The sequence below is a fragment of the Hyposmocoma kahamanoa genome, unplaced genomic scaffold, assembly GCF_003589595.1.
Source record: "Hyposmocoma kahamanoa isolate Upper Pololo Valley unplaced genomic scaffold, ASM358959v1 100021, whole genome shotgun sequence".
Classification (NCBI taxonomy): Eukaryota; Metazoa; Arthropoda; class Insecta; order Lepidoptera; family Cosmopterigidae; genus Hyposmocoma; species Hyposmocoma kahamanoa.
The window spans coordinates 238,357-300,405 of NW_020653200.1; the positions used below are offsets into that span (position 1 = coordinate 238,357).

Genomic DNA, 62,049 nt, shown 5'->3' on the forward strand with positions numbered 1-62,049 from the left:
ATGGACAACAGTTGCAGTACCCTCAGAGCTTTAAATAGGCACTCCCACTGTGCCCATCACCGTGACATATAAGTTGACAAGGCCCATGTGCCTGTGCAATTTCTCCAGCACCCTGCAAAACCGGTACGCAGTAACACACTACAGCTTGGCCCACATTACAACTTGGTCGTAGTATCTTCCTGGACGAACTCTTTTTTCGAATTTATTGTTTTATGTATTACAGCTTGGTCGTAGTATCTTCCTGGACGAATTTAATGTTTTGTGTAATAAATATTGCCGCATTTTTTCCTAGTTTAAGTTTCAAAATAAGTATTTATCCGACTTTAACAATGCATTTTTAACAAGCGTACACTGGGAAAGCGGAAATCAAAAATAATGAAGCATTCTTCAGAAATGCGCCGCTTTTTATTAAATTACATAACTAAGATGAGTTCTGTTATCTATGTATATTATAAATAAATAAATGTTGTAAAAAATGTATAATATAATATAAATAAATGTTTGCTGGTATTCTTGTACCGTAAGCGTTCGAATAAAACCCATGCGACTGTGATACTATTTTCGTAACTTATTGTGCAACGGGCATTTTAAAACATGCCACAGGTCTTTCTTCTTATCTAATCATCTCTGTTCAGAGCCCTAATTTTGATTTCATGATACGTCGTGACAAATGTCGTGACATCTGATCGATCTGAGGTCTACCACAAAATACGAAGCGACGATTGAAGATCATAATTTGGCATATATCGAATTTTAACATTACTTTCATCGTAAAACTAACATTTGTGTAGTACGTACACACATCAAAAAAAGTTTGCGATCACTTCGAAAAACTGAAATCTTTTTTGTTACTGTAGATTATATTATGATTTAAAAATTAAAAATAAATTAGAACAAAATTAAAATATTTAAAAATAAATTAGAACATAAAACAATGACCCCGTTCAATTGTTTTTTCATATAAAAAGGCTTTCAGTCCTAGCTTACGCTCATTCAGAAATCTGATTTAGTCAATTATAAGCGATTCAAGATATTTTTCGCGGAAAGTTGTGATTGAAAAAATGCCAAGAGGATTATCAGAGGTTTTACGAGCTAGAATAGTAACTTTGAGGGAAGAATGATACACCACGAGAGTAATAGCACGCAGACTTGCTATATCCCAATCCTGTGTCGTGGCTACGTTGCAGAGGTATCACGGAATGGGGAATTTAGCTGACCGACCCCGCAGCGGTCGCCCAACTGTTTTGACAGCTGCCCAAAAGCGCTATATTAGATTGCTGGCAGCCCGTGATCCAACAATCAACGCCACTAAAATAAAAGCAGAAGTCAGGGCCGCCTCTGGGCTTGAAGTTAGCACGCAGACCGTTCGCAATTGCTTGCACCAGGCTGGATTACGAGCACGCAGGTCTTGGCGAGCTCCGCTCAATTCCCGGCAACGTCAACAACGAAGATTGCAGTGGGCTAGACTTCGGCAAAATGAAGAAGGTGAGGACGAAAACATTTGGCAAAACTGTCTCTTCGTTGACGAATCCCGAATCAACACTCATCCAGATAACCGACGTGTCCGTGTCTGGAGAAGACCAGGCGACCGTGAAAGACAAAGAACTGCCACTGGAACAGTTCAGTAAGGCGGAAAATCGGTGTCCTTTTGGGGTGGCATTATGATTGGAGCTAGAACGCCTTTGATCCCGTATCGGGGCTTCATGACAGCAGACATGTACAAAGCAGTTGCTATTGATGATATCGTCAGACCATTCCGAGTAAACCATGGGCACCAATTTGTACTGGTCGATGATAATGCGCCCACACATCGAGCTCAACGAGTCAATGCTGCTCTTCAAGAATACTATATCACACGATTAGACTGGCCTGCCGGCTCGCCCGACTTAAACCCAATAGAGCGCGCGTGGGATGCTCTTAAACGAGCAGTATGGAACCGTGAGCCACGTCACCAAACAGTTCCAGAGCTCAGGGAAGCCGCTATTGAAGAATGGGATAGGTTACCCCAGGAAATGTTGGATAACTTGATCCTCAGCATGCCAGGAGGATCTTCGCATGTATTCGAGCCAGGGGAGGAGTTATTTTATATTGAATTCACACCTTTTAATAATAAATTGTTGTTTAAGTTTAATTAAACAGTCTTTTTCTTTCTATGAAATTTCTATCACTATTACATTATGATTAATGGCTCAATTTTTTAAAATAAATAATAAAAAATAGTTTTATATTTTAATTTCAAACAGGGTATTCCTATTTAAAGAAAGCATACAACATAGATTTTTTCTTGATAAAGTTAAATTTAAAGAATTATAGGAGCTTATGCTATTGATCGCAAACTTTTTTTGATGTGTGTATGAGCTTCGTTGCGAACGCAGTTACGTAGTAATTCTTGGTAGACCTCCATCTAAATAACCTCTCTTTCATTCGATCTTCCCTTCTATGAAGTTTCTAAGAGAACTTGGGTAATGTATCAGATGCCCAAAACATCTTTCCCAATCGGTTCTCTATTGTATTCAATAAGCTTCTATTTTCTACATAATTTTTTTACACGAACTTTACGTCGTTGGTTATGTTATGAATGGTGCAAGTAATAGGTAAGATTTTTTAAATCGCGCAAAAAATACCTATTACGAAAGTAAATAAGATATTTTAACCGACTTCAAAACGAGGAGGAGGTTCTCAATTCGACAGTTCCTTTTTTTTTGTACGTGTGTTACGCGATTATTTGTGAACCGATTTTGATGGGTCAGTAATGGTTCCGTTTAAATTTGAAGAAAATATTCCACGTTTAAGGGTGGTGTAGCAAACTAGGGGATGAATCCGATATCGCGCACTTCCCGGTAAGCGATTTCAATAAAACTTGTCAGATAGATATAATTCCACAAACTTTTGAGGTCGGTTTTTTCGTACTATGTACTGAGGTTAGACTAGATTAGATGCAGACTCCCCCGAATGGATTCCCACCTTTTCGTGGCGGGGGGCTCTAGTAGCCGAGGTCGATTTTATCCCACGGTGAAGCTTAGAGGAACTCACGGGCCGGCCGATGGAGATAGCCTGGCCTGAGGAGGAGGGCGTACCGCGCGGGCTCGCCTTGATCTAGGCCGAGCAGGTTCGCGCGGACGCATGCGTAGAGGAGGGTCGCGGGGGAAGAGACGTATCGGTGTGTCGTTGCCGCTCGTCCTATCCTCCGCGACCCTGGCGGGGCTGCACCGCTTAGGGTGCAGATGCAGTGACGGTGGGGCCGCGGGGGATGAGACGTGTCGGTGTGTCGTTGCCACTCGTCCTGTCCTCCGCGGCCGAATTTGGGCGACTGGCCCGTGCGGTGGTCGCTAAAAGGACTCACTACGGAGAGTCCACATGTATGCGCGTAGGGTATTGCGGCGGAGCCTACCAAAAGATCCGCCGCGGGGGCTGGGGGAGCATCCTATGAACTTCATAGTTGAGGGAATGTTGTCCTAGCCCCATGGCCCCTGGTTAGCGGACTCGGGGGAGTTCGCCGCCCAGCATGGAGGGGCTCGAGATGGACGGTTCGTTTGATGTTCGACGAGCCTTACATTTCGAGTCGGGGGACCGTTGTGTCTCCCTTCTCGAGGAAGGGCTGCGCTGGGCACGGCCAGCCGCTATTGGAGGCGCGGACGAGCGAAAGCGTACCCGTGCCTCTACCTGCAGCGGAGAGGAGGAATAGGAAGGTATCTGTAAGCAGATTGCCTCGGGTAATAAAAAAATAAATAAATAAAAAAATTTAAAAGATTAGATGCAGAATGAAGTGACGTAATTAACGTGACAGCCGAATGGTAATCAAGAAATGGGAGGTTGATGGTCATCGTCAAAGTCCAGTAAATGGGATGAGACTAGCGCAGGATCATGGTGGATGGCAACTGTCGATGATGATTTTTCTATAATCATCTTTGTAGTACCCACTAGTACTGAGATGATTATGAAGTATGAAGAATAAAAAAATAAATAACAATAAAATAGGCTTTACTTGACATGACTTATATAAATTGAAAGGAAAAAAATCAATATAAATTCGAGTTAAAATAAAAAATAACAAAAAAAGCACGTCAAAGGTCTCAGCATTTGAGGACTATGCTAATTACCCTCGCCCTCGCTGTTATTGTGCCACGGCACGTCATAAATTGGATTACCACAATTCAAATAATATTACTAATTTAGTGGCAGTAGAGCTCCTTGTGAAAGAGTATGTCGAGAGAAGTACTGCCACCTTACCTATTTCTACCGTGAAGCAGTAATGTCAGCATCACAGATCACATAGTGGTCAGCATTATTGTGTTCCGGTTTTGAAGGGTAAGGGTGCTGGTGAAATTACAGGCACATGGAACTTGTCAACTTATGTCTCAGGGTGACGGGCGCAGTAGCAGTGCACCTTAGATCTTTGCGACTTAAAGCTCTGAATGGCACTGCAACTGTAATGGACAGGCGTGTAGCCTGCCGTCAGGCCTACGACTTGTTTGTTCGTCCCGTCAATTGATATTATTAAAAATATATATATGTTACAAGTTACGTACAAAAAAAAGTCATTTATTTATTTGTTATAACTACTAATTACAATTTAGTCATTTTACAAGACTAATAAGCAATTTTAATTTCACATAATTTCCTACTTATATGTATAAAGGACACTTCGTTCACGTGTTCATAGTCTTATTAACACTGGCACTAATATTTATTTTATTCACTATAACTTAACTACACTAACTCAAAAGGTTTAGCTTAAATTAAAATAAATAAAATAAAAATTAAAGAACTTCGCGTAACCTTCTGTGCTACATTTTTGACAAATGATTGGTTCTCCATACAAATTTTCATCTGTTAAGAATTATTTTTGTGACAAAAAGTAGCCTGTGTCATCTTTCTCTATACCAAAAAAGTTTAAACATGAAAACGTAATAGACAAAAAAGTTACTTGCGCATTTCTGACATTAAGTTTGGTTATACATGTCAAAAAACTACGTACGTGCTATTGACCGCAAAAAGCCGTAGAGGCCTACGCGTTACGCTAGGCGCGCGTAAGTCTGCTACGCAACGCTACAAGAATAAACATTCTAGGCATATATTAATGATGCTGCTACCGCAGATGTACTATAAAGACACTAAGCGCGTTATTGAGAGGAAAGTAAAAGTTAAGACTAGTAAATCAGGGCAGATCGGCTTTAACAGACATAGTGCAGTGACTATCTTTAAATTTAAGACACTTCTTTTTTGTTGGTAACGTTACGAGTGTTTATAATCTTGTGGAGACCAAGCCATGAACATGATAATAAACCTGAGCTAACTCGAAGAAGACTCTAAGGGCCTATGCACAAGGCGTATTTTATACACACCTATGAAGCGTAGATGACGCACGTTAACGCGATTCAAACGCAATGCAGTCGCAGCGAGTAAATTTTTGCACGTTCATAAATTCAGTGACTCCGTAAACGCGCGTCATCCGCGCATATGAATCGCGCGTTTTAGTTTTGTTTGTTATTTTCAGTTAGTTTTTTAAATGAAGCAACTAAAAATAATAAAAGCAAGCACACAGCGTCTTTTTAAATATATCCTAAAATCATCGAGTATTTATCCAGAAATAGAGACGAAATGTCATTTAATTTGTTTGAAAACTATTCTGCCATATTATTACTGTAACAACTGCGCTCCGATTGGCTAGCCTTAACTCGAAACAATTGACGGGTATCGTCAATGGATGTCGTCAGTTGTTTCGTTTAAAATAGACCAGTTAACTTGAGCTTTGCTATAATGGACGAAAATTGCAAACTTACATATTTAATTACCGACAAAATGTTATTCCGTTTATTTTGTAATTAGATGTTTTGCTGTTTTTCCCACACCACCGAATGGAACAGCACGCCATTGTTAGAGATATTTTCAGTAATAAAATAAATACAGAATATTTTTGGAATATAAGGAGACGTACACACAGGTCAGTTCTTGGTGCTGTCTATATTTCAGTGCAAACGAGAGTTGATATTTATGAGTAATGTATCACTGATGAATTACCAGGAATATATGGCCCTTATTTCGTCTCTATTTCTGGTTATATACTCGATGCCTAAAATAGATTTAATAGAAGTCACTCGGTATATGCACCAGATTATTTCTATTCGTTTTTTGGGTGTTTATTTTTCATGCATTACACTAGACAATCGTCGATTAGCTTTCCTCTACCTCAAAGGTATCTTTGAGGTAGACGACAGCTACGCGTACGTGTATTTAAGCTATACCCACATGAGATGAATGCTAACTGGTCGTAAAGCTAGCAAATAGCCAGAGTGCAGTCACGCGAATATATACTGTGACTGTACCCAACAACCGTAGACGAACTTTACTGGGAAAATGAATTTCTGCAAAGCTCTAATTATTTAACTGACCGTCTCTTTGTTGTTAGTAAAAGGCAACCGTAAGATTGGAATTTTTCAATTGTAAGAATAACAGAGAACATTTATAGCAACTAGGTCAAGTCATTTTCATTAAATAATTGTTGTGATGATTTTATTTCCATTGTAACAGTTGATTGTGTGGAACTAACTGCAATATAACTACTAAGAAAACTTTTAGTAGCAGTAGAGTTGTGAAAATGTTCATCCAAGGAAGCCACCTTTCATATTCCTGCCGCCAAGCAATAATGTGAGCATTACTACGTTCCGGTTTTGAAGGGTAGGTGTTGGTGAAATTAGAAGCGCATGGGACTTGTCAATTCATGTCTCAGGATGACGGGCGCAGTGGCAACGCCCCTCATATCTTTATGATTTAAAGCTCTATATGGCGCTGCAACTGTTAGAGACAGGCGTGTCGCTTACCACCAGGCGCACGACTCGTTCGTCCCGTCACATGGTATTATAAAAAAAGACCAAACCAAACCAACCAAGTTTAGCGTGTAAGTGCTGTGTTTTAAATTTCGTTTGGTACTCATTTACAGGTAAGTCTGAGACCGGGTAGTTAAAGTTATTGCCCGTCACGTTATTATTATTATTATGAATCGGTACGACATAATCACACCCGAGTAATCTGATTTAGAACTTGTTTGAACGCAAACGACGCTTTATCTCCGGCTGGTTGAACGAAGCACGCATCGTAAAGCTCAACACCACCACACCCTGTTGTTGACGATCATAGATGAAAAAATAATGTCACTAGCGGAGCAGAAAATGTTTTTATCTAAATATCATTTTTAAACGCAATAATCCATGCTACTGGTATTTTTAATATATTGCACAGTATAAAGTAGAAAACTAAGAAGTGGTCTTCACTAGATTCTTCAAAAGCTTGTTATGTTTTTAATTTTCATTCCAAAAACAAATTCCTCGGAGAAAAATGTCGTACCTAAAATGTCATTAAAAAGCAAATATTTCTCTAATAATGGATTACGATACCAATAAAATAAAATAAAAAAGTGTTGTAATGTAAATTGCTGACAAGAAATGGACTCTAGAAAGAAATGTATTTGTTTTCATAATGTTCGAGAAAATAAATATTTTTAATTAAACTTCAAAACCCGAAACTGTTCAAGTTTTTCTTTAAGTAAAAGAGACGAAGGATTTTCCGCAATCTCTTTTGATGTTTAGCGACGAAGTGGCTCACGATATTTGCCTATTCATTCTAGCTCTGAATAGCTATAAGAGCGGTTACACAGATTCAGTCGCGATGCAGTAGCGAAGTAGTGCCAATCGTCTACCTTTACACACACACGCCACTTAAGCTGCGATACAATCGCGATGCAAACGCGATGCAATCGCAGTGGAAACGCGATGCAAACCCGAAACTCGTTTTTAATTATTGCATCGATACATTTGCGCGTTTCAATCGATGCAACGGCCTATAAACCTAAATAGTCGCGAAGCAATCGCGCGTTTCGTAAACAGCTTCGCGAGAAATACATCTGCCGGTAGTGTATTCCATTCCTTTGCCGTATATATCAGGAAGAACGAAGCAAAACACTTTTCGCGAATGGATGGTAAGTCAATGATATAAAGTTGCGATGCTCCGGACTTTCTAGTAGCCTGAAGGAAAGGTGAATGTATAACTCAATTGTAAATTTCCGGTGTATTGTTACGTAACCTTTATGTTCGTTCGCGTCGTAGCGTTCAGATGCTCTATATTTATTTTTAGAAGCATTTGAATATTCCTTACTAAATCCTATTTCATAAAAATATGTCTCCCGCTGCACTGATAATACCGGCTTAGCATTATATATATACTGCTCAGGACTCATGACGACCCCCACTCTACATCAAATCAAAAGGCTGGCAAGGGACTTGTGAGCAATCGGGAATTACTGAGGACTATTTGTCGTGGGAGGAATTCACAGAACGCCACAAAGAATATGTAAAATAGAAGCGATTCTGTAAAACGAAAATGATTGGCACGTAATTTAAAAAAAAATGCTTTGTGATTTGAAAAACAATACAATGGCGATTACCAATAGCTATTAAGTTGTAACAATAAGGTTTAAACTTTACAAACTATTATTATTTTCAAATGTATTATCAGTATTATAACAACTGATATTGGTCACGTAAAAATATTCTTCATGAAATGTATCGGACACCTCATTACACATGTAAATTACCTTTAGGATAGAAAAAATGTCCACTAGGGTAAAACTACTCATAAAAGCTTAACACGATACTGTGTCACTGCAACATCTGCCAAATGTTCATATTTTGCCTAAATACCTCTAGGATTACATTTTTATGGGTCAAACGAACGCCGGGCTTTATTCTATGACGATAAGGTTTGGAATAAATAGAGGGCCATCAGCTTCCCTGTGTTAGTCTGCTTCGAGCACCCTTCTTGAACGGACGTCGATAATAACTCGCCACTCTGGCCCGATACTCTGACTCGACCACTATGGTGGTCCACGACATCCCCTGTAAGTTTGAAATATTTTGAATTATTTATACAAAAAATCCTGACCGCCATGTCTCCATCGCACAACAACCAAATTAATGGACACGTCAGCTTTTACGATTCTCACGTGAATTTTTAATGGCACAAACGACGTGTAGTAGCCAGTTGCTAAATAACCACCGTATGTTACGCATACTCTGTAATTATTCTGCGTTTTTATTTCTATTTAACACGTGCAATGATGTTAGAAATGTCGAGCCGACAACATTTGTACCCGGCTATTGCTACAGGTGCGTGTTTGAAAAGTTGTTCGAAGTTTTGTGGTTCTTTTTATTTGTTGGCCTTTGATTCCAGGCCCAGAGTCGACTCGGTAACGTTCCTTTTTTCAAATTTTTCGTGTTGTTTTAGCCAACGAGGATGGCGATTCTGAGTCGAAAACATGCGGCAAGATCTTGGTGGTGCTGTCATGGGTTTTAGTGATAGCAACCATGCCGTTTTCATTGTTCATCTGCTTCAAGGTAAGTTCTATAATGACCTGGCATGTTGCGAACTATACTGACAATTTTTATACTATTCTTTAATTTATTTCTTCTAACTTTTACCTTTCCACTTTTATGCATTAATGACGTAATATAATACTATTTTTTAATTCCAACATTTTCTTTTGTTCCTCTATTTCACTGCTTATGTGCACATCGCATGAATTATGCATTTAACAAATAAAAAAAATAAGATTATATACTTTATTGTTTTTTATTTATGCATAATGTGTGTAACGCTCTAAGTATTTGAAATTTGTTTATAAGGTTTATAATGAAAATTCCAAATTGTTATTTAATTACGAAAAATGTTCTCGGTTGTTCATTCAAACTTATTTGCATCCGCGAAAAATATCTGCTAAGCGTTTTAGTTCAAGCGTTGTTGTAAGTCAGTGATACTTGAATAGAAACATTTCTTATGCTATCAAGTTACAGGACGAACACGTCCATAGCAGTAGCAGTGCCACTCAGAGCTTAAAGTCGCAAAGTTCTGACGGGGACCACAGCGCCCGCCACCCTAAGACATAAGTTGACAAGTCCCATGTGCTTGTAATTTCACCAGCACCCTTACCCTTCCAATCAGAAACGCGGCAGGCGCCAAAAATAAGTAAGGTGGCAGTACTTCCCTGGACGCACTCTTTCACAAGGAGCACTACTGCTACTAAACTTTTTTTATTTAAGCCAGACTGTATATCACGAAGTACTAATTATCAAGGACTAGCTGGTGCCCGTACAACAGGTTGTACTTTATTCTACGCAGACGAAGTATACTTGTATCCTACTGCACTTACGTGAGAAATGAATGGTTTCCATTCACACTTTCATCCCCTATTTCCCCCCTCCTTTATAAAATGTTCTTTTGTAACAAAAAGTTGCCTATGTCTTTCTTTTGGATCCCTCGGAGATAGATATGTCTATATCAAAATTCAACAAGTCTGGTTTAGCAGGTTAGGTTTGAAAACCTAACAAACAGAGTTACTGTAGTTTTTATTAAAATATAATTTCCGCTTCGAAATATAAATAGTTTTATTTTCTTTGAGACTCGGAGAAGAAAATTTTTCAACATTTTTTTTAATACGAGTAACGACTTTGAACTGCGGCAAACGATTGAAAGAAGTAATGAAATCTTTGAAGCGGATGCTATTGGCTTAGTTGATTCAGTAGTGGAAATTTTAACCTATATAACTTCGGGGATGACAGAGCCTTGCGAGTTATTGCTGGAGCCAATCCGTAGCGAACTACTATGAAATTTAAAGCTCAAACTGATTTAGCGCATTTCAAAAATGAGTACAACATGAATTGTCCGTATTACTTCTAACTACAAAATCTTCTGACTGAATAAAATTGCAAGCGTCCATTAAAATAATATATCTCCCTGAAAACAATTGTATTTTTAACCAATACCAAAAAAAAAAGGAGAGTTTCTTAACTCTGCATTTTTCGTAACTTATACCGACCCGAAGGGGGTACCTCGGTAGTTGTTCCATTCAATGTTCCACGTATAAGCGCGATTGCGCATTGCATCCGATTATTGTACCAAAATTGGTTCACAAATGGTCACAAGTGGCCGGAATTATCGCGTACCATACATGCAAAAAGAAACATTCAGTCGAATTGAGAACCTCCTTTTTTGAAGTCGGTTAGTAAAATAACACTTCGGACACCAGTGATATTTCGGACCGTCATTTCTCGGAACCGGAATTGATAGGAATCGGACGTAGCGCGCAAACACTCTAAGGGTGGCAAATTCCGAGATGAGTCCGGTGTATTCAAAATTCACCCTGTTTCCGTTAACCAATGTGAATAAAACTGGCACAGATGTAATTCCAATAGAAATAAAACATAGTGAATATGGGTAAGCGAACCATTAAGGTCGATTGTTTTTATTAAAACGTTATTTGACTGCCGCTGTCGTCTTAAACTGTGTGCACTCGATGAGGACTACTCAGATTCGATTCCCGCAATGTTCTTCGTCATTACACATACACACACACACACGCACGCACGCACGCACGCACGCACGCACGCATGCACGCACGCACGCACGCGCGTACATACATATGCACGCCTGTCCTTAACAGTTGCAGAGCCACTCCCGAGATTTAAATCGCAAAGATCGCTGTGATGAGCACTGCCACTGCGCCTGCCTTCCTGAGACTTTTGTGACAGTTTACAAGTCCCATGTAATTTCACCAGAACCCTTGCACTTCAAAACCGAAACATGGCAATGCTGATATTACTGCTTGGCTTTAACAAGGAGCTGTAATGTTCCTTTTGGGATCAAGTCAAGTGACAGAGGTCTGTGAGAAACCTGTACACAGGCTGATCTGGGGTCAGAACCTGAATTTATAAGGTTCCTACTCGTATGCCCTAAGAGTAGGCAGGGAAGGTCACTATAATCAAAACTAACGTAGAAAGATATGGTGCTTGTAAGATTCCTTTCCAGGATTAGAACCCTATGCGAGCGAGCTCCTTACGGCTTCGGCACCATAGTGCCATTCTCGCATAACCAAGAGGTTGTTAGGGAGGGGCACTATAAACAAAACTTATGTAGAATGATATGGGACTGTAATGTTCCTTTGTTTTGTATTGTGGAGATAAATAAAGATATTATTATTCTAAGTAGTAGTAGTTCCGTGTAAACCTTGGTAATTCATATACTTTCCTTTGTACCGTGTAAAATTATTGACCGTGTAATATAATAAAAAAAGTGTGACAGCCACATTTTGACTTTATCTAAAAAGCTTATTGTTAAAAAATACATATATTTGTTCAAATGCGTTAAAAGTGTTCGCGACGTGAGTAAATGATCCCCCGTCACTCAATTTAGAGATGTTTGGTAATAGCTCTTCTCCAAAGATCGCCACAGCAACCAGTCTTGTGCTTCTTGCACCCAGAATTGCTAATCACAATACTGCAAAATTATACTTATTTATACATATTAATAATATGAAATAAGTAGTAATAATATAAATATGAAATAAATTCAACGTATTGTTAGGTTCACAAATTAAAAAAATATGTTGGTTTCATCAATTTATAAAAATAAATAAATGGAGACTGTAAAACGAAAAAAGTGGCAACTTTGGCAACTGGGGTTTTTGGTTGGGTTAGGCTGAAACTCTCGTTGGTGGGAAGTATTAAGAGGTCGAACGGATATTGTTTTTGGTTAGTCAGTGTGAGGACAGCCTCGAGCAAACCAAAGAAGAACCAGCCTTATTTTACTATCATTAGTTGAACGATGTTGTAATGACTTTTATTATAGTCTACATAACTTTTTAACGAAAAAAGACATCAAAAACATTTTCTTCAAATTTGAATGCGACCACTATAGAGATACCAACCAAAAAAAGAGATTCCAACAAAAAAGAATCATCGAAATCGTTTAACAAACATCGCATCGGAGTAATCGCAACGTACACTCAAAAATAATACAGACTAGTTGAGAACTTCTTCCATAACTAGAATCACGTGACAGTAATGGCAACGTTAACGTGTCACATGTCAATTCAAAAGTCAAATGGCTGCCTGCAGAACTATTTTCATTTGAAAGTAGCATGTGTGTTGCTTCTGAATATTATATTATTACCACCAATAGGAACATTATTTTGTTTGTGTTTTTTTTTATACAAGTGACAAGACCAACAAGTCCTGCCATTTGGAGCTTCAAAACGCAAAAATCTGAAGGGCGCTATCACCGCGCCCCTTGCCCTATGACATTAGTTGTGTGCAAGTGCCTATAATTTTACTCAAAACCGGAACGCGGCAATGCTCTAATTACTGCTCAGCGGCAGAAGTAGGTAAAGTTTTTGAAAAAGAGTTTGTGCAGTACTTTCTGCACAAACTCTATCATAAGGAGCTCTTTTGCTACTAAAATTTGCTACCAAGTATCAATAAAGACCTTAAAAAAAATATTTTGTTTGATCTTAATTAAAAAACCTGATTAAAAATATAAATCGTGATCGACGTTGGTAATATTCTTTCCACTTCTCTTCAGAGACATTCGTCTCTAACTGGTCTAAGCTACAATGAGTAAACAAATGACTAAATTGTGCCGTATTGCCTTATAAATAATAGTAAAATTTATTTTGAAACGTGTCTGCTACTATCTGTTTACAATACGGCATTTTCTACAGTTCTAAATTCAAAATTCTCATAATATATGCAATCGTTGCCTAAACAAGGGTCCTTATTATGCAACGATTGCATTAAATACCCTATACCGAAAGTCGAGTACCTACCATGTACGTACTGTGGCCTAAGTAATAGGTATGAGATTGTATGACCTATTTATAAATGTATGTATGATTGCATATAATCCTTTTTTAATACAGTTGCCCAAAACGTGGTATTTTTCGTACTACAAGTCTTGCCGAAAGTAGGATTTTTCGCACTAGTGCTTTTTACTTTCCATTTTTTTTTAATTTACTGTAAGTCTTAAACGTAGAACTAAAGAGGTTGTATATTTGTATAATATTTATGTAGTTTGTGAAGTCATCCGTCATTAAAACTTATATTTACTTACAAACATCTTATTTGTTTAAATGTTTTATAAAGCAACGGGTTACATTTAAAAATACCAAAATATTTTCCATGAAGATGGCTGATTGAGTATTAACAATGACCGGAGGTGAGTATTACGCGAGACCGCTGCGCGCCGCGCCACTAAAATAGTAATTTTTATGTGGCTAAATAAAAATAAAACAAAATGAGTTTCTTTTTAAATATTGTTTTATTTTACGGATTCGCTCTGGAAGTTTTGGAGGGAAAAGTGTCGTTTTTATTTTGACTTTCAATTATTTTGTGAAATCTAGTTTAAAGTGGAATAGGATAGTGCTATTGTGCCTTAATCGAAGATTAAAACGCGAAATTATACGAATTTCGAACTAAAATACCCGTATCGGCCCGTTTTAAGGAATCCCGAGTCAATCCAAGCACGCCGCCTCAAATTGCCTATCCTCTTTGTGGCGGCCATATAATTGCAGAAACATAATTAAACTTCATGTTTAGGCTGATGGCTTTGCCAAAGCCTTAATAAAAAAAAAATTAAAAAAATATAAATTTTATTTTACTTTCAATGTAGTTTTTTCGCAATTGTATTAAAAAACGTCGTTTGATACACGTGCGGATTTGTCATTTGCACTTGTCTCGAGTCTTGAGCCTCACCTCTGGCTCGGGCCAAGAAACCTCGAGAGTCATGAATAATGACTAACTTTCCGCACTTGTATCAAAAATTTCTACGAGTAAATAACATAATTAAACACAAGCAATAATTAATATATAATTTGATAACAATCCACGACACAAAAGCAATTTTTAAAAATAAATTTTAACCTATTTATTAGAGCAGGCAAAGATTCCACCATACAGCCTCTTCTTATATTTAGATGAAAGCCAAACAAACGCTAGAACAAAAAACTAAAGATAGAAGAGAACTGGCCAAGTACCGCACAAATTTAATTAACCTTTTTTATATAAACGTTTATGGCCCGGTTGCAGGGCAATTTAACCAATAAGGAGGCAGTATTATAGCACTTAATTAGCAAACATACAACGATCTTTGATTCAAACTCACTATAGTTCTGTGTGCAGTATTTTAATACTCATAGTTCTGTGTATAGAAGTTTCATGAAATTTTTATATACTAGGCATATGAAATTATAATTGACAAATTAAAGTACAGGGGGCCTATTATGAGCTTTGAAGCAGCCAGTCAAGTTCTCAACTGGAAATATAATAAAACTTAAACGAAATTTCTTAGAAATGTAATAAATCTAAAAAAGTTAGTCTCGGAGTAACTTTATTTGAATTGCTTATTTTGACAGATGAGACCGCCATGTGCATAGCAAATGACACGTCATGATACGATTTTACTATGAAAGAAAAGGTGAACAGGTTTCGAATGGGGAACGTAAACTGCATGGACAATGAATTGTTTTTTAACCGACTTCAAAAAGAAGGAGGAGGTTCTCAATTCGACTGCATGATTTCTTTTTTTATATATGTATGTTACGCGATAACTCCGCCATTTGTGAACCGATTTTGATGATTCTTTTTTTGTTGGAAAGAAAAAAAAAAGAAAAAACTCAGAAGTGGTCCCATTTAAATTTGAAGGAAATTTTTGGTCTAAACTAAACTAGGGGATCAATGACTTTTGTGGTCGGTTTTTTTAGAACTCCGTACTGAGGTTAGGTTATGTGAGGTCATAGCGTACTATGAAAATTTGACAGGCAATTTGACTTACAGGTTTAAATAGGATTGCTCTGGCTCACAATAATCCCCCAGGAGTAGAAAAACAATATTTCGTACTACACTGTTATTAGTCGGAATATATTATTTCTTTTTTGGGGTTGTTTGAAAAAACAAATATATTATTTCCTTAATTATTTTCAAAATTGTTCCATTTAGTACGAAACAAAGTCGATTACCGCGTCGATAAATAATAAAATTCAAAGAAAGACGTGTGAATACTTATTAGGTACGTGACTATCAGATTGCCAGCCGATACAGCGTAATAAAAGCAAATAAGTTTATTTGAAAAGACATTCTATAAAAATGAATTTTAAACGATTCTCCGTACAAGTAGTAGAATGGTACATTTCTTAACTTCATAAAAAACTAGTGAATTCGTTTCACCGCAATTATTTACAGTAGCATTTTAGCTAGAGAATTATTAGGGTCTAGCTTGACCTTGACGGTGCAACTTACTTAATTTTCGGCCTGTATTTTAAAATATTTTTTTTTAATTTTCTTAAGGTACTAAAACTAGCGATTCAGTAGCTAAAAAGAAATTTGAAAAATTGATGTTCAATTGTTATTTATAGAGCATTGGTTAAAGAACCATCAGATTGAAAAGGTAACAAATAATTAAGAAATTCAAAACGTAATAATACTTAAACATTAATTTGTGGAATAACTGCTTACAGGTTGGAAAAAAATAAAGGAAACCTACTTATACCAAAATTGTATCACACATATGTTGGATTTAGTGTTGTACCATAAGCATAGATAAGTCAATATCGACATGCAAATGTATGGCTTGAATGTTGAAACTGTTTTTTATGCAAATCTTGAATACTTTACTGTAATCAAAGTATGATTCATACTAGGCTATTATTACTAGGCAAGTAATGAGCCATTTTAATCAAAATTAATAATTTAATAAAGTTATTTACCAATAAAAACAATTCGGTTGATTTCCGCTTTTTCTACTGCCGCACCCCTTTATGCTGCAGTGACGCATTTTTATCAATACTTAATTGTTCTCACTGTCCATATTTTTACCCATTTCATTACAATTCATACGAATAATTCACTAAAACGTTTGGCCAAATATTGGTTTTGACATTTGATGTAACTTCCCTTTGACAACCGGAAACGGTTATCATAGGGTACGACAAAAATGGCAAAATGAGGACAGTTAGCATTTAAGATGACGTTACGTGTTTTCGATTACCGTGTTTGACATAAATCAATGTAGTGCTATCTCTTTTGGCTTACGACGGCACGCAGCAGTTAAACAAAGACAATAAAATGTTTATGTTTTGAACGTCTAAATGCATCATATACATATAACGTCTGATTTATATTATGTCAATATACATACATGTCCTTTGATTTCCATAGTCTAGGAATAACTGTAACTACAGAAACCCGCTATTTTTATGTTGATCTTTAGAATTAGAATAACATTATTTTACACTGCAAGTCACATGAAAGGTTTTATATATGTATAGTGTGCGACTTTTTAAGCCCACCGTAAAGGAAGACGTTCTCTAAAGCGCGTTCCTTGGTGAGTCAACTAGCTTACTTAAAATATAATGGCGAATAGGAAAGATAATGACAGCCATAAAGTATAAAAATAAAGTAATAGTGTGTCAAACCGTTGCCTGGTCTTAAACTAGGGAATTCTTTATACTATGAGTACCAGAGCAACGGAATTCACTGTGGGGCACAACCCAGAACATCCAGACCAGAATCAATTTAGAAAAGTTCATTTCCCAAATAGGTTCTGCCGTGAATCGAACTCGGGACCTCCTCGTCCAGTATCGTACAAACTGTTGGGCCACTGAGGTCCGTCTAGTGTATATCTATAACTACGTCATGATTTTGTACTAAACACAAATATTGTAGTATGACATTATTAGGTTGAATAGAAACAATACAAAGTTTGTGGGTTTCATATCAAACCAACATTATAATATTCTATGTGAATGTTGATTCTTTTTTTATAATACCAAGTGAGGGGATGAACAAGTCGTGCGCCTGGTGGTAAGCGACACGCATATCCATAACAGTTGCAGAGCCATTCAGAGCTTTAAATCGCAAAGGTGCCGGTCACCCTGAGACATAAGTTGACAAGTCCCACGTGCTTGTAATTTCAAGATATATTTCAGGGGCCCGACGGTATGCAGTATTTGCTCTGGATGAGAAGATCTAACTAGCTAGTTAGATACAAAGATCGAATATTTAGAAAAAAATTCTCTTTGATCCTGTTGGATTCGAACCAACGTCTCCCAGCAAACGGTACCTGACGCTATTCCTACTATGCCACGGAACGAAACAACACACGTCACGAATTTTTTCATGTGCTTGTTGCTGATTTTTGTGGTCGGTTTTGACTCTTTTACCGTAGCGCCGTCTGTGACAAATCTATGAAAGTTTTTCTTCACTCAGAGAGGTATCTTTACAGCTACCAGCCGCTGTTCAGAGATGTTACTTTAATGGTTGTAATTGAGTTTTATTGGATATCAGAAGGTTTCATCACCAATATTTTTTGTGAAATTACTCCACTAGTTTGGTATAATTATTAAACAAAGATTGAACACTTAGAAAGAAAATTAATTTATTATTGTTATTAATATAAAGATCGAACAACAGAAAGGAAATTCCTTCGATCTGTCGTACTCGAAACAGCGTCTGTTGTCACTAAAGGACGAGTCAGCAGATCTTTCGAATTTATCTACATCATTGTTGCAGCTTCGTATGGGGTTCAAACGGCTTTTTTTACCGTAATAACTGTTGTTTTTTGTTGTTAAAACTAGACCCCGCTCCTGAGAGATTTTCGCGATATGAAAGCTTTCGCTAACTAACTGAGGCACACCACAACACTGTACTGCATTTCGCGACTGTAATTGTCAAACCAAAATATTGTATTACTGCGTACTGTATTTTATCAAAATAATTTCTAAATTTTATAACTTTAAATACCTCCAAACTTGAAGTGTTAGGATATAGATTAAGCCTAGAGTTTTTAACAATTTATTAATTCTGCAATTTTTGTCTGCAGGTTGTGCAGGAATATGAAAGAGCTGTCATCTTCCGTTTGGGTCGTCTACTGTCAGGTGGAGCAAAGGGCCCAGGTACTCTATTTTAGTGCCATCTCTTCAAGTAATTAATGAAAAAAACTATCATCCTTTCTAGGTGTTAACCAACTAACAAATATTATTTTTATGCCCAGGTATTTTCTTCATTCTGCCCTGTATCGATACATACGCCAGGGTTGACCTGCGAACTCGAACTTACGATGTTCCTCCACAAGAGGTAAAAAAAAGTTGTAATTGTTATTTACGGTAAAGACAATGAGCGAGTCAAGTATTCTATTACGTCATGATGGAACACTGAATTTCGTAGACGAGCAGTTAACATTCTTTTCTGCCACGCAGATATCTCGGATTCGATTCCTGGGTCGGGAGAAATACTCGTATAGCCCACATTTATTTCTCTCATGAGTTTGGGTGTAATTTGTGATTGTCTGTGTGTGTCCAGTGAACTTGAACTTATGGTTTTCCTTCTCAAAAGGTAAATATATATATATACCAGTAAGACGACTATTCCATCACGTCATGATGAAATCCTCTGAAGTAAGAAGTTTCTACTACAAATCTCAGGGCCAATGAAAATTTTTGCTCATCCATAGGTGTGAAATATTTACTCACACCCTTTCAAAGAACTTTCTTTTCAGGTTCTCACAAAAGATTCCGTCACCGTCTCGGTGGATGCTGTAGTGTACTACCGCGTTCACAATGCCACGATTTCCATTGCCAACGTTGAGAACGCCCACCATTCTACTCGATTGCTGGCTCAGACTACTCTCCGCAACACTATGGGTACTAGACCGTTGCATGAGATCTTGAGCGAACGCGAAACCATATCCGGCAACATGCAAATTGCTCTTGACGAAGCCACTGAGGCTTGGGGCATCAAAGTCGAACGCGTGGAGATGTAAGTATACATAATTTTTGATGATGTTCAAAGTAAAAAATGTAATGGAAAAGTAATTCAAAGATTTCTTGTTTATTCAGCGCTATTTGCTTAAATACTCCCAATTGTGATTACATCAAATTAATCGCACTCTTAATACAATTAGTGTATTAACTCAAAAAGTGTATTTTCTCAGAATCGACGAAAAACGAATTACTCGCTTCCCGTGAAATATCTGTGTAAATGTATGTATAGTTTATTTCCTACTTGCCAAATGTACATATTTAAAAAATAAAAGAGAAAAAGTAAATTCATGTTTTTGAATAAGGACTATTTTGGCCAGGACTAGCTCACATAAAGCGTGTCTCATTTTGCGTTAAATATTTATATTTTAGTTGTTTTTTACAATATCCTAACGACGTTTTTATTGACGAATAGAGAATCAAATTTTACGTTCAGTGATGGTATAATCTTGAATTTCACATATTTCGTGTTATAACACTATTGTAATAGCAGTGCAAACCATTACAACCATGTATTCTTGTCCTTGGGACACCGAATAACTTTGTCGTTAGGCCTTCCATCAAGTTGTTATTGATCGAGACGGTACCAATACTAGAATCAATACTAAAGCATGGACGTTACTTGTTGTCACTAAATTGCAAGATGTGACACGCGTGTCGCTTACCACCAACGACTTGTCTGTCGCGTCTCTTGGTGTCATAAAAATAAATAAATTTTATTTTATTTAGGAAATGAAACTATTTTTCCGGATTTAAGTCGCGTATATTTGTTTTTTTCAAACAAACCGACGTTTCTATTATTTACGACGTTTATATATTAGGTACATTTAATTGCAACTTACAATCAATCAATTTAAGTTATCAAATGTTCAAAATGTCTCCCATTGTGTAGTATACAAATTCTCACTCTTTTCATAATTTTGCTTCCTGTTGATTTATTTATCTTTTCATGGTGAATATTTAAAATAATACATCTAAGCTAAAGTTCGCGGTACCACTGCAAAGCTAGTGATATGTTTTGTGGTTAATATAGTATGCTTCCATTAAATCCAAATTATGTTGATACGCCATAGTAAGTAAATTCACACAACAATTGCAATGCAAGAAATCGAAAAATAAATTCACTAAAAAAAAACAAAAGAATACATAGACAATGGAACATAGAAATGGAACACATTTTCAAATTATTATTTTATAATCAGCCAGCCACTATGTGATTGTGAACTTCTTTGTGAATTTCGTTATTATTTTATCATGCACTTATAATAGGGAAATGATATGTATTTCTCAAGTTTGTACTCATTAGTAATACTTTGAAATGATAATGTATGTTGTTATGAGCGCGGCATAGTCAGAGAAAAAGTGACTTTCCCTCCATGTGGCAAAGCCGTGCGACACCCTATATATATCACTTGTTAGAGTAATAATTAATCAAAAATATATATTAGACAACATCATACACGGTATTCTGATCTCAAAGTAAGTAGCTAAAGCATTTGCGTTATGGAATTCGGAAACAACGAAGGCACCACAAACACCCAGACCCGAGACAATGTAGAAAAGTTAGTTTCTACACTGACCCAGCCGGGGATCGAACCCAGGACCTCAGAGATGGCGACACTATGAAAACCGGTGTGCAAGCCACTCGACCATGGAGGCCGTCATATCAACCAACCAACAGCGACGCGGCGTTAATATCTGACTGTAATTCTGCGTCATGTAGGCAACTTCCGGAAAAGTTATTATTGATTAATAACAAAATACGATGAGCTTTTCCTACTTTCAACTAGGTCTTTGAAGAGCTATAACTACAGACTTTTGTTTTAAACAGTCCATACGATTGAGTTTTCGTCTATATTATTAATCTAGTTTTCAAGGGTTTTTAAATGTTCTTTTATATTTGAAGCAAGGACACATAATGCGCTCACAGCGTATCCAATATAGGACTCTGTTTTTTAATTACCTCTATGATAAATTTATCTATCATACGGCAAGTAAATTTATTTATCATACGGCATAAGAACCCGAAACATATCTATACAACTACACTCGCTGTCAACTGCCGTCATTTTGATAATATAAATAACTAGTATCTCCAGAATCTGCCTTAATTTTAATTGCTTCCGTGGCCGAACGTTTACCATGCTGGTCTGCCACGCAGAGGTCCCTGGTTCGATTCTCGGCCCATGAGAAATATTTGTACGGCCTACTTTATTTCTCTCATGAGTTTGTATGTAATTTGTAGTCTATGTGTGTGTCCATAGCACCCGAGTGTGTTATTATTTATTTATAATTAATAATAAATAAATAATAATTAATGGTATGAATGAATATGAAATAGAAAGTAAAATATAATATAGAAAGTAGTTTCAGCAATTTTGGGGAATAAATTTATTCATAATGTCGTTTTCAATTTTAAACCGACAGAGGAATACTACTCGATAAGTAACAGAAAAATTTACTAAAAGTGATGTTAGAGTTCATATCATGATCATTCAACAATTGAAGAGTAATTTTTTTGTAAACGGGTTTTTAACCGACTTCAAAAAAAGGAGGAGTTTGTTTTTTTATGTACGTTTGTTTTATTTGAGAACCGATTTTGACGATTTTTTTTTTTTTTGAAAGAGGGTACTTCGTTAATGGTCCCATTCAAATTCCGATAACCGATATGAGTAATTCCGCGTACTTTTGAGGTCTTTTTAGTACTCTGTATGTACTGAGGTTATATTTCTTAAATTTGAATTTGGAACGAATGTTTTTATAAACAAAGACTTTCTATCAAGCCAGTGACATGTTTAAAACATTTACGCATTGTAGTTTTTTCAGGCAGAGAAAAATTCAAAGGTGCCCGTTTTTTGCAAACGAGTTCATTATATGCAATACATATTATTTTATATATGTTTAGTTTCAGATTGTTTTATTTTATAGCATAGTTACAGTTAAAATACACAAGCAGCCTCAGAGTTATGTATTTCAAGGAGCCTCTAACCTAACTGCGAGCCTTATTTAACCACACAGTTGTTTGCCAAATTGATCTAAGGGATACTTTCCGTTTATTATTAGAGAGAACTAATTAATAGATTGTTTACCTTTATTGTGCCCTTGTTATTAAAATGTGAATGTATTACGGCTAGATGAGCGTCTTTATTGTAGCTAGTCACGCAGAAATTTACGTAGTACTACAGTGAAACTGGATATGAATGAATGATATTTATTTGCTTATATTATGTTTTACAACAGGTGGTTCAAGTATACGTAAGAAAACATTAGGTACTCATATTTTACCGCCATCGGCATGCAAATCTATGAATATCAACATATTGGCAGCCATCGAGTATATAACCAGAAATAGAGACGAAATGTCATTTCATTTGTTTGAAAACTATTCTGCCATATCATTACTGTGACAACTGCGCTCTGATTGGCAAGCCCGAGGTCGAAACAATTGACGGGTGTCGTCAATGGGTGTCGTCAACTGTTTCACTTCTAAACGACCAGTTAACTTGAGCTTTGCTATAATGGACGAAAATTGCAAAATTACATATTTAATATTTCATTACCGATGAAATGTGATTTCGTTTGTTTTGTAATTAGATGTTTTGCTGTTTTTCCCGCACCACCGAATAGAACAGCACGGCAATGTTAGAGATTGTTTTGTATTACAACAAATACAGAATATTTTTTGGAATATACGGAGACGTACACACAGAACAGTAGTTGGCCTGTCTATATTTCAGTGCAAACAGGAGTTGATATTTATAAGAGCTGTATCGCTAATGTGTTACCAGGAATATATGGCCCCTATCTCGTCTCTATTCTGGTTATATACTCGATGTTGGCAGATAAACAATTCTAAAGCAAGTCCTATCATGTATAAAGATAACATATTATAATAGTAAGTTATGGATAGCGCCATTAGTCCAAAAAGCAAAGCCTAGGGACTTGCTAATTAATGAAACATATGACAATTCAGTAAATGGACATATGAGATTGTCTATATGATGTCCAGTCGTCATAAATATTGGTGCTTCGAATAAAACTTAAACTTAAATCAATTCAATGTATATTTTGAAGTAAAAAAGTCGTGGCAGCCTAATAGTTTGACCTACCGCCTTTTAAGCATAGGCCGTGTATTCGAATCCGGCCTCGCACCTCTGAGTTTTTCGAAATTTGTCCGCAAAATTCAATTTGGAATTTACCTGATAATTGAAGAAATATTTTTATAGATTTCTCACAGATGGCGCTTTGGTGACACAAAACATTGTGACGTGGCAGTCTAATAGTTTGACCTACCGCCTCTCTAGCAGAGACCGTGATTTCGCATCCAGCTTTTTCGGAATTTGTGTGCAAAATTTAATTTCAAATTTACCATACGCCTTTCGGTGAATGAGAACATCGTGATGTGTGTGATCATGAACGGACTGTGGCCTAAAACCCTCACCAGAGAAGAGACCAGTGCCTAGCAGTGGGACGTATAAATGACGACGATATTTTGACTAACACCCATCACATAGGAAATAAAACGTTTTTTTCGGATCTAATATTTGTTTTTTCAAACAAACCAACGTTTCGGGCCTTTTACTGGTCCATTGGTCACGGCAGACTGAGATGGCAAAATCATCAACCAATTAGACAAGTTCGTTTCCCAAATTGGTCCCACCGGGAATCGAACCCGGGACCTCTTCATCCATGGCCGAACGATTACCATGCTGGACTGCCACACAGAGGTCCCGGTTTCAGCTCCCGGGCCTGAACAAATATTTGTATAGCCTATATTTATTCCGTACCTGAGAAGCATTACACTGTAAGCGCCATTTTTGTAATTTTACGAGGGAAGCAATTTTTTGTCGAAAGGCAGTTTGAACGACAATTAGGGTAGCTCGAAATGTTATTAAAACTCAATTAGTTTTATTTCAAGCCGTTCTAAATATCGTTCATGCTGTATTTCGGCAAAAAAATCGCTTCCCGTGTAAAATTACAAAAAAAGCACGTACAGTGTAATGCATCTCAGGTACGGTATTTCTCTCGTGAGTTTGGGAGTAATTAGTGGTTGTCTCGATACAGGATTTCTCTATTGCGGGACTATGAGTGTGTACAGTATTATCATTATTATACGCGATTTAGATCCAAAAAATAGCTTCATTTCCTATAACACCCATCACATTTTATAAGTAGTAGTTCTGGAACGTGACGCATAGGTCTTCTGATCCTTCACGTCTTGAAAGCCCCCATCATTGATTGTTTCAATTACCATATACCGTTATATGATTTCTATCGACCTGTCCACGTCGGCGGCATAAAAAAATGGAACGTGTACGCTAATAGCAGCCCAACAGGCGACTCAGAGGTCTTCGACTGATGATTGCCCAATCAATATTTAATATGACTGAATACGTTGTGTTGTTACACGTGTACGACGTGAACTGGTGTTTAAATACCGGAATATTAATAGACTCTACTTTTATCGGACGTGTAATTACCACATGTATAGTTTCTGAGAAGTGATGTTTGTCAATTCCATTAACACGCGTAATGTAGATTTAATCATTTCCGAGTTAGAAATTTCGAAAACCGAACTAAACCATTTGCAGGTGAGAAGTAAACAAACCTTAAATGCCAAATAATATTTTTTACTACAGAGCGTTAAAATCTTAATAAGAGCCTTTACACGCGGCGTATTTTATACGACGTAGATTACGCCGTAAACGCGCGTAATCTACGCGTACTCGCGCCGCAGACGCGCTGTAGTGAATCGATGCAAGCAAAAAGCTTATATGGAATTTAACACAAGACAATAAATACAGTAGAAGTGGTTAAATAGCGTCGCACGCGTGCCAACAATAGGTCTCGACAGTCGTACCTGAACTCAGTCCACCATTTTCGCTTTGTATGGTACAGTTGTGTCATTCTTTCATGCAAATTCTCTAAAATCCTTGTGGAGTTATTAAAGTTCGTGGAATTACATCTATTTGTTAAGTTTTAGTTTGGTTTAGTTTTATAGTGTGCAAAACCGGGATCATACCTAGTTTGCCACCCATAGAGGTGGAATATTTTCTTCAAATTTAAATGGGACCAATACTGAGGTACCCTCTTTCCAACAAAAAAGAATCATCAAAATCGGTTCACAAATGCCGGTTACCGCGTAACATATATCGATGTTATACTGGGAAAAACAATTATTTCACAAAATATCAACTTTGAAATAAATGCAATTAAAATTTCACTGTGTCTAAAATTGTTTTATTTTCACAAATATCATCCCACGTTAATTTGTAACGGTGATTCTACATTTTATGTTTTACTGAAATTTGAAAATGTTTGCATTTTACAGCAATTTTGTCGCGTTATCCTCAATTAAGTAATTTTCTGTGTAAATTCCAGATAATTGGTTTTCGTAGTATAGCGACGATATACAAAAAAATAAAGTCGAATTGAGAAAGAACCTTCTCTTTTTTGAAGTCGGTTTAAAACATCTAAATTTCAAAATATAGACTTAAGGTATTTTACCTCTCACCTACAGCTATTCATAAACTCATGGCATCTTCATCTTGATTTCCTGGCTATCTTTTATTGAATATCTCAATGTTTTTACTAGGATGGCATTCATCAATAAAAACACAAAAACCACAAAAAACACAAAGAAATATCCCTCCGTCCATTTGAATCCCCTGCTACGATCTCCTGAGGGGTGTATGTGGATTCGTTGTCCACATTGATCCTTAATGACGTATACAGAATCCACTAGGGGATTCGGTTGGATTAAAGTGTAAAATGTAATAATATGGTTTAAGATATTTATTTCTCAAAAGAATACAAATTCACTTAGCGAGAAATACGAGGTATCATAAAATTTCTACAGAGAGTACGTTTTGACAAAATATTCAAATGAAGGTATACACATAAAATTTCGTGTTCTAAGAAAAAACAAAAGCAAGGCCCTAATCAAATATTGTACACATCAAGTACCATGGTGACACACCAAACTTTTGCTAATTTGTTGCATATTTGAGCTCCGTCGTACATCATGTTTTTCTTTCCATAATTCGTCCGCGGTATTTGCAAATATATATCATTAGCCCGCCTGGTTATACGCTTTTGAATATGTAGTTTTTTACTAAAATTTATTTACGAGTGAACATTTTTGTATCAAATTTTTCTAATTAATGTACATGTGTTATAATTGTACATTTGGGAAATAGTTATTAATTTTGTATTCTCGTGTAAGGTTACGGTAGTTGTCAGAAAATGGTTTGTAATGTTTTTAAATGTATTTTGGAAGCAGACATGGGAATGTCTGCCAAAATACATTCTTCACTACTACTACTACTTCGATAAGGTGCTCATGGTGTGATTTGACTTATATATTATATTACACTTAACGGAAACCATTTAGTTATGCCATGGAGAGAAACCCATGAGAGATAATATTTTTTTCCGAATTTTTTCGACTTGATGTGTCGATATTAAATGGCTATCCAATATAAGACCTAAATATTATTAATGATATGGGTTTCTTAAGAAAAAGTCCTGCATTTAGTAAGTAAATTATAAAAGTTAAAATATTTTTTTTTTTTAATATATTATTATGACCGTTAATGTTGTTTTGTTTCATAAGTAAGTCTGATCTACATGAGAGGTACCTTCTCACTGCTAGGTACTTAGTTAATCATTAAGCAGATCTATAATTGTGTAAGAGCGTGCTCGCCAACAAAGTGTTCCCAGTTTGACGGGAGATAGACTTCTGTAAAATGTATACTATTGAAAAAAATAAATAAAAAGTTAAAAATAAAATTTTCAGAGTCCACTCTACTTATGACTTCTTTGTTATTAGTTAAAGTTGAAACATTTGAGACTTTTTTGTTTTTAGCAGTATTCGGTATTTTCACCGTAGTACAATAAGCAGGTGTCATCAGCGTATAATGTATGTCACCCTCCAAACCAATTTCGAGAACTAGTAATACAATATGTTTTCTTGTTTGCACTAGAATAGCAGATCTCGGTGCTTCCTTATTGTTAGCGAAAGCCAAAGTCAAATAATCTTTATTCCATAGGTAAGCAAATTACACTTGAAATCTTTATATTGTTTAAACACTACATATTCCCCTAAGAAGAATGAGCAAGAAACTCTACGAGTTGCTCTTTGTAAATACACATTTTTCATTACGATATTTACTTAATTTAATGACTATGCATGATAGTCGCGACACGCGCGAATAAACTGAAATAAGCACGCCCTATTGGCTATGTATTTAAATTTGATTGAGACAGCCTATAGCGCGCGCTTATTTCAATTTTATCGCGCGCGTCGCGGCCAACATGCGTAGCCATGCTACGGCGGCTGCAAGAGCTAAACGGGTCAATACCATTGATTTTTGTCATCCAAGTACGCAGTAGCTGTATAATAAATAACCTTTAGTATAAAAGTTTTCTTTCACTATAGTTTTAAACCTCGTTAATGGCAAATTTTGAATATCAATCTTCAAGGATCTTATTAAAAAGGCGTATACATTGCCCCTTAAATAAATTTGAGACTTTGTGAAGACTGTCAAAAACAGCTAATTTATTTTTATGCGTCGTATTAATGCTATTTTATATAAACAAAAATTAATATTTTTTATCATAAATTACATTTTCATAAATGTACTGTGACGTGAATGTAAGAATGTCAATATCTTTAAACTTATCTTTCAAAGACGCTCTGAGCGCCAGGTTGTCAATTGCCCTAACCACACATTTCTGCAGGACAGATTCTGCGGATTAATATCGACGGCATTACCCCAAAGCAAAGTGTGTGATTAAACTGTGAAAGTAGCTGAAGTAAACCAATCTAACTGTTTCGACGTCCGAAAGTTTGCATATTTTTTTAATCGCAAATATTATGCTGAGAACCTGGTCCCGGAGGGTAGCGGGATTCCAAGCAAGGTGCTCCGCTGGCCGTAACTATCCACCACTGAAAGTCTGCCCCGCATACTCGCTTAAAAATCCCGGGATGCTCCATTGTAGCATTTGAGGTACTTTAACGCTTTCCGCCGGGATCGGTCGTTGCCATGTCGAAAAAAGTCGACTGACTGGAAAAAAGGGACGAGTCAAGGCTTTATCGCTAGATCTTGCTCAACTGTTGAGTTGCTCTACCCTTGTTATCTTGTGACACAGTCTATTGCTTGAAATTTTTGCTCACAATTGATTTAAACCGTCCACACGATTATTGGTTTTGGCCCTACTAGGATCTTCCAATCACTGTCTGTTGAAATCTGTATCTGTCTTTATTCCTCCGTTCTCGGTACGAGAGGTACCAGGAATATGTGCTTGTAAGCAGTCATTAAACTGTTTATCTATCATCTACTCGCGCAGAGAATGTACATCGATGTACCTCAATGATGTGTCGTCTCTGCTACTCTGTGCATCAGCGACCTGTTGCTGATACCTTAAGGTATGGAGATAACAGCACAGTGGTGGCAAGTTATGTTTATCTTTACGAAACGGAGGTCCCCTCCTCCTCACTCTGACTTTTAGTGATATGTACGTGTGTCGATAAGTAACGTGGAGTAGATGAACTCAACTCAACAAGTGCTCCCAAAAAACTGAGCAACCTCTTCAAGCATAATTTCGATCATGTATGGATGACTGCTGTTATCTCTAGTATCCCTTTGCCTGATACCATTCAGTTACCTTAGACTTGGTGAAGGGAAAATTAAAAAGAGTGATTGACAAAGACTCTTTTGTAAAGCCGAAACTTTGAAGTCTCAATCACCGTAAAAAATTGGCCCATATGTGGGTTTTCCATCCGAAACATTGCGAAGAATATACGCTGGAACAGTACAAGTTCGTTTCATCCCTCCGTTTGTTATGACCGTCTACGGTCGGCGCTTTACTCTATCCTTCCTTATACGAACTACAAAAGAGTGAACTACACAACCCGCATCAGTGTTTTCCGAAAGCTACGCTAAGCAATTTAAGACCATTCAAGGCTAGAGTGAAAAGATAATTTTTAGACATGCCACGTCGTAGCATTAGGTATCGACTCAGATTAGAGGCCAAAGGTCCGCCTAATTTACACCAAAAAAAACAAACAATTGACATCATAGAATTAAAATCTAATTGAAACTAAGGTAAGTAGTAGGTACCGTACGACTCAGGCCGTGAGAAATAGGGCAACCGGCACATACTCTGTTATTTGATTGAAATTGTTATCATATTCCGGACACAACACAAGATGAATACACAAGTTGCTTTTATAATCTTTAAAGATGTTTAATTCTCAATTTTATCTTAAACTCGACTCCTTGGATTTGCAGACAATGAATTCTATTTGTTTATTTTGCAAAATATTTGGTCCCAAACATATAATCCATAGTATTAACAGTGACATAACTCCAATGTAGATTTCTCGCTTTAGTACTATTTCGTACACTTACTCCATACTTTACTGTTCCACTGACAGAAAAGACGTGCGCCTGCCAGTACAGCTGCAACGTGCGATGGCAGCGGAAGCTGAGGCAGCCCGAGAGGCTAGGGCCAAGGTCATTGCTGCTGAGGGTGAACAGAAAGCCTCCCGAGCTCTCCGCGAGGCCTCTGAGGTCATCGGCGACAGCCCTGCTGCATTGCAACTACGTTATCTGCAGGTAAGTCTGCCAATATCCAACATTGAGGTAGGTAACCAAATAGGAAATTTGGATGTTATTCACCTTCAAACGCAAATGAATAATGTGTCTTCAACCAATAAAAATTTCACAATATTAAAGATTATATTTGTAAATTAAACAGTATGTTAGAGAAGATACAATATCGTAGGGTTAATTCGTTTCAAACGATTTATAAATAACTTTCAGTTTTCGAGTTCTTTTCTAATCTTTATTCAAATCCTTAAATATGCTTTCGGACTCATAATAGGTACCTTGCATTTACACAATATTAAATGCTCTTAGCCATTGAGCTTAAACAATGCTTGATTGATCAAGAACTTATTATACAACTTTGAAACTGGTATACTAAACGTCATTTCCTTAAGTCCTTATTGAAAATTTGAATTTGAAAAGTTTTTCTTCGGCGAGAACTATATTTTTATATGTATAAAAATGCAAGTTGGCTCGAATTATGTGTCCGGGAGTGTATATTGTAATAAAGTTAAATTAACTAAAGACTATGTAACATTTATATTTGTTTTCGCAGACTTTGAACACAATTTCGGCCGAAAAGAACTCAACGATCGTTTTCCCGCTGCCCATTGACCTGCTGACTTATTTTATAAAGGCAAAGGAGGCGTCCTCCTAAACGGAAGCAAAATAACTGACAATGCTCTATGGACTCCATTTGGGGTCTCTGTTCTACTGAGGCATATTTTTTTACTGGATATTGATGATCTACAAGGCTTTCGACGACTTTTTCTCTTGATCCGTGGACTAGCAGGAATCGCGGAGTGCTGAACGAGAACGATTACAACTTGATCGGCCACTTATCGCCCCTGCAAACTAAATAATAATAAATTAGTCAAGTAATTTCCGTAGCAAAAATTTCGTCAGCTTTTCGACTGTTTTAGGAGAATATTCTAGCAAATTTTATGGCGATTTTAAAATTAATTGGTTCGTGTCAGTAGTTTCATAGGGAAAAGTGTTATCACTGATAAACTCAAAAGTATATATACAGGGTTTACCAAAAAGGTTCGAAAATATTTCCTTTGGGAAGTTCGGGACACTAATAATTTATGCACGTATATTCTTTGCCCCAAGCGTTCAGTAGCGTCCACTTTTAAGGATAACATATTGTACACTATCCCCCACATTGTTGCTTTAGAGGCATGGAACAGGGTTACCCTAACTGTTCCCGTGAGCGCCGTCTTGGGGACTATGGGATTTATACGGGGCTAATATCATCAAGTAGTGTTGCCCACAAATCTGTCTTGCATGTTCTGTTGACAACTGTATGGAACCTATCTCAATATTATTTTTCTGATTCTTAACGTTCGAAATACAAAGTTAGAATCAAGATATCGCATGATATCGCTAAACATTTATAACCGACGAGACTTTGCAAAATTAATGATACCAATACACCCGCAGGGCAGCTTGTGGCGAGCTGTTGGTGTGTGGCGACACCACGGACCCGAGATCTCCGGGGGAAATACAATCTACCCCCACCCCTGACTGAGCCTTCCAGAGTGGAGCGCTAGAGCAATATGCTCGTGTGGCGGAATACTAAAAGGCAGCACTGGTCTTAACGTCTCTAGTCACTCACAAAGCCTTACCTTGGAAGCACACAAAAATTAACTATCCATCCAGTGAGTGGCGAGCCACCGTCCACCGAAAGTTCAATCTATTGACTAGAGGTGGAAAAACCTGCTTATAAACTTTAAAACGTTGTACTTATTTAAAAAAGCGACATTGCACTTAAACCCTTTTTAGTTTGACCCTTATAGACTTTACGTTAAAGAAGATTGCAACATTATGTTGACAGCGAGAAACGAAAGTACACCACTAAAGATTTTCAGTTAAGTACTTACTTAAGTTTAAGTCGAACCAATTTGTTTAGGTAACACAGATGGTGGAACTTGACACTCAAAAAAAATATTTTTGACCTTGAAAATTTTGATTAAAATTATGAACGAGCACTATATTAAAAAGTAAACTTTTTAAAGTGAGTGATATTCGTTTAAATGCCCACCTACTATTGACGGACAAGCACCACATCCAATGGTCCATACATTGGTTAAACTATCTGTAATCTATAGCCCAGTTCAGTTTTTCTTTACGGTTTTTTTTATCCTGCTTCATATATAAACCTACACTGTATATCGTATAATATCGTCGCTTCAACTGTGTAAGTTTACCAAACATACCGAAGAAAAATGTAAGACTCGCTCTGTGGTGTTTACGCTTAGACTCCCGATAATCTGTCTGCCCTTCACCCTTGAGCCATTTAGACTGATATAGGATCAACAATTCCAAAGCAAGCGCGTGTGTTCTTATTACAAAAGCGCTCTAAGTTCGATATGCGTTGATCCTAAAATGGAGGCTTTTTTCTTGAACGTCACCAGTAAACGAACAGTATACTGACGTCATGCAACAAGTGTTTCACCACCTGGAAATAAGTGCTTCACAATACAATTTTCAGGTCGAGTGAAAAGTAACCACAAGGAGTATATTCCTCTTTTATGTGATATCAATTTCAAATAGCTTTGAGGACAAATTTAATACATTGACTTACAAATAAATGGACGACGGTTCCAATACAAAAACCACGAAAAAAATGTCCCAAGTCAACCTATTTAAACGTAGTGACATGTAAAGGAATATGAAAAAGCTAAAACGTTGAATATAAATTGTAATGTCATCGCAGTACTGTCTAATTTTACTTGCTTCGCTGTCAGTCGAACAAACGAAGACTAAAGCGTGAATGACGCTATGTATACGATTTTAACGCTCTATAAGTTCGGACACTTTTTAGCGCGGACCCGACGTTCATATAATTGTAAGTCAATGCTTTGAGGATAAATTTAATAGGTTTTTTTTTTAAATATAGATGCTCCGAGTTACTGCAGCTGCCTCTAGCATTGTTACTGAATTATCTTCGAACTGCCTCCGTGACTAAACGGAAACCGTGTTGGTCTGCCACGTAGAGGCCCCAGGTTTCGATTCCTGGGCCGTTACTTCTCTCATGAGTTTCGGTGTAATTTGTGGTTATCTATGGGTGTGTCCATTGCACTCGCGATACAGGGTTTCCCTTACGCGGGGCTATGAGCGTGTGCTTTATTATTGTTATTATTTATTTGTATTGACTGTGCGTTAAGAATTACACCACTGGTGATTGTCATAATACATGTCCCCATTATTGTCATTCTTTTTAGGGTAACAGGCAAATAAATTATCGACACCACAGAGCGATTCCAAAATCGAACATTTCACCGACCTGTTCGATAGTAGAACTTAAAGTTAAAATATAGAGTTTCATTATTATATAACAGAGAGTAGATGAAATATATTTATGAATGAAGTTTGTAGGTAGGTATAGTACCTTATAATATGAATACATTTAAAAATAATTTTTATTATAATATTAAGCAAAGTGAAGTTATTTATTAATCTTTAAGCAAATATTTAAAAAAACCAAAAAAAGATATACATATTGCATAACCCTCCTTGACTGTCGGCATGATTACTGAATACTGAGTTACAATATATTTAATCTCTTTATTAGCAAATAGAAAAATATTTAAAAAAGTATATGGGGATTATATTATTGTTATAGAAATAGTAAGTCTAAACAAAGAATGATAAAAGAAGCAAAATATACATGCAAGAGTCTTTTTTGTTATAAATTATAAGATAGCTTTACTATAGCTATGAATAAGGCAAGCTTATCCTTTAGGGTTACAGGTAATATATATAAAAAAAAACTTAAATAAATTTTTAAGACAAACGGCTATTGACATGATAGTTATTTAAGAAGCAAATAAAAAGAAACAAAAAAAACGGTAAAAAATCTAAAGCATATATCAAAAATCTAATATATATAAATTAGTAATATGTAAGCGATATCAAACTTACTAGAAGCGTAGCCAGCATTATATAAAATATATAAACAAAATAAATTAATTAACAACAACATATTTGAAAAAAATAAACATAGTTATTGTATGCGGATTAATCCTGCTACAATAATACATGTGCATCCCCAACAAACAACAATATTTTTTCCTTAATTATACCCAAAATATATAACCAAATAATATTATAAATAGAGTTGAGGCAAATTACTCTCATTAATTGGTGATTTCATTGCATTTTTGACGTCTGTTAACCTTCTATATAATAAAGTATATCATTTATGTCAAATTTGAAGTATAGGTACAACCATTGTATACAACCAAAAATTAATTATTGAAAAAAATTACATAATGTAGTATTTAGAATAGAACATATTACATTACCTAGAAGAGAAATTATAATAATTAAACTATACTCCCGTTACATTGACTATTATTAATTACCTGTGTTCTACTACCTTCGTCGCTGTACAATGCCATTAATTATAGCTTTGTTAGAAACATCATATTTATTTTCAAGAACTTTGATGGTAGTGACGACATGTATAGCAAACGTAAGAATAGTTAAAGAAACGGGAATTGGATAACAATTCCAAAATTAAAAAATAAGTGGCCAGAAACCTGTGAAAGGGATGATAAAAAGGTGAAATGATGACGAAAGAGGTCAGCAACGTCACAGCTTGTTCGTGACTAGGCGACCATGCATTAAGTACCTAAGTGAGGAGGGAAATGGGTGAGGTATGGTATAAACCATAGATTCAGAACATAATGATAGCTAATATTAACGTATTCGATTTTGCAACGTGAGCATGACCAATTAATTTGGAATAAAATATGACACTTCCAATGTTATATGCATTTAGAAGAAAACAATCCTTATGATTGAGTCTTTCGATCAGTATAACAAAAAGTACAGGTGGTTTTTTTTTCACATTTTGCGGGTTCGACTTCCGGTTCAGAGAAGCGATTATTTAAAAATCTTTGAATGCAGTTCGAATTGTTTTTAAAATCAAAATGAAGTCTTCTTTCAGTAAAATGTTCTATCAATGGTGTTTAAGGTACTTTCCCTCCATGTGGCATAGCCGTGGGACAACCTGTATACTTACCTATAACTTTTGTGTCCAAAATTGAGGCTATAAGTATAATCTGTCCCCATTAGATCAGTGATAGCTAGGGGCCCAGGAGTTATTCTCGCATAGAGATCTCGCGTTTTATGTCGATCTCGCGCAAGTATCGCCCTACTGGTAAAACGTAATTTAAACGCGTGGGGGATATGGAAATGACTTGAGCAGAATGCTGTCCTGACTCGTGGATCTGAACTTGACATCTATAAAGAAAATGGCATAGAGTTCAGTTTAAATTTTAAGGGAAAATAATGAAATTGAATACTACGTGTAAAGATGTATGGATAGACGACATAGCTTTAAATTCCACACAAATTTGATTCAAAATTTGTAAAAAAAATGTTCAAAATTCAAAGTTCAAAATGTATTCCACAGCATTTCAGTTTGTTCGAAGAGAACAATAGAGTTTCTTGCTCATTCTTCTCACGGAAGTCAGCATAGTGAACGAGCAGTACAAAAGTAACGTTTTCAAGTGCAAACTAAATAAGTTTATACCTATGGAATAAATGGTACTTTGATTTGACTTGGGTATTGTTTGGTTTAGCAGGAGTAGAGCCCTTGTGACGGAGTTCGTCTAGGATAGTACTGCCGCCTTACCTATTTCTGCCGCCAAGCAGTAATGTCAGCATTACAGTGCTCCAGTTTTCAAGGGTAAGGGCGCTGGTGACATTACAGGAATATGGGAATTGTCAGCTTACGTCTCGTGGTGACGGGCGCAGTGGCAGATCTTTGCGGTTTAAAGCTCTGAGTGATACTGCAACTGTTATGGACAGACGTGTAGCGTACCATAAGGCGCACGATTTGTTCGACCCGTCACTTGATATTATAAAAAAGAAATAAGAAATAATTAGTTGTCGCCTATGGACTCAAATTTCAATAAAAAATACGCATATTGTAATATAATCAGTTCAGAGAATTTCCGGGATTTGTTGTTTGTTTGTTAGAAAATAATCTTTAGTTTCGCTAAATTAACTCTCTTAATTCTGATCACTGCATCACATCACGGTCGAAATAAGCATGACAAAACAGCACCGATATACGCTATTGGATTGTAAGAATATTCGAATTAAAAATCATTAACAAACCGAATAACTTAATATCTCCGTCATTATGTTCGAGAATAGAGTCGTCTATCAAAGACAAAACAATAGCAAACTAAACACGTGTTTGAAAAATTGTTATGGCATCGATATTTTTTTTTGAGCCCCACACTAGGAAAATCCTGTAAATGTAGGCCATAGAAATATTTCTCCCGGCACTAGAATCGAACACGAGACCTTTTCCGTGACAGGCCAATGTGGTAACCGTTCGGCTGCGGAGGCTGTAGATTGGTAGCGATCTTATGCAATATTCAACATTTCATTTGATTCTGACATTCACAACTGATCTTTCACTATTCATTAAACGCTATAGCGTAACTACACGTTAAATTTGTGCATTTTTATTGGAGTATTACACTAGAAAACACAAACCTACTACAAATAAATTCGATATCAGTTTAAAGGATTTTTTATACATCTTGTATTTACGGAACCCTGTATGTACATATACAATATTAATTTAGTAAATTTTATAAGAGGTGTCTAGAACCCATTAAATTGATATCAAATGTACGATGCCTAATAAGTAAAACGACAACAATAACCTTTAAAAAATAAAACCAGAAATATCCAAAATATTAACGTTAAAAGCTCCCATATGACATTCGTAGGGAGGCTTTAGTTGATAATTAATAAAAGTATCTTTTAATTGAATAAAAACAGATGATCTTTAGGAAATCAAACTATTTTTCCGGATTTAAATCGCGTATATTTGTTTTTTCAAACAAACCAACCTTTTTGGCCCTTTTCGGGCCGTTGGTTTATTTAATAAAACAAATATACGCGATTTAAATCTGGAAAAAATAGTTTCATTTCCTATGTGTAACAATCGCGAAAACCTAAGAACTTGAAAAGTGATGTTTGTTTTTAACTACGTACAAAATTTTGCATTCAAAGCAGTTGTTCAAAACGTATTTATTTTTTTATTTAATCGTTTATTGCACAGAAAAAAAACAAAAACACATTTACTAACAAGGAAAACAAATTTCTTCCTGCAGACCTAAATAGAGGAGGCAGTAATTATAACAACGGGTTTACGTGCACAACAAAACAGAAATTATATAATAAAAAAGCAATATCAAAAAACATTAAACTATTTAACTGAAATTATGAAACTTAGTGTAAAGTGGAGCGAATAATCTCTTTACTTATTATTAATTCACAGTTTCTTTTAAAGCGTTTTACATATGACGCGATCAATTTGTATGAACAAATTGATCGCGTTATAGGAAAGTTGACGGTTAGTTAGTAGGAAGTTGAGTAGTTAGTTATTAGGTAAGTTTGGGTGCCTGCAATGGTAACTCGTGCGGGTCGGAAGCAATAAACGCGATGAATAGTGATGTAAAAAAAGGTTCAAGAGATAGCGTGTGGTCAAGAGCGCGTGTGTACATCCGTTCACTCTAACTCTCCGCACAGATCTCCCAAAATGTTGGTTTGTTTGAAAATAACAACAAATTTACGCCATTCATATTCTAAAAAAAAAAGAGTTTCATTACCAGTTGACAGTTTGTATTTTCCCGATATATTGGGAGGTGATTTTAAGCATAAAAACGAACAATTTTGACTGTGGTAGCCCCTTCAGAGTGCAATAAAAAGATCAACTGTACATATTTAATAGTACTTTTCGAGCTAAATGTCTGTATTTCCACGATTTGAGGGGATATCCACAGTAAAAGTTATCTTTATTTATATATGGAATCACCTACTACACCGTGAAACGAAAATAAAAATGTCCTACACAGCCCACGCGTAACAACCTGGCTCGCACCGCTGAGCTGGTGTTTTTGAAACCATGTCGTACTATTTTTTTACTATATTCACCTTGGCCTGTTTTTCTCTCATATTTTGAAACAGTGTAATAAAATGAGATTGTATTTTGATTTCCCAGCTTCAAAAGATTACGTTTGAAGAAAGATGAGTTAGGCGGACATAAATTGTAATAAAATTGGTATTTATAACCTGAACAATTGGAACACAACGAAATAACTTTGATCTTGAAGAAAAAATGCCAACCTACTGTCGATAACGTTCTGTTGTCTCCAACAAGTAGCAGCAGTGGAGCTCCTAGTCAAAGAGTTCGCCCAGAGAAATACTGTATTATTCTGCCTTCCTTAACATAATTAACCTAATCAACATTCTTAGTGAAATTGAGTTGAGTCAAATGACATCTACAACCCTCTATAAGCGTTTTATTCGTTTGGTCCACAAACCCCATTATAAAATCCCCACTGGTGGGGATCATAACATTTTATTAATTTTTATTCCACAAATCCTCAAGTAACTACTTGCTACGCAGTGGGGATTTGTGGAAAAAGACCCCACTTAGGAATTATTTTATATAATATATTTGTAGCAGCCACCAGATGTGCCAGATTGTCAAACCGTCGTCTGACGCTCAAGCACGTCTTAGTGCAAGCGAAGTAATGATGAAACACTGTAAATCAGCACAAAGACGCACGTACCAAATAAGTATAAATAAGTTTCTCAACCACAACAATAGTCAGCCATTACCAACCAACGACTCAATAATTTCTACCTTATTACCTTGGTGCAACGATGACCACTTTAACTCGCGTCATGGTAAAATCGATATCTCCAATGAACACTACGTCAACTTTACTTTTTGGTCGTTTTCTGTTATTTTTGTAACAGCCACGTTTATTTATTTATACTGTGCTCCCCGTATTTTGTGAAAAAAGAAACAAAAAAAAACAAAATTCTAAAAAAAAACAAAAAACGAATTTTGTCAAAAATAAAATAAAAAAAAAAAAAACAAACATAGGTCCAAAAATTAAATTGGTATAATGTTCATTGGAGGTATCGAAATATTAAATTGTAGGTGACAGATTGGGAGTTTGCCGTAACACCTATTTATAGTCATTTTAAAACATTGAATTATTCTTAAATGTATACTCAAACAATTTGCTCATCTTCGCCCTTGAACGCGTAAAAACAGTCATCTCGGCTCTAAAAGGATATTTTACGAATGTCATGTTAAATGTACAGGAATGTTTAACTTAAAAGTTTTGGATATTTCTAGTTTCATTTAAAAAAGTTATTCATGTCGTTTACTCTTTATTTAACGTACTTTCGATATGAATCTAAAGGTTTTTGATATCTCTTACATTTACGGAATAATCGCCTAAGAACTTAACGATTACACCCTGTATAAATTTCAATTAAAAATTTCAAAAAAGGCAAAAGTTAAAAACCTTGTAAGTCACTGAAAGAATAACCGCGAAAAGATGTTCAGTGCAAAGTTGTACAAATTAGTATTGAACAAGTAGTATATAAATACGTCGTATTAACTGACTGGACACACCCGTCATGTAATGGAACTAATTTAATCCCACAGGATAAATTATTTGTAATTATTTTCGTGGTCATTAGCGTCTAACTAATCAAATGTTTACTGTCACAAACGAGATGTAGTCACGCTTGTTTATTAAAAAATACTTTGACACAGGAGCTGCTTCGCCGGAAATGAGCACGCTGGGATGAAAAACCTTGGATGGCAAAAAGAAAACTCATACACGCGATACAGGTGCCATAATGTAGAGTTCTGGATACCAACCCCCACTATCATACAAATAGATTCTACACAAATTTTACAAAAAAATTATTTTCTCAAATATGCTTGGAAATGTTTATATTACTTCCAAAAAACGAACACGGAAAGTTTGTCATTTAATGACCGTGCGACTTCTTCCCGACCAACCCTGCAAAGTAAGTTTGAAAATCAATTACTGTCCACTTCTCTAAGCTTTTAAATGTACCTACTAATAAGTAAGTAAGTAAACAGGCAAAAGAAAAACTCATACAGCCAACTGCCCAGTGTTCATAGTTACGAGAATTAAAAATACCTAAATTATACCGCTTACTTAAAAAAAAAGAAAATGGCGGTAACTTTTAAAGTAAAATATTTTGGATTTCTTTTGTTTTTTGTCTTTTTTCTGTATCTAGCTCGAAATATCGAAAATAAGTGCTAGTGAGTAGAACTTAGAATAATAAAGCATAGAAACCTAGTCCGCACACGCTAAGTGAGGCAAATTGAAGCGCGCCAAAAGGGGCTACACGAGCGGGCGGGCCTTCAGTGCTCAAGGTAAACTTGCACCGCGAACAGATCAAGAATTTTAGCTAAAAATGACGAAATGTGCGGTAAATGAGTGTAAAAATACGTCAGACAAATATAAAATGGATACTAACATCACATTCCACAAGGAAGTAACGCGTTTCAACTTGTATTTTCATATAAATATTCACTAAAACCGAAAATTAACCTACTACTAAAATGAGCCTACATGAATTTGATTTTAGCCTCACTTGTGACAGTTCGTTTGATATGAAACTATCATTCTATGCGTTATTATTCTAAGGAGTAGAACGATGACGAAAATACAGTAATAGATACACATTCAAACACATCATCACAAGTTCAGCAGAAAGTAGTAATATTAACGTGTCTGGAAAAACAATAATATTTTCTTTTAGTAATTGTCCTAAAACTTCAAATTTGACTTTTATTATTATTATTTTTTACTTTTTCTATTAAATATCTTCCACTTTTTAGTCTTTTATTATTTCTCTTTAATGAGAAAAATGCTATACATGCCTCGGCGGGAACGGGAATTGCTTGACTCGTATTAATTACAAGGCCTCGCTGGCGCTCGTCCTTGTAACTCATACTCGTCCAGCAAAATCCCTTACTTCCCGGCCTCTTCAATAATGTACTATTACAATTCCCAGACAAAATGGTCGGTTTATTAATTAGGTATGTCCTATTAAACTCTGTTTACAAAAGCACAATAAGTTTATAATGAAAATTTTTTATATAAAACTTTTTTATTACAAAAAAATACCGACTTCGAAAGTTTGTGGAATTACATCTACACACATCAAAAGTGTCTAGGGATCAAGTGAATATTTTTGAAATAAAAATTATTTAAGCAATATTTACCAAATCCAGTCTTCCAGGACGACTTCTTACTTTAATGCTTATGTTTTATTTAACCGCTTACCCTTATATTTAATTAAAATAAACTAAAATTGATGTTTTTGCAAATTGTGGGAAAAAACTCAAATTAACGGCGTCAATTAAATGACAAAAAAATGGCGAAAATGATGATTTTGCTCATTTTTATTGTAAAGATAAGAAAATTAATAATCTGTATTTCCACCATTAACACGAATCACACAATTACAGCGATTTGGCATGCTCAGGATGAGTTCATCAAAATCACTTTGAGGAATGGCCGCCCATGTGCTTTGTAACAAGTCAAAATATTGTTGTAGAGTATGTACGGTATGCATACTCGGCACAGCTCTTCTTTGAAGCATATCCCATGCGTGCTCAATTGGATTGAGGTCTGGCGATTGAGCAGGCCACGGCAGAACGTTGATACGAGCTTCGGCAAGAATGCGTGTTACGACTCTAGCCGTGTGTGGACGTGCGTTGTCATGCATTAGTTGAAATGAATCACCCAACTGGCCTCGCAAAGGGATGATAACATCTGAAACAATCCTCTCTGCGTAAACTTGAGCATTGAGGTTACCCCTGATCCAAATGAGATCGGTTCTTCCGCCGATCCAAATACCGGCCCATATCATTATTGTTCCCCCACCATATGGATGAACTTCCTGACAATATCTCAAACGTTCATGACGTCCAGATGTTCTCCAAACTCGAGTACGTCTTGTATCCGGTCTCATACCGAAGCGGGATTCATCCGAAAAGCACACATAGTGCCAGTCTTCTTCCTCCCAGTTTCTGTGTTCGCGAGCCCATCGTAAACGGGTCCTGCGATTGCAGGGTGCAATAGGTGGAACTCTGAGCGGCCTTCGGGATCGCAGACCCACTTCACGTAAACGATTTCGGATTGTTTGATCGCTTATTAGCAAGCCTGAGGAGCTGTGGAGCCTCGTAACCAACATCATGGCGGTCATGGTACGATTCCGTCGAGCAGTATTTTGGATATACCGGTCCTGTCTGCGAGTCGTGGTGCGAGATCGTCCTCCATGTCGCTCGGCCACGCTGCCCGTCATGCGATAGCGCGTCCAGAGGCGACTTATGACGCTCTGTGTAGTGTTAAGAGTGAAAGCCACAGCACGTTGCCTAGAACCAGCTTCCAACATTCCGACGGCTCGCATCATCACTTCTCGGGTTAAATGATGTCGTCTCTCCATAATAATGTAAATTGTTTCGGTTCCGATGCAGATATTGTAATGATTTTGTCAAAACGCTATAACTCATTTTTTATACAAAACCACATTGACAATCGATTTTCTTCTTATTATCGAATTTTAAACAATATTCCTTATTTAAATGTTAAAACTCACTAAAAAGTATCAATAGCGATACAAAAAAGTTAATATAATTAACCCTAATTGCAGCAATACTCTTAAACGTACTTGATCCCTAGACACTTATGATGTGTGTATTTACCAAGTTTTATAGAAATCGGTTAATGGAAAGTGGGCGTAATCCAAAAACCAGACTAATTTGCAACCTTTAGAGGCTAAATATTTTGTCCAAATTTGAATGGGACCACTTACACACAAATACATACACAGATATATTATCCTTTCCAATACAAAAATCTCCAAATCGGTTTTACTGAAATCGGTTACCTGAAAGTGGGTGGAAGTCAAGAAAATCATCATTCTAACGTAGGGATTATTTTATTTTTAATTTTTCTTTTTTTAATTGTATAGTATGATTGCATAATAAATGTTCATACATTCTTGAGTCTGTATAGTTTGCTGTGTTAGTCAATAAGTATGGTGTATATCTACCTTCAAACGTTACTACTTTGAACTTAATAACCTGTAAAATTTAATTGTTATTGTTGCATTAAAATAAAAAAAATAACGCGTACACACTGTTCACACATAGACAACCACAAATTACACCCAAACTCACGAGAGAAATAAATGTAGGCCATACAAATATTCGAGCCATCGAGCCCGGGACCTCTGCGTGGCCGCCAGCATGGTAACTGTTGGAAACGGAGACAGTTAAAAAATAAAAAGAAAATCATACTCTATGATACCATACCAAGAATATATACACGCAGAAGTATATCTAATAAAAACAAAAAATACCTATATACCTCATATATCATTCATAATTTTATTAGTGGTAATTTGGTAAATGTTAATAGCACTTCCAGACATATATTATTATATATCCCCTTGAGTATCGCCGCTAATATTTTTTAATGGGGTCGCTCGTGTGTTTAAAGGAGTTTGTCTTTTTTCGCATTACCACGTAGAAATAATACATTGTAGCCATTATAGCCCTAAAGATATTATTCGTAATAATTTATATCTGTTGTATTCCACCGTATTCAAATATCGCACTGTTAATATAATAGGTAGTGTATTAACTCAAAAAGAGGACTTTTTCAGAATGAAAGAAGAAAACGAGTTACTCACTTCCCGCAAAAAAATTATTAAAATTTATACGTTATAGTTTATTATAGACACATAAACAATTTCTTAAATGTATTTTTAAAATAAAATGGAAAAAGTAATATTATGTTTTTTAATTAGGATTATTATAGCCAGAACTAGCTCACATAAAGTGTGTCTCTTTTTGAGTTAAGTAGATATCTTTCGATAGTGTCTTACAATATTCTAAAAACGGTTTTTTTGACAAGTAGAGAATCAAATTTTACGTTCAGTAATGATATAATATTAAATTTCACATATTTTGAGTTACAACACTATTGTAATAGCACTGCGATATCTTTGCTATTATTACGTAATATGGACGCTATGATAAATTTCAAACGAAAGAACTGAAATAAAAAAATCAATTTCAGAGAAAATTGCGGTCACGATGCATGGCGTGGATGTGAAAAGTAAAGTGCATTACGGAGTTGAGAGGCATGTTAGGTGTACTTAACTCTATTATTTTAAAAATAGAACGTGGAGATTTTACGAGTGTGCTAGTATTTCTGAGCGTGTATTTTATTTTACCGGTCATTCTCGGACTAGTGTTTTTATATTATAATATTTACATTTTTATTATTTCAATATTCAAGTATGTTCTCGTGTAATTGTTAAATAATATTTCACGATACAATACTCGAATATTAAATAATGAAAATTGCCACATAAATTAAATAGTAATCACTACTTAGTCCGAGAATGACCATGTTACATGGAAAAATATCCTAAATCGTAAACACGTCGTGCAAAGGAAATTAAATGTTGTACGAACTCTCTGTCCACGTAGGTATCGATTGAACAAACAAACAGTCGACTTGACCTGTACGTTACAAATTATCACACGTATGTACAATAACGTTGAAAAGTGTAGCAGAACTTCAATGAGAGGTTTGCGCTACATGTAAAAAATATGACAATTTAGATACTTTCATAACTTATTAATAATTTCATATAATAAGTTTGAAATCACGTTGACATAAAGGAAGTAATTTAAATAAGTTTTAATATATTTATGGCACCAATGCATTTAGCGAAATGCGTTTAATTCAATTTTTTGTAGGCCTTAGCAAAACCGACATAGGTAGTACAGCACCAGCCCGTAAAAGGGGTGCACGAAAGGAGCCTCCCCGCACAACCCACTTACCGTCCCTCTCCTGGCGCACAACAGACTGATCATCGGCCTACAAAAACTATAATAATGGAGGGAAAGTTTGTGCACTTTTATGAGGTACACCCTTGGCAATTTCCGCCGAAAGTGAAAAATGTTCGAAATTAAAATAAATAAGACGGCCGCCATACAAAAAATTAACTTAACCTTGTGTGAGGCGAGTACGGTGATCCTCCAGCATAAAGAAAGGACGTTTGAAATTTATCACAACTCTAAGGCCGCAATCCAAACAGTTACACAGCTGGATGGCTTACACCATCTAACCGTTTAAATTTGAGAACTTTATCACAGGAAAATAAAGCTGTCGCTTTATTCTGAGTAAAACCATGGCGGGACTAGAGGGCTATGAGCCCGCGGACCAGTTAGCCAAGAACGCAGCATTAAACTATAAAAAGAAACCGAATTACGACCTGTGCCCGGTTCCATTTGTCAAGCGGAGTATCGGATTACTTTCGCTTGACGAATGGAACGACAGATACACGGTAACACGGTCGGCATTACAAAAATATTTTACCCCGACTCTGTATTGGTCTTTAGAACGGTAAGGAAAATAGAATTGAGTGGAGTGGCAACACAATTAATGACAAGACGCGGTGGGTTCTCTGAGTATGTGAACCACTTCAGGCGTAAGGAGAATCCATCGTACATCTGTGAGCCTGGGAAGTGTCCCCGTCATTGTATTGGAATACCCTGTATTTGCTTCTGAAAGATTTAGCGTAGAACAGGATATGGATGAATAGCTAACAATGGATAACATAGCTAGTATAATATTAGGTACCTAGATACAGGGATATTTTTCTAAGATATTGCGTAGAAATAGTCAAGAAGGTAAATAATGTGCACAAAACCTATTAAGTAAAATATGTGTTAACTAAATATTGTGTATATTTAGTATAACATAGAAATAGAAAAGAAGATAGATAAATAAAATACGTTAAGCAATATATTTTGTGATAATGTAGATAATTGATGAAAAAGAACAATTATAAAATACAATAATTAAAATTGAAGTAAGAGAATTTTGTAATAGAGACCTAATCCATTGCAAACAATTAAAAGCAAAAACTGTAAAAAAATAGATGTACCTAAGTGCAAGAAAAACCTATACTTTTTAAAATATTATTTAAGAAATATTGTATAAGTGAAACATTAAAATGTAAAGCAAAAGAAAATATCAAAGAGAACGCTCAGAGTATTCCACACAACTCCCATTGTAATTAAGGAAAAGAAGTAGGCACAATAGTGTAGGCGGGAAGCCCACCCGTTATAGTAATAATAATAATAATAACGCACACACTCAACATAGTCCCGCACTAGGGAAACCCTGTGAAAGTGTGAAAGAGATGAATAAAAAATAGGTAAGGCAGGTGTTTGAGCATAATAAATGAATATTTCGTCGATTTACTTTCTCAGACTCGTATCTTAAGACACAAAGTAAGTGAATTACAAAAAAAATACATTGTCTATACAAAGTATTACAAAGCAGGCCGATTTCACATCACTTCATAGGTATTGACATACACACTGGCTCTTACCAATTCTTAAAGTAATACATCGAAATTAACACCCTTGACAAGAAATTTAAAATATCCGCTCACGCGATTCATGCGTCTCTGGAAGCATACCCCACCTAGAGATGATGATGATTTTATACCGATTTATCGGATATCGAAGTTATAACAGGTTAAAGAACTAATACTAATTGCTATTTCGGTAACTACTCTAGCAAACCATAAAGTTTTTAATGCCTGGGTGTGTCATTTAAAAAAAAAACAACTTCAAAAATACGTCACGACAGTCTTGTGTGTTATTGTTTGGGCTGGTGATGTCGGTGTTTATTTATTGAAAACATACCGTAAGTTGCGTTTTTTAAGTTTACCCTGAATATAAATGTTTATAAACTATACTTTAAGGAGTAATTTCATGGTAAACATTAGAACCACTCAAACGGAATATTATCATATTTACCCAAGTACACCAAAAATTTCATTAGTGCTTTTTAAGTGCAGGATTTGCGGTGTATTACTGCATTTTATTTGAGATGTTTTTGTTGTAGTACGGAGGGTATTTTTTTAGCAATGCAGAATAATAATTTTTATTTTTAAAAATTTGTATTTAAACTGAATCCTTTTCTAATTTGCGAAACCAAATAGCCGCCATTTTGCGGTAGGATGAGCGCATCGCGTGAGCGGATAAATAGAAATTTTTGCCAACTTCTGAACAATCACTCTTTATAAGATACGTGGTTGAGAAAGTATTAGCATTCAAAAATAATATTTGCTCCTCTTTTTCATATACGTCAAATCTTGGTTGCGCCCTCCATTCAGTTGGTTAGGTTAGGTATCGTAATCTTGTGGTGAATGTTCAACGATCCTATGGCGCCGATTCAACCGGCGAGAGGTAAACCTAGGGGGTTTTAGTACGGTAGGCCCTCCAGTCTGGAGGGAGACTCCCCACATAACCCCTGAGTCTCCCTGGGCTCAGGGGTACCTATAAAGATTTCCATCCAGTCAAAAAAAAAGCATCGTAATCATTAAGTTACGTTGTATAATATCTTGTCACTGGTTTGCATAATTATGCATACCTATAACTTTTGTCGACGATAACACCCGAGACACGCCTTATGTATGGGAGTGTCCTACAATAATTGACATCGATTTTTTGTCAGGCCGCGGTAGGACTTTTACTACTTATTTACCTATTAGTTATGCTGCCTTCCGGAACTAATGTTCTACATAAATAATGAATCAAGTGTTAAGTTCATCATACTTACCTACGTACATGTTTTACCTATAAATATATATGGTTTCCCTTCAACGAAGAACAAATCGGAGACAAAGAAACAAAGAAGAGCACCTTGTGAAAGAGTGCGTCCTGGGAAGTACTACCACCGTACCTATTTCTGCCGCCAAGCGGTAATGTGAGCATTACTGCTTTCCGGTTTTGAAGGGTAATGGGGTTGGTGAAATCACATTCACATAGGACTTCTCAACTTATGTCTCAGAGTGATAGGCGCAGTGCCCCTCAGTTCTTTGCGATTTAAAGGTATGAGTGACACTGCAACAGTTATGTACAGTTGTGTAACTTACCACCAGCCACACAACTTGTTCGTCTATTATGAAAAAGACAGATAGTGTTAGCAGGAAGTTCAGGAAGGCGATCGGCTTAGAGATGGAGTGATTTCCCATTCTATCTAGCTACGAGCAGAAGCTTATTGGAAAGCGGCAGACGGAAGAAGGCGCAGTTGTTCTGAAAATTTATATATAACTAATATTGACGAAAACTTTCAAATGTAGAAACCGCTACATATACTTATTTTAGATACTTTCATAGTTGAATGATTATGTCGTATTACTCTAAGTGCTAAACAAAATAACATTTCGTTAGTTTCGCACTTATAATTTTACGAAATATCGACATTATTGACAACTTGCATAGCATAGTACATAGTCCCGTGAGAATTCCCGCATTTTATTGTTTGTCTCACGAAATGTATACAACTTCGTCACGATTTCATTCATTCATTATAATTATGATCTTGATCGATAATTCTATGCAATTTAAAATCTCTCTAAAATAATAAAATATTTTCTATAATGTATGTAATCGATAAATTGAATCAATGTGATAATTGTGCTACAAATATGTTAAAATAGGAAACTAGCAACTATTATAAAAAATAGACTTATTATATTATGGAAAGAGTCCTGCACCCCACCTACGATGGGGTCGGGCTCGGCCTGTGGCACATGGTCGGGTTTAGATTACGGGGTATGCTTATGCTGCGGGATGCGCCTTATCCGGAGCTCGACCAGCCGGTAGTAACGAATGGTATATTCAATACGTTCATACGGACGTAGCTGAATTTTTTTCTACAAGTTGGGATGGCGCAAGACAACATAATTTTTTCATGGAGCACTTGACAAGGAATTCCATAATGGAAATGGAACAAAATCGATTAAAAAGTAGTTTTTATTGTGCGGTGGCCAATGATATGTAAGAAAATGGCAGTGATAAGATCATTGTTGCGGGCGGTGGTATTTTTTAATTGCACAGGGCGCAGGGTCAAGAGCACGTGAAGCTTGCCACTTAAGACTTAAAACCAACTCTATGTCGCTTACGAATAAGAACGGTCCTAAGTACAAAGTGTCAAGCTTGATGTGCTCTTGACTGTACCTTCATGGTTGCCTATCCTAGAAACCTTTATCTAAACCTTTGAAGATTGGAAAAGCATAGACAAATAAAAAAAACTAATGTCCTTTTGACATTTGTCAAGTTCGACAGGATTCGCTCTGGACCTTTTGGAGGGAAAAGTGTCGTTTTTATTTTGACTTTCAATTATTTTGTGAAATCTAGTTTAAAGTGGAATAGAATAGTGCTATTGTGCCTAATCGAAGATTAAAACGCGAAATTATACGAATCTCTAACTAAAATACCTGTATCGGCCCGTTTTAAGGAATCCCGAGTCAATCCAAGCACGCCGCCTCAAGTTGCCTAGCCTCTTTCTGGCGGCCATATTTACAGAAACATAATTAAACGAAGACATGGCTCAAAGGACTTGTATCCAAGGCAAAATTATTAATAAAAAGAAATCAAGTACGACACTGACAATTGACAAATTAGAAACCATTGACAAAAAACATTTTCATAACACGTGAAGCTGCGAAATTTTATTAATTTTGTTTCTTAAGAACAATAAAGAAATGGCTATTCACAGAATAGTTGCAGTATCTAGGACTATAGTGCAACAAACCTCGAGCACATTAATAAAGGCAAACATCCGGCAAATCTATAAATACAGGTATTTGATCATATTCTTATTAGCAGCTTAAACTTGTAAATAAAATTTAGATATAGTTTTATATAACTTTGTCTATCACATTAACCGCTTGTAGTGACACGCATTATCGATGCGAAGCGAAATATCAACTGCCTATCTACCTAACATAAGCAATGTTTGGGTGGGAAGTACCGGCCTTGCTAATGGCGTAGACTCCCATAAGTTTTATATTGTTTTGGAAGGACTGTATATTACCAGCAAACGATTTAAGGGACACAGGAAAGGGAACAGAAGTACTTATTACATTTTTTGTCTTTCATTTAATAATAATGCACACACTCATAGCCCCGCACTAGGGAAACCCTGTAGCACGGGTGCGATGGACACCTTAAACAACCACAAATTACACCCAAACTCACAAGAGACGTAAATGTAGCCCATGCAAATATTTCTCTTGGCCCGGGAATTGAACCGTAACTGTTTGGCCATGGAGACAGTTAATACTTTTCCAAATCTACAGCCAGCATTCTAAACAATACCTAAGCATTCTATACAATGCCTAGGAAATGTGCATAATAGTTAAAAAATATGATTTATTATAGACATTGCTTAAGGAAGCCCAGTATTGTATAGAATGATGAGGTATTATAGAATCTCTGAATTATACACATTTTTTTTTACTGTTTCGTAAACTTCAGTTGAAACTTTATTGATATTAATATACTTCTTCAATTAATAGATCACCTTAATTATATTCAAATAAGGTTTTTCTTCAGTCAAGTTACCCAGTGACAATCTATACATATTTGAAATTATGAGCTGAGTGAGAATAGAAAAATACAAAATGATGATGATATGAAGTTCCGTACTGGGAAGGCACAGGCCACATACAATCAAATCCAGGAAAATCCTTCAGTTGTTTAATGCTATTGGCCTTGACTACGAACTGTAATTAGTAGTGATCACAATAAATCAATCAAGGGTTGCAGATATGAGATACTGCACAGGGCGCGAATGAAGCCATTTTAATAATACAATATAGAATATCAAATAATGCATTACAATGAAACAGGGTAATAATAGAATTGTCAACTACCATAAAACTTTAATAGGTGTGTTGTAGAATAACATAAATCATAATTATGCAGAAAATTATACTTTAAAACAAGCTGTCAGTCTTCATTTATAGTAACACAACTATGAGGAGGTTGTATTGCATTGAATGTGTTTTGAAATTAACTACACCAGTTTGCTTACTATAATAATAGAATAAATCTAATTATAACTGTAATTAGTTCCAGATTTGCCCCAGTCAACCATCCTAAACAGACAAAAGCACTGAAAACTGAAAAGGAGAAAGTGAGAATGTATATTGTCCAACGATACATAGATTATGTAAATAATTACACTACATTACTAGAGAAGAGATTCCCTACAGCTGTTAAAATGTACAGAGTTTTCAGTATAGGTATTAAAGACTTTCTCAGTGATCTTAAAACCTACATAACATTAAGGTTGAAAATAACAAAGGATAAAGGATTCTCGAACATGAGTCGCAAGGATATAGAACTGTTCCAAAAAATGCCTGCCGATATGTGGAGAATAGCTCCTGTGCTATTTCTATCAGCAATACCATTTGGGAATTACATTATATTTCCTTTAGCGTAAGTTATTTCTTTTTAATAATAGTAGATTAGGAAATTTCACTTACACTTCCTTATTAATATTGGAAGATGAAGTTTTAGCACAGTGTAATAAGACAAAAAGTGACAACACAAGACTCCATTTAACGTAGCAGCGTAGGTTTATATGTGCACTACTGCTTCACGCCGTGTATGGATGCACGCATTGGCATAATCTTGCGGTTTGTAAAGCGCAGTTTGCACGCGCCACTCCATGTTTAAAATTATTTTTCTACATTTTTAAGTTTATTGAATGTCGCGATGTTTGACCACCTTGATATTCAATTATTTTTGTGAAATTACTAGTTTGTTATAATTGTTAATAGAAAAATTGAACACTAAGAAACAATTCCTGCGATCCTGGCTGGATTTGGACCAGCGTCTCCCAAAAAAGTCGTTAAAAACCATAAACAAAGTTCTGCAACAAGCAGATAGAAAAACTCGTAAGATCCGCAAGTTCGTTACGTGGCATATTTGGTATAGCGACTGGCACGGTTTGCTGGAAGATGCTGATTCTAATCCAGAGGCTCTGATGTCGAAGGAATTTGTTTTTAACTGTTCGATATTTGTATTAATATTTTGTTGTGTCAAATTTATAATTTTGTATATGTAAACGTATTGTTAGGTATGTAATACAAACTCGCATTTCATTTCTATTTCAAGATCATACTACTATAATCAGGATACTGCAGCTGATATAAAAATATCAATCTACTGCATATAACAGAAGTTATCCCAATATAGCACGTATTTACTGTGACGAGTACTTTAGTTTTTAACCGACTTCAAAAAAAAGAGAAAGTTCTAAATTCGATTTTTTTGTGTTTATGTTGCGCGATTACTCAGACAATTCTGCTAACCGATTTCGATTATTCTTTTTTTGTTGGAAAGGGTGGTCCCATTAAAATTTGAATAAAATATTCCATCTCTAAGTGCTCAGTTACACTAGAAAGTTTTCGCACGGCCGCCGCGCGACGACTACCCAGTTACCACGCTTTCATGTACATTAATGGCGAATCTGAATTCTATTTAGTAGGCAACAACATTTAAATTCCTCTGAATAATACAACCGCGCGGTCGCGAGCCGCCGCGTAGACCAAATTCATTTAAGTTAAAACGTAAATGCTAAAGAAATAGAGCGTATTTTGCCATGACGTAACGTATTACGCTATTTCAATAAAACTTGGCAAATAGATGACCTCTGATATCCCACCTAATTAACCCACGTTTTTTTTTCTGAACTCAGCTCGCCTACAGGTAAAATACGCATTTTATTTTTATAAATAATCTAAACCGGTCTTTGAGTACTGAACATGTCAACGACAGACTAGTTACTACAGAACCATGTAGACTGATATCACGTAGGGAAGTAGTTTTTCGTAATTTGTTCGTCCATATTGCTTCCAGTCAAAGTAATTTTTATGACACTTGTAGCGCAATTATTTGTTCCAGGTTTTTAAAGCCAAAATCTCTTTTGTGTTCGCACTTCTGGTCGATACAACAACGTGCAGAATTCTCAGTGCAAGATCTTAGAGACCGTCTCAGAAACAATAAGCCCGTATTTAGAGCACTTCAAGCTAAATTGGACTTTATACCTGATGGGGACACTAAAGAAAAGTGGAGACGAGTTTTAGCGTTGCTTGGATCTGGTGTACATCCCACCGTGAAGGATGTTCTTGAATGTAAAGATCTGTTTGTAAAACAACCATATCAGTTAACAGATTTAACTTATTCACATATGGTATGAATATTGGTCTATTATATTGTAATTTTAAGTTTATTGAATATCACGTTTTACTATCATGATGTCATAACTTTTTTGGGAAATACTATAACCACTACTATGTTATGATTATTAATGCAAAGATCGTACTCTAAGAAAAATCCTTTCTATCTGGCTGGTGTGGTGCCTGATGCTCTCCCAACTGAGCTATGGAACGAACCAGCACACCTTACGACGATTGATGTTTGTTTTAGATTTTGAACGACTTTTTTGCCGTAGCCCCATCTAAGAGAAATCTATTAAATATAATAATAGGATCGAAGGATTTTTTTTGTTATCGATCTTTGTATTAATAAATATAACAAACTATTTTATTATTGTTAATTAGTTCATATTTCAACTGTTACTTATTTTCAGGGCTATCTCCTCAAAATGCATGGTCTAAGGAAAGGCATATTCAGAAAAAACAAACTTAAATTTAGAGCATTTCTTCTCATTGAAATGGATAAAGCTATAGTAAGAGAAGGTGGTGTTGAAAACCTCAACACGGAGAGCTTACGGAATGCCTGCCTCATCCGAGGTTTGAACAGCATGCATCTCACAAATCAAGATATGAGAGAATGGCTTCAAAACTGGATACAAGTATCTCAAAATGTAGATAAGAACAGTTACTCTCTAGTATTACATTGTCCTATATTCTTTGCATACAACCATTCACAGAATTGGGTGTTGATCTATTAAGGTAATTTCATAATTTTTTTAACGCTCAGTAATATTATAAAATTAATGTAGAACATATCATATTTGTGTGCTGTTCCTTAAGAGATGTTATTTATATTTATAGTATATCCTTTTGTTATATATAAAACTTCATGTGCAATATTGAAAAGTGATAGCTTTGGCTTCGTGCGCGTTAATGACGATGTTTTATCACTTTTCTTGAACTACTTTTTTTTGACGACACCCGTCAATTATTTGGAATTCGGGCTTGCCAATCGGAGCGCAGTTGTCATCGTTTTCAAACAAATTAAATGACATTTCGTCTCTATTTCTGGTTATATACTGGATGTTTCTATTGGACCAACTTATCAGTAACATGTTAAGGCGTTAAGAGTAGAGTTTCATACGCAATTCAGCCGCGTAATTTCGGCGACTTGTTGTATTTACTATTTCGAAATATACGGCGTCGAAATTAGGCGGCCTAGTAGCTATAACGCAAAGCGAAATCACTATGCCATATTTAAGTTGACGACCATACACTGATAAAACACCTGTACTTAATTGGTTAGAGCTAAGACACTAAACCCGCATTTATATTAGTAAATTCACTGTCACTACTTCTTTTAATCGATGATTTTGCCAATGTCAACTTGAGGAACACGCGTTTCTGCTCAAAAATTTACCGGCGAATTTCGACAGAATTCACTGAGAGGAGAATCTACAAAAAACCTACAGACTTTCAGAATTATTGTTTTTTTTTTATAAATTTATACTGCACATGCACAAAGGTAGTGTGGGCTAACATACACACACACACAGACAGACAGAGATACAGAGGAGTGACGATACGATTACAGCCAAAAACCATAAATAAGAGGCAACTTTTGACACTTGTCATCGCAACGTTAATAGGGATGTGCTAAACATATTGGTAACCATATTAAATGATTAATTAAAATTATGTAATCGTTTAGATTACTTTTCGGATCATTGGTTTTCAGTTCTAGATAGAACAATTATAATATTTATTTAAGCAATTATAGAGTTTAATATAAATAATAAGTATTTTAAATTATTACAATAGTGACCTGGTAGATGTCGTTGTAATGCATTACAGTAACAGAGTTCACAAGGACAAACTGTAGTTAAATGCCAAAATCCTGTGGCAAAACAAAAAGACTTCATAGTTTAAATTCTTATTCATTTCCAACGGAAGATGAGGCAAAATCATCAATTGAGCTAGTACGAGTATACCTCAATATAGTAATAAAATTTGCAAATAAGAAAAGAAAACATTAATCTGCCATTAAGGCTTTGAGTACTGGGCTCTTCAATTATTGCTTTAATATTTAAATAAGTCAATATTTTTTGAAGTAAAATTGAATTGCCTCTGTGAAATTCAGCGACTAATTGGTTACAACACCATTATTTAATAATAATAATAACGCAACACACTCATAGCCCTGCACTAGAGAAACCCTGTATCGCGGTAGACATCCACAAATCACACCCAAACTCATGAGAGAAATTAATGTAGGCCATACAAATATGTCCCCCAGCCGGGAATTGAACACTGGACTTCTACGTGGCAGTCCAACATGGTACTGTTCAGCCAAAGAGGCAGTTATTTAAAAAAAAAAATGTCTCAAGACGTAAGCGTTTTTAAGACCTTTAGGACGAATTCGAAATTGCATTTTATTTCGAATTCCAGCGAAAATAGTACTTCAAATATTTTAAATCGTATAAGTAATTAATTTTTTTTAACGCCAAATAGGCTGATAATTGTTTGTTTACTGTTTCGTTGATTGCATTCAAACTTACATACTATCGTCTTCCTCAGCTGTCAAATTTTGCCTCTTACGCTGTGACGACTGTAGTATGGTTGGTTCTCACATCTGTGCGGTTCGGACGCAAATTCATTTCTCTAATTACTACTCATCCGTGACTCTTTACCTGCGACATTGACTTTATTGAAAAGTTTTTTATTATTTTAATATTTTTAAGCACGAGCCCTCACTATTCTAACATTTTATAATACTATTATAATACTATTTAACGTTCACTTAGGGTCGAAACACAAAACTGCGGATTGCGGCGATGCGATTTCGTGCAACAAAGCGTCTCACTGCCACGGCTCGGGTGACCGTTCCTTCGACGATCGTCAACCGTACTCAACGTATTTTTTTAAACTAGGTAGCGACATGGATCGTAAAAAGAGTGTTCCACTGCTTTTATTGATAAGAAAGTATAGGAACAAAATACAAAGAAAATTAACATCTCAGGATGCGGAGCAATCCGCAAATTCTTGCGATGCTTCGCGCGAGCTCGTAGTCTTCCTCGCGACGTCACATCGCAGTTTGGTTTTTCGACCCTTGCCCTAGTGTCTCTTAAGTTTTTGTATTTTTTATGAAGTATACTAGGTCGGCAATTTAAATATAGTATACCACTTTGAAAAACATCAGTTAACTTTAAAGATGTATAGGTGCTAGCGAAAGAACTCGTATACCAGATAGGTTGATCTATCCGCAGGTAGACCAACATTCACAGTTTACTGAAACAACATAGTTTTAGTAAAAGTCGAGCATTTATAGAACGCCGTTACTGTCACTACTACCTGTGTGACATTTTGTCCCTAGTTTGTTAGTTGCCTGACGGAAATAGCGCTCTACAAATCCGAAGGTAACCGGTAATGGCCGATGGTCTTAAGCTAAAGCTTATTTGGGCTGTTTATTGGTGATCATACTAGCGACATACTGACATGACCAATAATAATTGTATTGGTGGTCATGTTTAGTCAGAGCGTTAACACCCTGTAGGCAAATTTTCTTAACTTAAATAATATAGTACAATCGTGCATAAAGTATACAACAGAGGTTATATTTCATTTATCAAAAAGAGCCTGAAGACTAAGGAGCTGTTGCAAAGTTAGAAGCGAAAAGTGTAGAGAATCCGTTACGTTTCGAATATGTTGAGACAAGTTATTCAACATTTTGTTTTAGCAGGATCGCTATCAAGAAACCGTTATTTCATACAATGTCTCACTCTTTCAGGGTAAGCACATAATAAAAGAAAAATCACACTTTTGCCAAGCCAATTACGCAAAAATAATAAAGAGATTTGCGTCGCATTCTTTTTAATAACTTAAATGTAACCTTAGAGTTATATTTTGAGCGAGTGTGTACTTTATTATTTAAGTCTAAAGGGTGTTAATGCCGACTAATTATGACTACCAACACGAACAATTCTTATTAGCGCTTATTCCCAGTTGTCACCACTGGCTTTGTTCCCACTGGCGACATTGGGAAAAAAATCCCATATGTTACCAGGTGGTGACAATCGGGATAAAAAAGTCTCAGTTGTTACCAGTGGCGATTTCCAGTGGCGACAAATGGGGAAAAAAGTTAATAAAATCTATACTTTTATCATTAAACTCGAATTTTATTTTATTCCTTTTCGATGGCGGCTTTAAAATTACATTAATTGGAATTTTTTATTCCATTTGGTTTTTTTTTCCACTGGCAACCTACTGAGATACTTTCAATTCCATTTGCCGCCAGTGGTAACAGCAGATCTTTTTATCCCGTTTGTCACCACCTGGTAACATAGGGGATTTTTTTCCCATTTGTCGCTAGTGGGAACAAAGCCAGTGGTGACAACTGGGAACAAGCGCTTATTAGTCATATCAGTACGACATTCTAGCATGACCACCAAGAAATGGCCTTTTATTTGGATACACGGACAATGTTGTGATATGTGTGAGAAAATGATATTTATATACTATTTTAACAAAAATTTGGAGTGTCCATATTATATTTTATTGTTGTATCCTGCTAATATTGTCTAATATGTAATTATTTATTGGCGAAAAGGAGGAGCGCCATCTGTAACAATGTAACTATCGCTGTTTTGTTAATATATTTTATTGAGTGTAAATAACTACACTCACGGACAATGAATTAACATAAATTATAATAAGACAAGTAAGGTAACTCCATACAAACATAGCAGCGCGACTTGTATGTGTGCACGCCCGCCACGCGCCGTGTATATATGACAAACGCACACATGACAAATTCCTGACTTAATTTTCAGATATTTGACGTTTATATATCTATTTTATACGTTGCTAATTTTATAATTTTGATATTTAGTTATATTTCTATAATTATTTTATTTAAAATTTGACCCACATTTCATTGCATCTAAATTGCTAATTGACTTATTAAATCCATGTGTGCAATGTGTGCACGCTCATGTGATATTATTATTATTTTATTATTTATTTTATTGTTTTAAGAAAAAAGAGAAAATAACATGTTATATTATATGGTTTAGTCTGTTGAACTGCATGCGAGTAAATGTATAATATAATAACACTTGCAATTTTTTTTGTGCCTAATGTTCGGCCGGACACCGTGAAACTATACTTACATTGTTGTCAAGTTCCAAATAATCCGTGTTTTCACAAATAAATGAATTATGTAGGAAATGAAACTATTTTTCCGGATTTCAATTGCGTCTATTATTTTTTCTCAAACAGTGGGCAGTCAACCGTGACTATGGGACCTGTAAAAGGCCCGAAACCTTTGAAAAAACAAATGTGAATACGCGATTTAAATCCGGAAAAATAGTTTCATTTCCTATGTGTAACAATCGCGAAAACCTAAAAACTCGATAAATGAATTATGATCACATTCGCATAATCTGGCGTGCACTCATGTTGCATAGGACAGGGTCGTCACACGCTATATTAATTATAGAATTGAAGCTGTAGCTCTGTGTAAAAAAACATCAAATAGTAAACAGATTTCTTATTGTGTTTGTGGTAGTTTGAACAAGAGTGCCTCAAATTCCGAAATATTAAACATTTCATAATCTAGACTCCAATAAGCGATACTGGTGTAAAAACACCAATCAATACGTAAGTACCTACTGCATTTAACAAAGGTTTCAATACAGACGTGAATATTGCGTAGTTAATACTGTGATGAACATCTTAATTTTTTTCAAATTATGTTTACAACCTGTGCAAATAAAATAATAATGTGACAACCCTATTGAATGAACGAAGTGTAGGCATTTACGCGCCAAATAGGCGAGAGTTACCATACTGACTCTTATACTATGAAATCAACTTTGTATTTTTTATTTTAATTTGAATAAAGCTAGGATTCTTTGATAATAATGCCTGTATTGTATTGTAAAGAATTTTGTTTTTGTCCCAAAATATTAATTTTATTTAACGATCTAGGGTGACACAACCAACGGATAGCACTGTGAGCGCTCGATGGTCTTCTTAACGTGTCAATGCTTCTTTTATTTTTAGACTATATTGACTTTGAATAGTACGTTGCTACCTTGACTGCGTTATCCGTGGCCGCGTAGAAATCTTCCCTCGATGCCGGTATCTCCTCTCTAACACCTAATAATATTTATGATAATTGGATGGTCCCTCGTAGCCTTGCAGCTGGATGATAAGGTCCCTATTACCAATTTAATTCATTTTAGTATTCCCCAGAGTGAATTCTGTTGGTCCAGCACTCACAGTACAGGGAATTCCCTAGTCTGAAACCGGTTAATTGGTGTGGTTTAATAAAACATTTGCTCCAAATGTTTTTTTTTAAAGATTGTTGATTAAATTTTGAAATTGATTAATTACTTCATCGTTCTCTTCACTTTTGCTTTCAATGTCCGTGAGTGTGTGTAAATATGGTTGTTGTATATTACAAAATGCTTAGCGTTTTCTCTTCATATGGTTCCTACCATTTATATTTAAGTTTGTTGTTATTTTAATGTTGACATGCGAAACGCATATTTATTTCCAACTCTATAACAGTATTTTGTTAAAACGTTAAAATAAAATGTACTTACAAATAAAAATGTTTTTGTTAATTAAGAGGCTTCGTGAAATGGGTTTGCTAAGCAAGATCGACAAGGGCGGAGCTCGTTTGACCCAAATTGTCAATTAATCGAAAATTCGATAAATCGAAACACGTTGAGTCGATAGATCATTGAAGCGAAAGACATTTCTGCGGTGATTTATTAGTGCGAACGTTCATAGGCGAATGTTTATCAATGTAACTGTAGTGTTGAGTAGTTTTATTAATAAAAAATAAACGCACGCTTGGCTCCAAACTGATGTTAACCGGCCATGGTCCACGGTAATATACGGTCGTAATTTTTCGCTGTAGTTTAAATTAGTAAAAAAAGTAATTTTTATTTTTTGATGAACATGCGTAATGTTATACGAGTATAAAAGAAAAATAATTTTATAGATTTTAAACTATTAATGGTTTGGTTCAAAAATGTGTACTAAAATCCATTTTGTATCTTAAAATGCCGATAATACTATATTTGCCCTGGCTGCACTATGTAATAATAATTCATTTTATTATTATTAGATAATATTTATTTCAAATAACATGGATTCACATGTGTAAGTAAACCACTTGCTACTAATATTAGTAAAGTACTCCGTAGACACTGCTGGAAACATGCATTCCACAACAGTGCCTCATGTATGGACGGTCTAGCCTTACCGCTATCGAGCGCAGGATGCGGTTGGGGCTGGCCCGTACCCGGCGCACCAAGACGCGCTTCGCATGCAAAGATTGCGTATAAGTACAAAATTTTGTAATAGTAACATTCTGCCATTTTCTTTGCGAGTTAAATCTTCGATCAAAATTATTTGTTCAATCGGCCAAGCGTACTCGCACAAACAAACTATCGTGAAATGACATAATTAGACAACATCCGTTACATTGCTTCGATCTCACAGTAAGTAAGTAAAGCACTTGTGTTATGGAAAAACTGGAAACAATGACGGTGCCACAAACATCCAGGCTCGAGACAATTAGAAAAGTTAGTTTTTCTACATTGACCTGGTGAACCCGGGACCTCAGATATGAAGACACCATGGAAACCGGTGTACCCGACAGTCGTCTTGAATGTAACTAGGTTACATGATAATGCAATTCCATCATTATGATTATTGGTAAATTAGGTTAATTATATACCAATGCATAATAACAAAAAGGCTTACACTATTTGGAAACCTTTTGAAAATTTCTTTCTAATATCAATATTGAGGTTGGAAATGGGTAGAGATCGCTAGATTTATATTACGAAATATTTTCTTTTTTTTAATTTACCTTCAAATTATATTTTTTGACCGACTGCAATAAACAAGAGGAGGTTCTCAATTCGAATGTTTTTTTTTTTTGGTATTTATATTACGCGATATCTCTACTAACATTTGTGAATCGATTTTATACAGTATTGGTCCCATTTAAATTTGACGAAAATATTTCATCTCTGAGGAACCATTTTGCAGTTTAAATTCCAGACTGAGACTTGATTAACTTTTTATTATATTAGAAACATTCGACTGGCCTTTAAAAAACTAATTTACAAAAACATAGAAATCAAATCTGATTATAGAAGGTAACAGGCTTTCTTCACTAGGCCCTGCTGATCAATTCGGTCGCAAGAGACGAACCCAGTTAAGAACACAAACCCTCCGCACCCGATGTCAGCCAGCCATAAATATTGCCCTTCTTATAACTGACGTGACGTAAACAAGAATTTTAGCCAAATAGACTTATTAAAATTTATGTGTTTTTTTTAATTTATTTGGGTCAACAAACATTAGACACAATTAAAATTTAAATGTAATTTTTTTACAGTAAATATGTAGTGATTGTGTCACTAACACCGTTAACCACTAGTTACTACAAAAAACTGAGAAGTAATGATGCATTTCTAATAAACTACTGAAGAATAATTAATTAAAAAATAGTTATTATGTACACAATTAACAAATTAAACCTTGATACAAAAATAATAATAATAATTACTACATAAGTACACACGGGTTATACACATAACGAGTTATATTGTATGACACAAGATTCCAAGGCTTAATATAAAAGGAAAAGAAAAATAAAAATCATCATCGGGATCAGCGAAACAAGATCTACAACACCCCTCTAATCGCTTATTAAGTTTTTTAATTAGGAGTTTTATTGTTCAATGCGCCGTATTGTAATTGATATTTTTTTAGGTGACGAAAAAATTAGGTGCCAATATCTCGAAAGTTAGTGAAATGCAAATGCATTAGTTACAA

The 62,049-nt window shown here is 35.7% G+C and overlaps 2 protein-coding genes across 3 annotated transcripts; both read left to right on the top strand.

Annotated features, from left to right (window-relative positions):
• Positions 1 to 8,843: 8,843 nt before the first annotated feature.
• Positions 8,844 to 32,919, top strand: LOC113239961 (band 7 protein AGAP004871). Of its 2 annotated transcripts, none has more exons than XM_026477151.1 (7): positions 8,844 to 8,893; positions 9,280 to 9,389; positions 18,700 to 18,772; positions 18,871 to 18,953; positions 19,375 to 19,634; positions 30,078 to 30,258; positions 30,806 to 32,919. In XM_026477151.1, exons 1-7 carry the CDS (start codon positions 8,872 to 8,874, stop codon positions 30,905 to 30,907), a joined length of 831 nt encoding a protein of 276 aa, XP_026332936.1. In that variant the 5' UTR covers positions 8,844 to 8,871; the 3' UTR covers positions 30,908 to 32,919. The 2 variants fall into 2 exon arrangements, with proteins under 2 accessions (XP_026332936.1, XP_026332943.1); XM_026477158.1 differs by lacking the exon at positions 8,844 to 8,893 and adding an exon at positions 9,150 to 9,161.
• A 16,803-nt stretch (positions 32,920 to 49,722) lies between these two features.
• LOC113228504 (LETM1 domain-containing protein 1) lies at positions 49,723 to 53,945 on the top strand. The gene is made up of 4 exons (XM_026461840.1): positions 49,723 to 49,820; positions 51,095 to 51,463; positions 52,934 to 53,222; positions 53,622 to 53,945. The coding sequence occupies exons 1-4, from the start codon at positions 49,723 to 49,725 to the stop codon at positions 53,943 to 53,945; spliced, it is 1,080 nt and encodes a 359-aa protein (XP_026317625.1).
• Positions 53,946 to 62,049: the final 8,104 nt, after the last annotated feature.

Excerpts from the sequence above, each read along its gene's own strand:
- LOC113228504 (XM_026461840.1), top strand. The coding sequence starts at position 49,723 with ATGGCTATTCACAGAATAGTTGCAGTATCTAGGACTATAGTGCAACAA. Across the intron at positions 49,821-51,094 it reads CGGCAAATCTATAAATACAG|TTCCAGATTTGCCCCAGTCA; the intron begins GTATTTGATCAT and ends AACTGTAATTAG. Across the intron at positions 53,223-53,621 it reads ATTTAACTTATTCACATATG|GGCTATCTCCTCAAAATGCA; the intron begins GTATGAATATTG and ends ACTTATTTTCAG.
- LOC113239961 (XM_026477151.1), top strand. The coding sequence starts at position 8,872 with ATGGTGGTCCACGACATCCCCT. Across the intron at positions 9,390-18,699 it reads CATTGTTCATCTGCTTCAAG|GTTGTGCAGGAATATGAAAG; the intron begins GTAAGTTCTATA and ends TTTTGTCTGCAG. Across the intron at positions 19,635-30,077 it reads AAAGTCGAACGCGTGGAGAT|AAAAGACGTGCGCCTGCCAG; the intron begins GTAAGTATACAT and ends TTCCACTGACAG.